Below are 72,089 nucleotides of genomic sequence, written 5' to 3'. Positions count from 1 at the left end.
TGATCCAAAATTTTGGACTTGCGTTCAGCTCACAAAAAACGAGTTGAGAAATGGAGCTCAGGGGCACAGCAATTCACAAACTGGCAGAGTGATAAAGGACAACTATCGTCCAAAAATCTGTTGAGGGAAGTCAACGAGGCGGACTTGAAAGCGAGGCAAAATAGCAGGAAACAGATTTCAAGAGGTACGTTGGAATCGCCTGTAAAGCACAGGAAGAGGGGCACAACTTGGACAATGGTGCACTTGGCCAAAAAGGGCGTATGCGTTTTCTCCTGAATATATTCAGGAGAAAACGCATATGCCCTTTTTGGCCAAGCAAGCAAGCGGGCAATGCAAATCTGCACTACAAAGAAGTATCACTTCCCACCGGTCAAAAGGGACATCCACAAAATGTGTAAAAACCAGAAAGGCAAGACAGGCCCTGGAGAACTGGGAGCCTTGTTATGATGATGGGCGGGATGTAAATTGCCAACTGCCTCACTGGAGGAGTGCATTGTGTTCCCTAAAACAAGTAAACAACAGAGCTACAGAGCCAAGGCCACTTCCAGTCTAGGGAATATACCTTGGGAAAACTGAAAATCAATAAGAAAGGGCCACCTCCAAATTTAGGGCTGCACTGACTACAAGAACCTCAACTTGGGTACACCTTAAATATCCCAGGAAATATAAAAATGGTTCAAAACATTGTGGTACTTACGTACGATGGAATATCCCTCAGCCATGAAATCAATGTCATAAGACCAGTAGCAGCAAAGTGAGTGGATTCAGGTACGATGATTCTAAGTGAAATAAGTCACACAGAAAAAGAAACTTATCATAAGATATCACTTATGAAGATCCTGTAAACATGGCTACACGTGAACTGAGTTAAGAAAGAGAACAGAGTCTCACATTTAGAAAACACTCTTATGCCTGCATAAAGGGGAAGGAGAGGTGGGGTGATGCATAAAACCAGAGTTTGATATAAGCACAGGGACCGTTTCAAAAACCAACTTTGGAATAGACAAGACCTACACCTTCCTCAGTGAAAGAGACTCAAAACCCCATATTTCCCACAGAGGAATATATCTGACTAGTAAGAATCTTAAAACCTATGTATTGATATGTCTCCATAAGGGAATCAAGTGTGTCTAGAGTGGCATAAACATGGCAGCGAGAATCAGCTCAAACCCACTATAAAAAGGAATTTCAAAAGCAAAACCAAAAAACAGGGAAATTCTTTACAATTCCTTCAGGGTGTCTGAGGAAACCTGGAAAGACCCTATCTACAATGACAGCTGGATGTGGCATAAGGCTGGACACTTGGGACTGAGAGGATTGGTGAGATTGGGTGAGCAAATGCAGACCCTTTCAAGCAATAATGCATGGCCCCCATTCCATGGGTCCCAACTCTCCAGTTTCAAGGGAATATTACTACAGCTATAACATGTACAGGAAACCTGGAGAATGGACACACTGTGAATACGAAAGGTTTCTAAAACTCAACGAATAGTCCCTCTCCTGGTGCTCCAGTTTGACTTTCCAACTGCCTTACTATCAATCTCCCAACTTGGAGAGACAGGCCCTTTAACCTCCTGGTTTGCACAGGTTCCCAATTTGGCAGAGGATGGAAGGGACGAGGGAGAACCCATGAGAGAGTAGCTGTTAGGCATTTGGACGGGCACATGTCACTCTAATTTCCCGGCAGGAAGAAGAAGTAACCAAAGTCTCAGCCACCCACCGGGAACCAGTATAGGACATGATCCAAAATTTTGGACTTGCGTTCAGCTCACAAAAAACGAGTTGAGAAATGGAGCTCAGGGGCACAGCAATTCACAAACTGGCAGAGTGATAAAGGACAACTATCGTCCAAAAATCTGTTGAGGGAAGTCAACGAGGCGGACTTGAAAGCGAGGCAAAATAGCAGGAAACAGATTTCAAGAGGTACCTTGGAATCGCCTGTAAAGCACAGGAAGAGGGGCACAACTTGGACAATGGTGCACTTGGCCAAAAAGGGCGTATGCGTTTTCTCCTGAATATATTCAGGAGAAAACGCATACGCCCTTTTTGGCCAAGCAAGCAAGCGGGCAATGCAAATCTGCACTACAAAGAAGTATCACTTCCGACCGGTCAAAAGGGACATCCACAAAATGTGTAAAAACCAGAAAGGCAAGACAGGCCCTGGAGAACTGGGAGCCTTGTTATGCTGATGGGCGGGATGTAAATTGCCAACTGCCTCACTGGAGGAGTGCATTGTGTTCCCTAAAACAAGTAAATAACAGAGCTACAGAGCCAAGGCCACTTCCAGTCTAGGGAATATACCTTGGGAAAACTGAAAATCAATAAGAAAGAGCCACCTCCAAATTTAGGGCTGCACTGGCTACAAGAACCTCAACTTGGGTACACCTTAAATATCCCAGGAAATATAAAAATGGTTCAAAACATTGTGGTACTTACGTATGATGGAATATCCCTCAGCGATGAAATCAATGTCATAAGACCAGTAGCAGCAAAGTGAGTGGATTCAGGTACGATGTTTCTAAGTGAAATAAGTCACACAGAAAAAGAAACTTATCATAAGATATCACTTATGAAGATCCTGTAAACATGGCTACACGTGAACTGAGTTAGGAAAGAGAACAGAGTCTCACATTTAGAAAACACTCTTATGCCTGCATAAAGGGGATGGAGAGGTCGGGTGATGCATAAAACCAGAGTTTGATATAAGCACAGGGACCGTTCCAAAAACCAACTTTGGAATAGACAAGACCTACACCTTCCTCAGTGAAAGAGACTCAAAACCCCATATTTCCCACAGAGGAATATATCTGACTAGTAAGAATCTTAAAACCTATGTATTGATATGACTCCATAAGGGAATCAAGTGTGTCTAGAGTGGCATAAACATGGCAGCGAGAATCAGCTCAAACCCACTATAAAAAGGAATTTCAAAAGCATAACCAAAAAACAGGGAAATTCTTTACAATTCCTTCAGGGTGTCTGAGGAAACCTGGAAAGACCCTATCTACAATGACAGCTGGATGTGGCATAAGGCTGGACACTTGGGACTGAGAGGATTGGTGAGATTGGGTGAGCAAATGCAGACCCTTTCAAGCAATAATGCATGGCCCCCATTCCATGGGTCCCAACTCTCCAGGTTCAAGGGAATATTACTACAGCTATAACATGTACAGGAAACCTAGAGAATGTACACACTGTGAATACGAAAGGTTTCTAAAACTCAATAAATAGTCCCTCTCCTGGTGCTCCAGTTTGACTTTCCAACTGCCTTACTATCAATCTCCCAACTTGGAGAGACAGGCCCTTTAACCTCCTGGTTTGCACAGGTTCCCAATTTGCCAGAGGATGGAAGGGACGAGGGAGAACCCATGAGAGAGTAGCTGTTAGGCATTTGGACGGGCACATGTCACTCTAATTTCCCGGCAGGAAGAAGAATTAACCAAAGTCTCAGCCACCCACCGGGAACCAGTATAGGACATGATCCAAAATTTTGGACTTGTGTTCAGCTCACAAAAAAAGAGTTGAGAAATGGAGCTCAGGGGCACAGCAATTCACAAACTGGCAGAGTGATAAAGGACAACTATCGTCCAAAAATCTGTTGAGGGAAGTCAACGAGGCGGACTTGAAAGCGAGGCAAAATAGCAGGAAACAGATTTCAAGAGGTACCTTGGAATCGCCTGTAAAGCACAGGAAGAGGGGCACAACTTGGACAATGGTGCACTTGGCCAAAAAGGGCGTATGCGTTTTCTCCTGAATATACTCAGGAGAAAACGCATACGCCCTTTTTGGCCAAGCAAGCAAGCGGGCAATGCAAATCTGCACTACAAAGAAGTATCACTTCCCACCGGTCAAAAGGGACATCCACAAAATGTGTAAAAACCAGAAAGGCAAGACAGGCCCTGGAGAACTGGGAGCCTTGTTATGCTGATGGGCGGGATGTAAATTGCCAACTGCCTCACTGGAGGAGTGCATTGTGTTCCCTAAAACAAGTAAACAACAGAGCTACAGAGCCAAGGCCACTTCCAGTCTAGGGAATATACCTGGGGAAAACTGAAAATCAATAAGAAAGAGCCACCTCCAAATTTAGGGCTGCACTGACTACAAGAACCTCAACTTGGGTACACCTTAAATATCCCAGGAAATATAAAAATGGTTCAAAACATTGTGGTACTTACGTACGATGGAATATCCCTCAGCCATGAAATCAATGTCATAAGACCAGTAGCAGCAAAGTGAGTGGATTCAGGTACGATGATTCTAAGTGAAATAAGTCACACAGAAAAAGAAACTTATCATAAGATATCACTTATGAAGATCCTGTAAACATGGCTACACGTGAACTGAGTTAGGAAAGAGAACAGAGTCTCACATTTAGAAAACACTCTTATGCCTGCATAAAGGGGAAGGAGAGGTGGGGTGATGCATAAAACCAGAGTTTGATATAAGCACAGGGACCGTTTCAAAAACCAACTTTGGAATTGACAAGACCGACACCTTCCTTAGTGAAAGAGACTCAAAACCCCATATTTCCCACAGAGGAATATATCTGACTAGTAAGAATCTTAAAACCTATGTATTGATATGTCTCCATAAGGGAATCAAGTGTGTCTAGAGTGGCATAAACATGGCAGCGAGAATCAGCTCAAACCCACTATAAAAAGGAATTTCAAAAGCAAAACCAAAAAACAGGGAAATTCTTTACAATTCCTTCAGGGTGTCTGAGGAAACCTGGAAAGACCCTATCTACAATGACAGCTGGATGTGGCATAAGGCTGGACACTTGGGACTGAGAGGATTGGTGAGATTGGGTGAGCAAATGCAGACCCTTTCAAGCAATAATGCATGGCCCCCATTCCATGGGTCCCAACTCTCCAGGTTCAAGTGAATATTACTACAGCTATAACATGTACAGGAAACCTAGAGAATGGACACACTGTGAATACGAAAGGTTTCTAAAACTCAACGAATAGTCCCTCTCCTGGTGCTCCAGTTTGACTTTCCAACTGCCTTACTATCAATCTCCCAACTTGGACAGACAGGCCCTTTAACCTCCTGGTTTGCACAGGTTCCCAATTTGGCAGAGGATGGAAGGGACGAGGGAGAACCCATGAGAGAGTAGCTGTTAGGCATTTGGACGGGCACATGTCACTCTAATTTCCCGGCAGGAAGAAGAATTAACCAAAGTCTCAGCCACCCACCGGGAACCAGTATAGGACATGATCCAAAATTTTGGACTTGCGTTCAGCTCACAAAAAACGAGTTGAGAAATGGAGCTCAGGGGCACAGCAATTCACAAACTGGCAGAGTGATAAAGGACAACTATCGTCCAAAAATCTGTTGAGGGAAGTCAACGAGGCGGACTTGAAAGCGAGGCAAAATAGCAGGAAACAGATTTCAAGAGGTACCTTGGAATCGCCTGTAAAGCACAGGAAGAGGGGCACAACTTGGACAATGGTGCACTTGGCCAAAAAGGGCGTATGCGTTTTCTCCTGAATATATTCAGGAGAAAACGCATACGCCCTTTTTGGCCAAGCAAGCAAGCGGGCAATGCAAATCTGCACTACAAAGAAGTATCACTTCCCACCGGTCAAAAGGGACATCCACAAAATGTGTAAAAACCAGAAAGGCAAGACAGGCCCTGGAGAACTGGGAGCCTTGTTATGCTGATGGGCGGGATGTAAGTTGCCAACTGCCTCACTGGAGGAGTGCATTGTGTTCCCTAAAACAAGTAAACAACAGAGCTACAGAGCCAAGGCCACTTCCAGTCTAGGGAATATACCTTGGGAAAACTGAAAATCAATAAGAAAGAGCCACCTCCAAATTTAGGGCTGCACTGACTACAAGAACCTCAACTTGGGTACACCTTAAATATCCCAGGAAATATAAAAATGGTTCAAAACATTGTGGTACTTACGTACGATGGAATATCCCTCAGCCATGAAATCAATGTCATAAGACCAGTAGCTGCAAAGTGAGTGGATTCAGGTACGATGATTCTAAGTGAAATAAGTCACACAGAAAAAGAAACTTATCATAAGATATCACTTATGAAGATCCTGTAAACATGGCTACACGTGAACTGAGTTAGGAAAGAGAACAGAGTCTCACATTTAGAAAACACTCTTATGCCTGCATAAAGGGGAAGGAGAGGTGGGGTGATGCATAAAACCAGAGTTTGATATAAGCACAGGGACCGTTCCAAAAACCAACTTTGGAATAGACAAGACCTACACCTTCCTCAGTGAAAGAGACTCAAAACCCCATATTTCCCGCAGAGGAATATATCTGACTAGTAAGAATCTTAAAACCTATGTATTGATATGACTCCATAAGGGAATCAAGTGTGTCTAGAGTGGCATAAACATGGCAGCGAGAATCAGCTCAAACCCACTATAAAAAGGAATTTCAAAAGCAAAACCAAAAAACAGGGAAATTCTTTACAATTCCTTCAGGGTGTCTGAGGAAACCTGGAAAGACCCTATCTACAATGACAGCTGGATGTGGCATAAGGCTGGACACTTGGGACTGAGAGGATTGGTGAGATTGGGTGAGCAAATGCAGACCCTTTCAAGCAATAATGCATGGCCCCCATTCCATGGGTCCCAACTCTCCAGGTTCAAGGGAATATTACTACAGCTATAACATGTACAGGAAACCTAGAGAATAGACACACTGTGAATACGAAAGGTTTCTAAAACTCAACGAATAGTCCCTCTCCTGGTGCTCCAGTTTGACTTTCCAACTGCCTTACTATCAATCTCCCAACTTGGAGAGACAGGCCCTTTAACCTCCTGGTTTGCACAGGTTCCCAATTTGGCAGAGGATGGAAGGGACGAGGGAGAACCCATGAGAGAGTAGCTGTTAGGCATTTGGACGGGCACATGTCACTCTAATTTCCCGGCAGGAAGAAGAATTAACCAAAGTCTCAGCCACCCACCGGGAACCAGTATAGGACATGATCCAAAATTTTGGACTTGCGTTCAGCTCACAAAAAACGAGTTGAGAAATGGAGCTCAGGGGCACAGCAATTCACAAACTGGCAGAGTGATAAAGGACAACTATCGTCCAAAAATCTGTTGAGGGAAGTCAACGAGGCGGACTTGAAAGCGAGGCAAAATAGCAGGAAACAGATTTCAAGAGGTACGTTGGAATCGCCTGTAAAGCACAGGAAGAGGGGCACAACTTGGACAATGGTGCACTTGGCCAAAAAGGGCGTATGCGTTTTCTCCTGAATATATTCAGGAGAAAACGCATACGCCCTTTTTGGCCAAGCAAGCAAGCGGGCAATGCAAATCTGCACTACAAAGAAGTATCACTTCCCACCGGTCAAAAGGGACATCCACAAAATGTGTAAAAACCAGAAAGGCAAGACAGGCCCTGGAGAACTGGGAGCCTTGTTATGCTGATGGGCGGGATGTAAATTGCCAACTGCCTCACTGGAGGAGTGCATTGTGTTCCCTAAAACAAGTAAACAACAGAGCTACAGAGCCAAGGCCACTTCCAGTCTAGGGAATATACCTTGGGAAAACTGAAAATCAATAAGAAAGGGCCACCTCCAAATTTAGGGCTGCACTGACTACAAGAACCTCAACTTGGGTACACCTTAAATATCCCAGGAAATATAAAAATGGTTCAAAACATTGTGGTACTTACGTACGATGGAATATCCCTCAGCCATGAAATCAATGTCATAAGACCAGTAGCAGCAAAGTGAGTGGATTCAGGTACGATGATTCTAAGTGAAATAAGTCACACAGAAAAAGAAACTTATCATAAGATATCACTTATGAAGATCCTGTAAACATGGCTACACGTGAACTGAGTTAAGAAAGAGAACAGAGTCTCACATTTAGAAAACACTCTTATGCCTGCATAAAGGGGAAGGAGAGGTGGGGTGATGCATAAAACCAGAGTTTGATATAAGCACAGGGACCGTTTCAAAAACCAACTTTGGAATAGACAAGACCTACACCTTCCTCAGTGAAAGAGACTCAAAACCCCATATTTCCCACAGAGGAATATATCTGACTAGTAAGAATCTTAAAACCTATGTATTGATATGTCTCCATAAGGGAATCAAGTGTGTCTAGAGTGGCATAAACATGGCAGCGAGAATCAGCTCAAACCCACTATAAAAAGTAATTTCAAAAGCAAAACCAAAAAACAGGGAAATTCTTTACAATTCCTTCAGGGTGTCTGAGGAAACCTGGAAAGACCCTATCTACAATGACAGCTGGATGTGGCATAAGGCTGGACACTTGGGACTGAGAGGATTGGTGAGATTGGGTGAGCAAATGCAGACCCTTTCAAGCAATAATGCATGGCCCCCATTCCATGGGTCCCAACTCTCCAGTTTCAAGGGAATATTACTACAGCTATAACATGTACAGGAAACCTGGAGAATGGACACACTGTGAATACGAAAGGTTTCTAAAACTCAACGAATAGTCCCTCTCCTGGTGCTCCAGTTTGACTTTCCAACTGCCTTACTATCAATCTCCCAACTTGGAGAGACAGGCCCTTTAACCTCCTGGTTTGCACAGGTTCCCAATTTGGCAGAGGATGGAAGGGACGAGGGAGAACCCATGAGAGAGTAGCTGTTAGGCATTTGGACGGGCACATGTCACTCTAATTTCCCGGCAGGAAGAAGAATTAACCAAAGTCTCAGCCACCCACCGGGAACCAGTATAGGACATGATCCAAAATTTTGGACTTGCGTATAGCTCACAAAAAACGAGTTGAGAAATGGAGCTCAGGGGCACAGCAATTCACAAACTGGCAGAGTGATAAAGGACAACTATCGTCCAAAAATCTGTTGAGGGAAGTCAACGAGGCGGACTTGAAAGCGAGGCAAAATAGCAGGAAACAGATTTCAAGAGGTACCTTGGAATCGCCTGTAAAGCACAGGAAGAGGGGCACAACTTGGACAATGGTGCACTTGGCCAAAAAGGGCGTATGCGTTTTCTCCTGAATATATTCAGGAGAAAACGCATACGCCCTTTTTGGCCAAGCAAGCAAGCGGGCAATGCAAATCTGCACTACAAAGAAGTATCACTTCCCACCGGTCAAAAGGGACATCCACAAAATGTGTAAAAACCAGAAAGGCAAGACAGGCCCTGGAGAACTGGGAGCCTTGTTATGCTGATGGGCGGGATGTAAATTGCCAACTGCCTCACTGGAGGAGTGCATTGTGTTCCCTAAAACAAGTAAACAACAGAGCTACAGAGCCAAGGCCACTTCCAGTCTAGGGAATATACCTTGGGAAAACTGAAAATCAATAAGAAAGAGCCACCTCCAAATTTAGGGCTGCACTGACTACAAGAACCTCAACTTGGGTACACCTTAAATATCCCAGGAAATATAAAAATGGTTCAAAACATTGTGGTACTTACGTACGATGGAATATCCCTCAGCCATGAAATCAATGTCATAAGACCAGTAGCAGCAAAGTGAGTGGATTCAGGTACGATAATTCTAAGTGAAATAAGTCACACAGAAAAAGAAACTTATCATAAGATATCACTTATGAAGATCCTGTAAACATGGCTACACGTGAACTGAGTTAGGAAAGAGAACAGAGACTCACATTTAGAAAACACTCTTATGCCTGCATAAAGGGGAAGGAGAGGTGGGGTGATGCATAAAACCAGAGTTTGATATAAGCACAGGGACCGTTTCAAAAACCAACTTTGGAATAGACAAGACCTACACCTTCCTCAGTGAAAGAGACTCAAAACCCCATATTTCCCACAGAGGAATATATCTGACTAGTAAGAATCTTAAAACCTATGTATTGATATGTCTCCATAAGGGAATCAAGTGTGTCTAGAGTGGCATAAACATGGCAGCGAGAATCAGCTTAAACCCACTATAAAAAGGAATTTCAAAAGCAAAACCAAAAAACAGGGAAATTCTTTACAATTCCTTCAGGGTGTCAGAGGAAACCAGGAAAGACCCTATCTACAATGACAGCTGGATGTGGCATAAGGCTGGACACTTGGGACTGAGAGGATTGGTGAGATTGGGTGAACAAATGCAGACCCTTTCAAGCAATAATGCATGGCCCCCATTCCATGGGTCCCAACTCTCCAGGTTCAAGGGAATATTACTACAGCTATAACATGTACAGGAAACCTAGAGAATGGAAACACTGTGAATACGAAAGGTTTCTAAAACTCAACGAATAGTCCCTCTCCTGGTGCTCCAGTTTGACTTTCCAACTGCCTTACTATCAATCTCCCAACTTGGAGAGACAGGCCCTTTAACCTCCTGGTTTGCACAGGTTCCCAATTTGCCAGAGGATGGAAGGGACGAGGGAGAACCCATGAGAGAGTAGCTGTTAGGCATTTGGACGGGCACATGTCACTCTAATTTCCCGGCAGGAAGAAGAATTAACCAAAGTCTCAGCCACCCACCGGGAACCAGTATAGGACATGATCCAAAATTTTGGACTTGCGTTCAGCTCACAAAAAACGAGTTGAGAAATGGAGCTCAGGGGCACAGCAATTCACAAACTGGCAGAGTGATAAAGGACAACTATCGTCCAAAAATCTGTTGAGGGAAGTCAACGAGGCGGACTTGAAAGCGAGGCAAAATAGCAGGAAACAGATTTCAAGAGGTACCTTGGAATCGCCTGTAAAGCACAGGAAGAGGGGCACAACTTGGACAATGGTGCACTTGGCCAAAAAGGGCGTATGCGTTTTCTCCTGAATATATTCAGGAGAAAACGCATACGCCCTTTTTGGCCAAGCAAGCAAGCGGGCAATGCAAATCTGCACTACAAAGAAGTATCACTTCCCACCGGTCAAAAGGGACATCCACAAAATGTGTAAAAACCAGAAAGGCAAGACAGGCCCTGGAGAACAGGGAGCCTTGTTATGCTGATGGGCGGGATGTAAGTTGCCAACTGCCTCACTGGAGGAGTGCATTGTGTTCCCTAAAACAAGTAAACAACAGAGCTACAGAGCCAAGGCCACTTCCAGTCTAGGGAATATACCTTGGGAAAACTGAAAATCAATAAGAAAGAGCCACCTCCAAATTTAGGGCTGCACTGACTACAAGAACCTCAAGTTGGGTACACCTTAAATATCCCAGGAAATATAAAAATGGTTCAAAACATTGTGGTACTTACGTACGATGGAATATCCCTCAGCCATGAAATCAATGTCATAAGACCAGTAGCTGCAAAGTGAGTGGATTCAGGTACGATGATTCTAAGTGAAATAAGTCACACAGAAAAAGAAACTTATCATAAGATATCACTTATGAAGATCCTGTAAACATGGCTACACGTGAACTGAGTTAGGAAAGAGAACAGAGTCTCACATTTAGAAAACACTCTTATGCCTGCATAAAGGGGAAGGAGAGGTGGGGTGATGCATAAAACCAGAGTTTGATATAAGCACAGGGACCGTTCCAAAAACCAACTTTGGAATAGACAAGACCTACACCTTCCTCAGTGAAAGAGACTCAAAACCCCATATTTCCCGCAGAGGAATATATCTGACTAGTAAGAATCTTAAAACCTATGTATTGATATGACTCCATAAGGGAATCAAGTGTGTCTAGAGTGGCATAAACATGGCAGCGAGAATCAGCTCAAACCCACTATAAAAAGGAATTTCAAAAGCAAAACCAAAAAACAGGGAAATTCTTTACAATTCCTTCAGGGTGTCTGAGGAAACCGGGAAAGACCCTATCTACAATGACAGCTGGATGTGGCATAAGGCTGGACACTTGGGACTGAGAGGATTGGTGAGATTGGGTGAGCAAATGCAGACCCTTTCAAGCAATAATGCATGGCCCCCATTCCATGGGTCCCAACTCTCCAGGTTCAAGGGAATATTACTACAGCTATAACATGTACAGGAAACCTAGAGAATAGACACACTGTGAATACGAAAGGTTTCTAAAACTCAACGAATAGTCCCTCTCCTGGTGCTCCAGTTTGACTTTCCAACTGCCTTACTATCAATCTCCCAACTTGGAGAGACAGGCCCTTTAACCTCCTGGTTTGCACAGGTTCCCAATTTGGCAGAGGATGGAAGGGACGAGGGAGAACCCATGAGAGAGTAGCTGTTAGGCATTTGGACGGGCACATGTCACTCTAATTTCCCGGCAGGAAGAAGAATTAACCAAAGTCTCAGCCACCCACCGGGAACCAGTATAGGACATGATCCAAAATTTTGGACTTGCGTTCAGCTCACAAAAAACGAGTTGAGAAATGGAGCTCAGGGGCACAGCAATTCACAAACTGGCAGAGTGATAAAGGACAACTATCGTCCAAAAATCTGTTGAGGGAAGTCAACGAGGCGGACTTGAAAGCGAGGCAAAATAGCAGGAAACAGATTTCAAGAGGTACGTTGGAATCGCCTGTAAAGCACAGGAAGAGGGGCACAACTTGGACAATGGTGCACTTGGCCAAAAAGGGCGTATGCGTTTTCTCCTGAATATATTCAGGAGAAAACGCATACGCCCTTTTTGGCCAAGCAAGCAAGCGGGCAATGCAAATCTGCACTACAAAGAAGTATCACTTCCCACCGGTCAAAAGGGACATCCACAAAATGTGTAAAAACCAGAAAGGCAAGACAGGCCCTGGAGAACTGGGAGCCTTGTTATGATGATGGGCGGGATGTAAATTGCCAACTGCCTCACTGGAGGAGTGCATTGTGTTCCCTAAAACAAGTAAACAACAGAGCTACAGAGCCAAGGCCACTTCCAGTCTAGGGAATATACCTTGGGAAAACTGAAAATCAATAAGAAAGGGCCACCTCCAAATTTAGGGCTGCACTGACTACAAGAACCTCAACTTGGGTACACCTTAAATATCCCAGGAAATATAAAAATGGTTCAAAACATTGTGGTACTTACGTACGATGGAATATCCCTCAGCCATGAAATCAATGTCATAAGACCAGTAGCAGCAAAGTGAGTGGATTCAGGTACGATGATTCTAAGTGAAATAAGTCACACAGAAAAAGAAACTTATCATAAGATATCACTTATGAAGATCCTGTAAACATGGCTACACGTGAACTGAGTTAAGAAAGAGAACAGAGTCTCACATTTAGAAAACACTCTTATGCCTGCATAAAGGGGAAGGAGAGGTGGGGTGATGCATAAAACCAGAGTTTGATATAAGCACAGGGACCGTTTCAAAAACCAACTTTGGAATAGATAAGACCTACACCTTCCTCAGTGAAAGAGACTCAAAACCCCATATTTCCCACAGAGGAATATATCTGACTAGTAAGAATCTTAAAACCTATGTATTGATATGTCTCCATAAGGGAATCAAGTGTGTCTAGAGTGGCATAAACATGGCAGCGAGAATCAGCTCAAACCCACTATAAAAAGGAATTTCAAAAGCAAAACCAAAAAACAGGGAAATTCTTTACAATTCCTTCAGGGTGTCTGAGGAAACCTGGAAAGACCCTATCTACAATGACAGCTGGATGTGGCATAAGGCTGGACACTTGGGACTGAGAGGATTGGTGAGATTGGGTGAGCAAATGCAGACCCTTTCAAGCAATAATGCATGGCCCCCATTCCATGGGTCCCAACTCTCCAGTTTCAAGGGAATATTACTACAGCTATAACATGTACAGGAAACCTGGAGAATGGACACACTGTGAATACGAAAGGTTTCTAAAACTCAACGAATAGTCCCTCTCCTGGTGCTCCAGTTTGACTTTCCAACTGCCTTACTATCAATCTCCCAACTTGGAGAGACAGGCCCTTTAACCTCCTGGTTTGCACAGGTTCCCAATTTGGCAGAGGATGGAAGGGACGAGGGAGAACCCATGAGAGAGTAGCTGTTAGGCATTTGGACGGGCACATGTCACTCTAATTTCCCGGCAGGAAGAAGAAGTAACCAAAGTCTCAGCCACCCACCGGGAACCAGTATAGGACATGATCCAAAATTTTGGACTTGCGTTCAGCTCACAAAAAACGAGTTGAGAAATGGAGCTCAGGGGCACAGCAATTCACAAACTGGCAGAGTGATAAAGGACAACTATCGTCCAAAAATCTGTTGAGGGAAGTCAACGAGGCGGACTTGAAAGCGAGGCAAAATAGCAGGAAACAGATTTCAAGAGGTACCTTGGAATCGCCTGTAAAGCACAGGAAGAGGGGCACAACTTGGACAATGGTGCACTTGGCCAAAAAGGGCGTATGCGTTTTCTCCTGAATATATTCAGGAGAAAACGCATACGCCCTTTTTGGCCAAGCAAGCAAGCGGGCAATGCAAATCTGCACTACAAAGAAGTATCACTTCCGACCGGTCAAAAGGGACATCCACAAAATGTGTAAAAACCAGAAAGGCAAGACAGGCCCTGGAGAACTGGGAGCCTTGTTATGCTGATGGGCGGGATGTAAATTGCCAACTGCCTCACTGGAGGAGTGCATTGTGTTCCCTAAAACAAGTAAATAACAGAGCTACAGAGCCAAGGCCACTTCCAGTCTAGGGAATATACCTTGGGAAAACTGAAAATCAATAAGAAAGAGCCACCTCCAAATTTAGGGCTGCACTGGCTACAAGAACCTCAACTTGGGTACACCTTAAATATCCCAGGAAATATAAAAATGGTTCAAAACATTGTGGTACTTACGTATGATGGAATATCCCTCAGCGATGAAATCAATGTCATAAGACCAGTAGCAGCAAAGTGAGTGGATTCAGGTACGATGATTCTAAGTGAAATAAGTCACACAGAAAAAGAAACTTATCATAAGATATCACTTATGAAGATCCTGTAAACATGGCTACATGTGAACTGAGTTAGGAAAGAGAACAGAGTCTCACATTTAGAAAACACTCTTATGCCTGCATAAAGGGGATGGAGAGGTCGGGTGATGCATAAAACCAGAGTTTGATATAAGCACAGGGACCGTTCCAAAAACCAACTTTGGAATAGACAAGACCTACACCTTCCTCAGTGAAAGAGACTCAAAACCCCATATTTCCCACAGAGGAATATATCTGACTAGTAAGAATCTTAAAACCTATGTATTGATATGACTCCATAAGGGAATCAAGTGTGTCTAGAGTGGCATAAACATGGCAGCGAGAATCAGCTCAAACCCACTATAAAAAGGAATTTCAAAAGCATAACCAAAAAACAGGGAAATTCTTTACAATTCCTTCAGGGTGTCTGAGGAAACCTGGAAAGACCCTATCTACAATGACAGCTGGATGTGGCATAAGGCTGGACACTTGGGACTGAGAGGATTGGTGAGATTGGGTGAGCAAATGCAGACCCTTTCAAGCAATAATGCATGGCCCCCATTCCATGGGTCCCAACTCTCCAGGTTCAAGGGAATATTACTACAGCTATAACATGTACAGGAAACCTAGAGAATGTACACACTGTGAATACGAAAGGTTTCTAAAACTCAATAAATAGTCCCTCTCCTGGTGCTCCAGTTTGACTTTCCAACTGCCTTACTATCAATCTCCCAACTTGGAGAGACAGGCCCTTTAACCTCCTGGTTTGCACAGGTTCCCAATTTGCCAGAGGATGGAAGGGACGAGGGAGAACCCATGAGAGAGTAGCTGTTAGGCATTTGGACGGGCACATGTCACTCTAATTTCCCGGCAGGAAGAAGAATTAACCAAAGTCTCAGCCACCCACCGGGAACCAGTATAGGACATGATCCAAAATTTTGGACTTGTGTTCAGCTCACAAAAAAAGAGTTGAGAAATGGAGCTCAGGGGCACAGCAATTCACAAACTGGCAGAGTGATAAAGGACAACTATCGTCCAAAAATCTGTTGAGGGAAGTCAACGAGGCGGACTTGAAAGCGAGGCAAAATAGCAGGAAACAGATTTCAAGAGGTACCTTGGAATCGCCTGTAAAGCACAGGAAGAGGGGCACAACTTGGACAATGGTGCACTTGGCCAAAAAGGGCGTATGCGTTTTCTCCTGAATATACTCAGGAGAAAACGCATACGCCCTTTTTGGCCAAGCAAGCAAGCGGGCAATGCAAATCTGCACTACAAAGAAGTATCACTTCCCACCGGTCAAAAGGGACATCCACAAAATGTGTAAAAACCAGAAAGGCAAGACAGGCCCTGGAGAACTGGGAGCCTTGTTATGCTGATGGGCGGGATGTAAATTGCCAACTGCCTCACTGGAGGAGTGCATTGTGTTCCCTAAAACAAGTAAACAACAGAGCTACAGAGCCAAGGCCACTTCCAGTCTAGGGAATATACCTGGGGAAAACTGAAAATCAATAAGAAAGAGCCACCTCCAAATTTAGGGCTGCACTGACTACAAGAACCTCAACTTGGGTACACCTTAAATATCCCAGGAAATATAAAAATGGTTCAAAACATTGTGGTACTTACGTACGATGGAATATCCCTCAGCCATGAAATCAATGTCATAAGACCAGTAGCAGCAAAGTGAGTGGATTCAGGTACGATGATTCTAAGTGAAATAAGTCACACAGAAAAAGAAACTTATCATAAGATATCACTTATGAAGATCCTGTAAACATGGCTACACGTGAACTGAGTTAGGAAAGAGAACAGAGTCTCACATTTAGAAAACACTCTTATGCCTGCATAAAGGGGAAGGAGAGGTGGGGTGATGCATAAAACCAGAGTTTGATATAAGCACAGGGACCGTTTCAAAAACCAACTTTGGAATTGACAAGACCGACACCTTCCTTAGTGAAAGAGACTCAAAACCCCATATTTCCCACAGAGGAATATATCTGACTAGTAAGAATCTTAAAACCTATGTATTGATATGTCTCCATAAGGGAATCAAGTGTGTCTAGAGTGGCATAAACATGGCAGCGAGAATCAGCTCAAACCCACTATAAAAAGGAATTTCAAAAGCAAAACCAAAAAACAGGGAAATTCTTTACAATTCCTTCAGGGTGTCTGAGGAAACCTGGAAAGACCCTATCTACAATGACAGCTGGATGTGGCATAAGGCTGGACACTTGGGACTGAGAGGATTGGTGAGATTGGGTGAGCAAATGCAGACCCTTTCAAGCAATAATGCATGGCCCCCATTCCATGGGTCCCAACTCTCCAGGTTCAAGTGAATATTACTACAGCTATAACATGTACAGGAAACCTAGAGAATGGACACACTGTGAATACGAAAGGTTTCTAAAACTCAACGAATAGTCCCTCTCCTGGTGCTCCAGTTTGACTTTCCAACTGCCTTACTATCAATCTCCCAACTTGGACAGACAGGCCCTTTAACCTCCTGGTTTGCACAGGTTCCCAATTTGGCAGAGGATGGAAGGGACGAGGGAGAACCCATGAGAGAGTAGCTGTTAGGCATTTGGACGGGCACATGTCACTCTAATTTCCCGGCAGGAAGAAGAATTAACCAAAGTCTCAGCCACCCACCGGGAACCAGTATAGGACATGATCCAAAATTTTGGACTTGCGTTCAGCTCACAAAAAACGAGTTGAGAAATGGAGCTCAGGGGCACAGCAATTCACAAACTGGCAGAGTGATAAAGGACAACTATCGTCCAAAAATCTGTTGAGGGAAGTCAACGAGGCGGACTTGAAAGCGAGGCAAAATAGCAGGAAACAGATTTCAAGAGGTACCTTGGAATCGCCTGTAAAGCACAGGAAGAGGGGCACAACTTGGACAATGGTGCACTTGGCCAAAAAGGGCGTATGCGTTTTCTCCTGAATATATTCAGGAGAAAACGCATACGCCCTTTTTGGCCAAGCAAGCAAGCGGGCAATGCAAATCTGCACTACAAAGAAGTATCACTTCCCACCGGTCAAAAGGGACATCCACAAAATGTGTAAAAACCAGAAAGGCAAGACAGGCCCTGGAGAACTGGGAGCCTTGTTATGCTGATGGGCGGGATGTAAGTTGCCAACTGCCTCACTGGAGGAGTGCATTGTGTTCCCTAAAACAAGTAAACAACAGAGCTACAGAGCCACGGCCACTTCCAGTCTAGGGAATATACCTTGGGAAAACTGAAAATCAATAAGAAAGAGCCACCTCCAAATTTAGGGCTGCACTGACTACAAGAACCTCAACTTGGGTACACCTTAAATATCCCAGGAAATATAAAAATGGTTCAAAACATTGTGGTACTTACGTACGATGGAATATCCCTCAGCCATGAAATCAATGTCATAAGACCAGTAGCTGCAAAGTGAGTGGATTCAGGTACGATGATTCTAAGTGAAATAAGTCACACAGAAAAAGAAACTTATCATAAGATATCACTTATGAAGATCCTGTAAACATGGCTACACGTGAACTGAGTTAGGAAAGAGAACAGAGTCTCACATTTAGAAAACACTCTTATGCCTGCATAAAGGGGAAGGAGAGGTGGGGTGATGCATAAAACCAGAGTTTGATATAAGCACAGGGACCGTTCCAAAAACCAACTTTGGAATAGACAAGACCTACACCTTCCTCAGTGAAAGAGACTCAAAACCCCATATTTCCCGCAGAGGAATATATCTGACTAGTAAGAATCTTAAAACCTATGTATTGATATGACTCCATAAGGGAATCAAGTGTGTCTAGAGTGGCATAAACATGGCAGCGAGAATCAGCTCAAACCCACTATAAAAAGGAATTTCAAAAGCAAAACCAAAAAACAGGGAAATTCTTTACAATTCCTTCAGGGTGTCTGAGGAAACCTGGAAAGACCCTATCTACAATGACAGCTGGATGTGGCATAAGGCTGGACACTTGGGACTGAGAGGATTGGTGAGATTGGGTGAGCAAATGCAGACCCTTTCAAGCAATAATGCATGGCCCCCATTCCATGGGTCCCAACTCTCCAGGTTCAAGGGAATATTACTACAGCTATAACATGTACAGGAAACCTAGAGAATAGACACACTGTGAATACGAAAGGTTTCTAAAACTCAACGAATAGTCCCTCTCCTGGTGCTCCAGTTTGACTTTCCAACTGCCTTACTATCAATCTCCCAACTTGGAGAGACAGGCCCTTTAACCTCCTGGTTTGCACAGGTTCCCAATTTGGCAGAGGATGGAAGGGACGAGGGAGAACCCATGAGAGAGTAGCTGTTAGGCATTTGGACGGGCACATGTCACTCTAATTTCCCGGCAGGAAGAAGAATTAACCAAAGTCTCAGCCACCCACCGGGAACCAGTATAGGACATGATCCAAAATTTTGGACTTGCGTTCAGCTCACAAAAAACGAGTTGAGAAATGGAGCTCAGGGGCACAGCAATTCACAAACTGGCAGAGTGATAAAGGACAACTATCGTCCAAAAATCTGTTGAGGGAAGTCAACGAGGCGGACTTGAAAGCGAGGCAAAATAGCAGGAAACAGATTTCAAGAGGTACGTTGGAATCGCCTGTAAAGCACAGGAAGAGGGGCACAACTTGGACAATGGTGCACTTGGCCAAAAAGGGCGTATGCGTTTTCTCCTGAATATATTCAGGAGAAAACGCATACGCCCTTTTTGGCCAAGCAAGCAAGCGGGCAATGCAAATCTGCACTACAAAGAAGTATCACTTCCCACCGGTCAAAAGGGACATCCACAAAATGTGTAAAAACCAGAAAGGCAAGACAGGCCCTGGAGAACTGGGAGCCTTGTTATGATGATGGGCGGGATGTAAATTGCCAACTGCCTCACTGGAGGAGTGCATTGTGTTCCCTAAAACAAGTAAACAACAGAGCTACAGAGCCAAGGCCACTTCCAGTCTAGGGAATATACCTTGGGAAAACTGAAAATCAATAAGAAAGGGCCACCTCCAAATTTAGGGCTGCACTGACTACAAGAACCTCAACTTGGGTACACCTTAAATATCCCAGGAAATATAAAAATGGTTCAAAACATTGTGGTACTTACGTACGATGGAATATCCCTCAGCCATGAAATCAATGTCATAAGACCAGTAGCAGCAAAGTGAGTGGATTCAGGTACGATGATTCTAAGTGAAATAAGTCACACAGAAAAAGAAACTTATCATAAGATATCACTTATGAAGATCCTGTAAACATGGCTACACGTGAACTGAGTTAAGAAAGAGAACAGAGTCTCACATTTAGAAAACACTCTTATGCCTGCATAAAGGGGAAGGAGAGGTGGGGTGATGCATAAAACCAGAGTTTGATATAAGCACAGGGACCGTTTCAAAAACCAACTTTGGAATAGACAAGACCTACACCTTCCTCAGTGAAAGAGACTCAAAACCCCATATTTCCCACAGAGGAATATATCTGACTAGTAAGAATCTTAAAACCTATGTATTGATATGTCTCCATAAGGGAATCAAGTGTGTCTAGAGTGGCATAAACATGGCAGCGAGAATCAGCTCAAACCCACTATAAAAAGTAATTTCAAAAGCAAAACCAAAAAACAGGGAAATTCTTTACAATTCCTTCAGGGTGTCTGAGGAAACCTGGAAAGACCCTATCTACAATGACAGCTGGATGTGGCATAAGGCTGGACACTTGGGACTGAGAGGATTGGTGAGATTGGGTGAGCAAATGCAGACCCTTTCAAGCAATAATGCATGGCCCCCATTCCATGGGTCCCAACTCTCCAGTTTCAAGGGAATATTACTACAGCTATAACATGTACAGGAAACCTGGAGAATGGACACACTGTGAATACGAAAGGTTTCTAAAACTCAACGAATAGTCCCTCTCCTGGTGCTCCAGTTTGACTTTCCAACTGCCTTACTATCAATCTCCCAACTTGGAGAGACAGGCCCTTTAACCTCCTGGTTTGCACAGGTTCCCAATTTGGCAGAGGATGGAAGGGACGAGGGAGAACCCATGAGAGAGTAGCTGTTAGGCATTTGGACGGGCACATGTCACTCTAATTTCCCGGCAGGAAGAAGAATTAACCAAAGTCTCAGCCACCCACCGGGAACCAGTATAGGACATGATCCAAAATTTTGGACTTGCGTATAGCTCACAAAAAACGAGTTGAGAAATGGAGCTCAGGGGCACAGCAATTCACAAACTGGCAGAGTGATAAAGGACAACTATCGTCCAAAAATCTGTTGAGGGAAGTCAACGAGGCGGACTTGAAAGCGAGGCAAAATAGCAGGAAACAGATTTCAAGAGGTACCTTGGAATCGCCTGTAAAGCACAGGAAGAGGGGCACAACTTGGACAATGGTGCACTTGGCCAAAAAGGGCGTATGCGTTTTCTCCTGAATATATTCAGGAGAAAACGCATACGCCCTTTTTGGCCAAGCAAGCAAGCGGGCAATGCAAATCTGCACTACAAAGAAGTATCACTTCCCACCGGTCAAAAGGGACATCCACAAAATGTGTAAAAACCAGAAAGGCAAGACAGGCCCTGGAGAACTGGGAGCCTTGTTATGCTGATGGGCGGGATGTAAATTGCCAACTGCCTCACTGGAGGAGTGCATTGTGTTCCCTAAAACAAGTAAACAACAGAGCTACAGAGCCAAGGCCACTTCCAGTCTAGGGAATATACCTTGGGAAAACTGAAAATCAATAAGAAAGAGCCACCTCCAAATTTAGGGCTGCACTGACTACAAGAACCTCAACTTGGGTACACCTTAAATATCCCAGGAAATATAAAAATGGTTCAAAACATTGTGGTACTTACGTACGATGGAATATCCCTCAGCCATGAAATCAATGTCATAAGACCAGTAGCAGCAAAGTGAGTGGATTCAGGTACGATAATTCTAAGTGAAATAAGTCACACAGAAAAAGAAACTTATCATAAGATATCACTTATGAAGATCCTGTAAACATGGCTACACGTGAACTGAGTTAGGAAAGAGAACAGAGACTCACATTTAGAAAACACTCTTATGCCTGCATAAAGGGGAAGGAGAGGTGGGGTGATGCATAAAACCAGAGTTTGATATAAGCACAGGGACCGTTTCAAAAACCAACTTTGGAATAGACAAGACCTACACCTTCCTCAGTGAAAGAGACTCAAAACCCCATATTTCCCACAGAGGAATATATCTGACTAGTAAGAATCTTAAAACCTATGTATTGATATGTCTCCATAAGGGAATCAAGTGTGTCTAGAGTGGCATAAACATGGCAGCGAGAATCAGCTTAAACCCACTATAAAAAGGAATTTCAAAAGCAAAACCAAAAAACAGGGAAATTCTTTACAATTCCTTCAGGGTGTCTGAGGAAACCTGGAAAGACCCTATCTACAATGACAGCTGGATGTGGCATAAGGCTGGACACTTGGGACTGAGAGGATTGGTGAGATTGGGTGAACAAATGCAGACCCTTTCAAGCAATAATGCATGGCCCCCATTCCATGGGTCCCAACTCTCCAGGTTCAAGGGAATATTACTACAGCTATAACATGTACAGGAAACCTAGAGAATGGACACACTGTGAATACGAAAGGTTTCTAAAACTCAACGAATAGTCCCTCTCCTGGTGCTCCAGTTTGACTTTCCAACTGCCTTACTATCAATCTCCCAACTTGGAGAGACAGGCCCTTTAACCTCCTGGTTTGCACAGGTTCCCAATTTGCCAGAGGATGGAAGGGACGAGGGAGAACCCATGAGAGAGTAGCTGTTAGGCATTTGGACGGGCACATGTCACTCTAATTTCCCGGCAGGAAGAAGAATTAACCAAAGTCTCAGCCACCCACCGGGAACCAGTATAGGACATGATCCAAAATTTTGGACTTGCGTTCAGCTCACAAAAAACGAGTTGAGAAATGGAGCTCAGGGGCACAGCAATTCACAAACTGGCAGAGTGATAAAGGACAACTATCGTCCAAAAATCTGTTGAGGGAAGTCAACGAGGCGGACTTGAAAGCGAGGCAAAATAGCAGGAAACAGATTTCAAGAGGTACCTTGGAATCGCCTGTAAAGCACAGGAAGAGGGGCACAACTTGGACAATGGTGCACTTGGCCAAAAAGGGCGTATGCGTTTTCTCCTGAATATATTCAGGAGAAAACGCATACGCCCTTTTTGGCCAAGCAAGCAAGCGGGCAATGCAAATCTGCACTACAAAGAAGTATCACTTCCCACCGGTCAAAAGGGACATCCACAAAATGTGTAAAAACCAGAAAGGCAAGACAGGCCCTGGAGAACAGGGAGCCTTGTTATGCTGATGGGCGGGATGTAAGTTGCCAACTGCCTCACTGGAGGAGTGCATTGTGTTCCCTAAAACAAGTAAACAACAGAGCTACAGAGCCAAGGCCACTTCCAGTCTAGGGAATATACCTTGGGAAAACTGAAAATCAATAAGAAAGAGCCACCTCCAAATTTAGGGCTGCACTGACTACAAGAACCTCAAGTTGGGTACACCTTAAATATCCCAGGAAATATAAAAATGGTTCAAAACATTGTGGTACTTACGTACGATGGAATATCCCTCAGCCATGAAATCAATGTCATAAGACCAGTAGCTGCAAAGTGAGTGGATTCAGGTACGATGATTCTAAGTGAAATAAGTCACACAGAAAAAGAAACTTATCATAAGATATCACTTATGAAGATCCTGTAAACATGGCTACACGTGAACTGAGTTAGGAAAGAGAACAGAGTCTCACATTTAGAAAACACTCTTATGCCTGCATAAAGGGGAAGGAGAGGTGGGGTGATGCATAAAACCAGAGTTTGATATAAGCACAGGGACCGTTCCAAAAACCAACTTTGGAATAGACAAGACCTACACCTTCCTCAGTGAAAGAGACTCAAAACCCCATATTTCCCGCAGAGGAATATATCTGACTAGTAAGAATCTTAAAACCTATGTATTGATATGACTCCATAAGGGAATCAAGTGTGTCTAGAGTGGCATAAACATGGCAGCGAGAATCAGCTCAAACCCACTATAAAAAGGAATTTCAAAAGCAAAACCAAAAAACAGGGAAATTCTTTACAATTCCTTCAGGGTGTCTGAGGAAACCGGGAAAGACCCTATCTACAATGACAGCTGGATGTGGCATAAGGCTGGACACTTGGGACTGAGAGGATTGGTGAGATTGGGTGAGCAAATGCAGACCCTTTCAAGCAATAATGCATGGCCCCCATTCCATGGGTCCCAACTCTCCAGGTTCAAGGGAATATTACTACAGCTATAACATGTACAGGAAACCTAGAGAATAGACACACTGTGAATACGAAAGGTTTCTAAAACTCAACGAATAGTCCCTCTCCTGGTGCTCCAGTTTGACTTTCCAACTGCCTTACTATCAATCTCCCAACTTGGAGAGACAGGCCCTTTAACCTCCTGGTTTGCACAGGTTCCCAATTTGGCAGAGGATGGAAGGGACGAGGGAGAACCCATGAGAGAGTAGCTGTTAGGCATTTGGACGGGCACATGTCACTCTAATTTCCCGGCAGGAAGAAGAATTAACCAAAGTCTCAGCCACCCACCGGGAACCAGTATAGGACATGATCCAAAATTTTGGACTTGCGTTCAGCTCACAAAAAACGAGTTGAGAAATGGAGCTCAGGGGCACAGCAATTCACAAACTGGCAGAGTGATAAAGGACAACTATCGTCCAAAAATCTGTTGAGGGAAGTCAACGAGGCGGACTTGAAAGCGAGGCAAAATAGCAGGAAACAGATTTCAAGAGGTACGTTGGAATCGCCTGTAAAGCACAGGAAGAGGGGCACAACTTGGACAATGGTGCACTTGGCCAAAAAGGGCGTATGCGTTTTCTCCTGAATATATTCAGGAGAAAACGCATACGCCCTTTTTGGCCAAGCAAGCAAGCGGGCAATGCAAATCTGCACTACAAAGAAGTATCACTTCCCACCGGTCAAAAGGGACATCCACAAAATGTGTAAAAACCAGAAAGGCAAGACAGGCCCTGGAGAACTGGGAGCCTTGTTATGATGATGGGCGGGATGTAAATTGCCAACTGCCTCACTGGAGGAGTGCATTGTGTTCCCTAAAACAAGTAAACAACAGAGCTACAGAGCCAAGGCCACTTCCAGTCTAGGGAATATACCTTGGGAAAACTGAAAATCAATAAGAAAGGGCCACCTCCAAATTTAGGGCTGCACTGACTACAAGAACCTCAACTTGGGTACACCTTAAATATCCCAGGAAATATAAAAATGGTTCAAAACATTGTGGTACTTACGTACGATGGAATATCCCTCAGCCATGAAATCAATGTCATAAGACCAGTAGCAGCAAAGTGAGTGGATTCAGGTACGATGATTCTAAGTGAAATAAGTCACACAGAAAAAGAAACTTATCATAAGATATCACTTATGAAGATCCTGTAAACATGGCTACACGTGAACTGAGTTAAGAAAGAGAACAGAGTCTCACATTTAGAAAACACTCTTATGCCTGCATAAAGGGGAAGGAGAGGTGGGGTGATGCATAAAACCAGAGTTTGATATAAGCACAGGGACCGTTTCAAAAACCAACTTTGGAATAGACAAGACCTACACCTTCCTCAGTGAAAGAGACTCAAAACCCCATATTTCCCACAGAGGAATATATCTGACTAGTAAGAATCTTAAAACCTATGTATTGATATGTCTCCATAAGGGAATCAAGTGTGTCTAGAGTGGCATAAACATGGCAGCGAGAATCAGCTCAAACCCACTATAAAAAGGAATTTCAAAAGCAAAACCAAAAAACAGGGAAATTCTTTACAATTCCTTCAGGGTGTCTGAGGAAACCTGGAAAGACCCTATCTACAATGACAGCTGGATGTGGCATAAGGCTGGACACTTGGGACTGAGAGGATTGGTGAGATTGGGTGAGCAAATGCAGACCCTTTCAAGCAATAATGCATGGCCCCCATTCCATGGGTCCCAACTCTCCAGTTTCAAGGGAATATTACTACAGCTATAACATGTACAGGAAACCTGGAGAATGGACACACTGTGAATACGAAATGTTTCTAAAACTCAACGAATAGTCCCTCTCCTGGTGCTCCAGTTTGACTTTCCAACTGCCTTACTATCAATCTCCCAACTTGGAGAGACAGGCCCTTTAACCTCCTGGTTTGCACAGGTTCCCAATTTGGCAGAGGATGGAAGGGACGAGGGAGAACCCATGAGAGAGTAGCTGTTAGGCATTTGGACGGGCACATGTCACTCTAATTTCCCGGCAGGAAGAAGAAGTAACCAAAGTCTCAGCCACCCACCGGGAACCAGTATAGGACATGATCCAAAATTTTGGACTTGCGTTCAGCTCACAAAAAACGAGTTGAGAAATGGAGCTCAGGGGCACAGCAATTCACAAACTGGCAGAGTGATAAAGGACAACTATCGTCCAAAAATCTGTTGAGGGAAGTCAACGAGGCGGACTTGAAAGCGAGGCAAAATAGCAGGAAACAGATTTCAAGAGGTACCTTGGAATCGCCTGTAAAGCACAGGAAGAGGGGCACAACTTGGACAATGGTGCACTTGGCCAAAAAGGGCGTATGCGTTTTCTCCTGAATATATTCAGGAGAAAACGCATACGCCCTTTTTGGCCAAGCAAGCAAGCGGGCAATGCAAATCTGCACTACAAAGAAGTATCACTTCCCACCGGTCAAAAGGGACATCCACAAAATGTGTAAAAACCAGAAAGGCAAGACAGGCCCTGGAGAACTGGGAGCCTTGTTATGCTGATGGGCGGGATGTAAATTGCCAACTGCCTCACTGGAGGAGTGCATTGTGTTCCCTAAAACAAGTAAACAACAGAGCTACAGAGCCAAGGCCACTTCCAGTCTAGGGAATATACCTTGGGAAAACTGAAAATCAATAAGAAAGAGCCACCTCCAAATTTAGGGCTGCACTGGCTACAAGAACCTCAACTTGGGTACACCTTAAATATCCCAGGAAATATAAAAATGGTTCAAAACATTGTGGTACTTACGTATGATGGAATATCCCTCAGCGATGAAATCAATGTCATAAGACCAGTAGCAGCAAAGTGAGTGGATTCAGGTACGATGATTCTAAGTGAAATAAGTCACACAGAAAAAGAAACTTATCATAAGATATCACTTATGAAGATCCTGTAAACATGGCTACACGTGAACTGAGTTAGGAAAGAGAACAGAGTCTCACATTTAGAAAACACTCTTATGCCTGCATAAAGGGGATGGAGAGGTCGGGTGATGCATAAAACCAGAGTTTGATATAAGCACAGGGACCGTTCCAAAAACCAACTTTGGAATAGACAAGACCTACACCTTCCTCAGTGAAAGAGACTCAAAACCCCATATTTCCCACAGAGGAATATATCTGACTAGTAAGAATCTTAAAACCTATGTATTGATATGACTCCATAAGGGAATCAAGTGTGTCTAGAGTGGCATAAACATGGCAGCGAGAATCAGCTCAAACCCACTATAAAAAGGAATTTCAAAAGCATAACCAAAAAACAGGGAAATTCTTTACAATTCCTTCAGGGTGTCTGAGGAAACCTGGAAAGACCCTATCTACAATGACAGCTGGATGTGGCATAAGGCTGGACACTTGGGACTGAGAGGATTGGTGAGATTGGGTGAGCAAATGCAGACCCTTTCAAGCAATAATGCATGGCCCCCATTCCATGGGTCCCAACTCTCCAGGTTCAAGGGAATATTACTACAGCTATAACATGTACAGGAAACCTAGAGAATGTACACACTGTGAATACGAAAGGTTTCTAAAACTCAATAAATAGTCCCTCTCCTGGTGCTCCAGTTTGACTTTCCAACTGCCTTACTATCAATCTCCCAACTTGGAGAGACAGGCCCTTTAACCTCCTGGTTTGCACAGGTTCCCAATTTGCCAGAGGATGGAAGGGACGAGGGAGAACCCATGAGAGAGTAGCTGTTAGGCATTTGGACGGGCACATGTCACTCTAATTTCCCGGCAGGAAGAAGAATTAACCAAAGTCTCAGCCACCCACCGGGAACCAGTATAGGACATGATCCAAAATTTTGGACTTGTGTTCAGCTCACAAAAAAAGAGTTGAGAAATGGAGCTCAGGGGCACAGCAATTCACAAACTGGCAGAGTGATAAAGGACAACTATCGTCCAAAAATCTGTTGAGGGAAGTCAACGAGGCGGACTTGAAAGCGAGGCAAAATAGCAGGAAACAGATTTCAAGAGGTACCTTGGAATCGCCTGTAAAGCACAGGAAGAGGGGCACAACTTGGACAATGGTGCACTTGGCCAAAAAGGGCGTATGCGTTTTCTCCTGAATATACTCAGGAGAAAACGCATACACCCTTTTTGGCCAAGCAAGCAAGCGGGCAATGCAAATCTGCACTACAAAGAAGTATCACTTCCCACCGGTCAAAAGGGACATCCACAAAATGTGTAAAAACCAGAAAGGCAAGACAGGCCCTGGAGAACTGGGAGCCTTGTTATGCTGATGGGCGGGATGTAAATTGCCAACTGCCTCACTGGAGGAGTGCATTGTGTTCCCTAAAACAAGTAAACAACAGAGCTACAGAGCCAAGGCCACTTCCAGTCTAGGGAATATACCTTGGGAAAACTGAAAATCAATAAGAAAGAGCCACCTCCAAATTTAGGGCTGCACTGACTACAAGAACCTCAACTTGGGTACACCTTAAATATCCCAGGAAATATAAAAATGGTTCAAAACATTGTGGTACTTACGTACGATGGAATATCCCTCAGCCATGAAATCAATGTCATAAGACCAGTAGCAGCAAAGTGAGTGGATTCAGGTACGATGATTCTAAGTGAAATAAGTCACACAGAAAAAGAAACTTATCATAAGATATCACTTATGAAGATCCTGTAAACATGGCTACACGTGAACTGAGTTAGGAAAGAGAACAGAGTCTCACATTTAGAAAACACTCTTATGCCTGCATAAAGGGGAAGGAGAGGTGGGGTGATGCATAAAACCAGAGTTTGATATAAGCACAGGGACCGTTTCAAAAACCAACTTTGGAATTGACAAGACCGACACCTTCCTTAGTGAAAGAGACTCAAAACCCCATATTTCCCACAGAGGAATATATCTGACTAGTAAGAATCTTAAAACCTATGTATTGATATGTCTCCATAAGGGAATCAAGTGTGTCTAGAGTGGCATAAACATGGCAGCGAGAATCAGCTCAAACCCACTATAAAAAGGAATTTCAAAAGCAAAACCAAAAAACAGGGAAATTCTTTACAATTCCTTCAGGGTGTCTGAGGAAACCTGGAAAGACCCTATCTACAATGACAGCTGGATGTGGCATAAGGCTGGACACTTGGGACTGAGAGGATTGGTGAGATTGGGTGAGCAAATGCAGACCCTTTCAAGCAATAATGCATGGCCCCCATTCCATGGGTCCCAACTCTCCAGGTTCAAGTGAATATTACTACAGCTATAACATGTACAGGAAACCTAGAGAATGGACACACTGTGAATACGAAAGGTTTCTAAAACTCAACGAATAGTCCCTCTCCTGGTGCTCCAGTTTGACTTTCCAACTGCCTTACTATCAATCTCCCAACTTGGAGAGACAGGCCCTTTAACCTCCTGGTTTGCACAGGTTCCCAATTTGGCAGAGGATGGAAGGGACGAGGGAGAACCCATGAGAGAGTAGCTGTTAGGCATTTGGACGGGCACATGTCACTCTAATTTCCCGGCAGGAAGAAGAATTAACCAAAGTCTCAGCCACCCACCGGGAACCAGTATAGGACATGATCCAAAATTTTGGACTTGCGTTCAGCTCACAAAAAACGAGTTGAGAAATGGAGCTCAGGGGCACAGCAATTCACAAACTGGCAGAGTGATAAAGGACAACTATCGTCCAAAAATCTGTTGAGGGAAGTCAACGAGGCGGACTTGAAAGCGAGGCAAAATAGCAGGAAACAGATTTCAAGAGGTACCTTGGAATCGCCTGTAAAGCACAGGAAGAGGGGCACAACTTGGACAATGGTGCACTTGGCCAAAAAGGGCGTATGCGTTTTCTCCTGAATATATTCAGGAGAAAACGCATACGCCCTTTTTGGCCAAGCAAGCAAGCGGGCAATGCAAATCTGCACTACAAAGAAGTATCACTTCCCACCGGTCAAAAGGGACATCCACAAAATGTGTAAAAACCAGAAAGGCAAGACAGGCCCTGGAGAACTGGGAGCCTTGTTATGATGATGGGCGGGATGTAAATTGCCAACTGCCTCACTGGAGGAGTGCATTGTGTTCCCTAAAACAAGTAAACAACAGAGCTACACAGCCAAGGCCACTTCCAGTCTAGGGAATATACCTTGGGAAAACTGAAAATCAATAAGAAAGGGCCACCTCCAAATTTAGGGCTGCACTGACTACAAGAACCTCAACTTGGGTACACCTTAAATATCCCAGGAAATATAAAAATGGTTCAAAACATTGTGGTACTTACGGACGATGGAATATCCCTCAGCCATGAAATCAATGTCATAAGACCAGTAGCAGCAAAGTGAGTGGATTCAGGTACGATGATTCTAAGTGAAATAAGTCACACAGAAAAAGAAACTTATCATAAGATATCACTTATGAAGATCCTGTAAACATGGCTACACGTGAACTGAGTTAAGAAAGAGAACAGAGTCTCACATTTAGAAAACACTCTTATGCCTGCATAAAGGGGAAGGAGAGGTGGGGTGATGCATAAAACCAGAGTTTGATATAAGCACAGGGACCGTTTCAAAAACCAACTTTGGAATAGACAAGACCTACACCTTCCTCAGTGAAAGAGACTCAAAACCCCATATTTCCCACAGAGGAATATATCTGACTAGTAAGAATCTTAAAACCTATGTATTGATATGTCTCCATAAGGGAATCAAGTGTGTCTAGAGTGGCATAAACATGGCAGCGAGAATCAGCTCAAACCCACTATAAAAAGTAATTTCAAAAGCAAAACCAAAAAACAGGGAAATTCTTTACAATTCCTTCAGGGTGTCTGAGGAAACCTGGAAAGACCCTATCTACAATGACAGCTGGATGTGGCATAAGGCTGGACACTTGGGACTGAGAGGATTGGTGAGATTGGGTGAGCAAATGCAGACCCTTTCAAGCAATAATGCATGGCCCCCATTCCATGGGTCCCAACTCTCCAGTTTCAAGGGAATATTACTACAGCTATAACATGTACAGGAAACCTGGAGAATGGACACACTGTGAATACGAAAGGTTTCTAAAACTCAACGAATAGTCCCTCTCCTGGTGCTCCAGTTTGACTTTCCAACTGCCTTACTATCAATCTCCCAACTTGGAGAGACAGGCCCTTTAACCTCCTGGTTTGCACAGGTTCCCAATTTGGCAGAGGATGGAAGGGACGAGGGAGAACCCATGAGAGAGTAGCTGTTAGGCATTTGGACGGGCACATGTCACTCTAATTTCCCGGCAGGAAGAAGAATTAACCAAAGTCTCAGCCACCCACCGGGAACCAGTATAGGACATGATCCAAAATTTTGGACTTGCGTTCAGCTCACAAAAAACGAGTTGAGAAATGGAGCTCAGGGGCACAGCAATTCACAAACTGGCAGAGTGATAAAGGACAACTATCGTCCAAAAATCTGTTGAGGGAAGTCAACGAGGCGGACTTGAAAGCGAGGCAAAATAGCAGGAAACAGATTTCAAGAGGTACCTTGGAATCGCCTGTAAAGCACAGGAAGAGGGGCACAACTTGGACAATGGTGCACTTGGCCAAAAAGGGCGTATGCGTTTTCTCCTGAATATATTCAGGAGAAAACGCATACGCCCTTTTTGGCCAAGCAAGCAAGCGGGCAATGCAACTCTGCACTACAAAGAAGTATCACTTCCCACCGGTCAAAAGGGACATCCACAAAATGTGTAAAAACCAGAAAGGCAAGACAGGCCCTGGAGAACTGGGAGCCTTGTTATGCTGATGGGCGGGATGTAAATTGCCAACTGCCTCACTGGAGGAGTGCATTGTGTTCCCTAAAACAAGTAAACAACAGAGCTACAGAGCCAAGGCCACTTCCAGTCTAGGGAATATACCTTGGGAAAACTGAAAATCAATAAGAAAGAGCCACCTCCAAATTTAGGGCTGCACTGACTACAAGAACCTCAACTTGGGTACACCTTAAATATCCCAGGAAATATAAAAATGGTTCAAAACATTGTGGTACTTACGTACGATGGAATATCCCTCAGCCATGAAATCAATGTCATAAGACCAGTAGCAGCAAAGTGAGTGGATTCAGGTACGATAATTCTAAGTGAAATAAGTCACACAGAAAAAGAAACTTATCATAAGATATCACTTATGAAGATCCTGTAAACATGGCTACACGTGAACTGAGTTAGGAAAGAGAACAGAGACTCACATTTAGAAAACACTCTTATGCCTGCATAAAGGGGAAGGAGAGGTGGGGTGATGCATAAAACCAGAGTTTGATATAAGCACAGGGACCGTTTCAAAAACCAACTTTGGAATAGACAAGACCTACACCTTCCTCAGTGAAAGAGACTCAAAACCCCATATTTCCCACAGAGGAATATATCTGACTAGTAAGAATCTTAAAAACTATGTATTGATATGTCTCCATAAGGGAATCAAGTGTGTCTAGAGTGGCGTAAACATGGCAGCGAGAATCAGCTTAAACCCACTATAAAAAGGAATTTCAAAAGCAAAACCAAAAAACAGGGAAATTCTTTACAATTCCTTCAGGGTGTCTGAGGAAACCTGGAAAGACCCTATCTACAATGACAGCTGGATGTGGCATAAGGCTGGACACTTGGGACTGAGAGGATTGGTGAGAATCGGTGAACAAATGCAGACCCTTTCAAGCAATAATGCATGGCCCCCATTCCATGGGTCCCAACTCTCCAGGTTCAAGGGAATATTACTACAGCTATAACATGTACAGGAAACCTAGAGAATGGACACACTGTGAATACGAAAGGTTTCTAAAACTCAACGAATAGTCCCTCTCCTGGTGCTCCAGTTTGACTTTCCAACTGCCTTACTATCAATCTCCCAACTTGGAGAGACAGGCCCTTTAACCTCCTGGTTTGCACAGGTTCCCAATTTGCCAGAGGATGGAAGGGACGAGGGAGAACCCATGAGAGAGTAGCTGTTAGGCATTTGGACGGGCACATGTCACTCTAATTTCCCGGCAGGAAGAAAAATTAACCAAAGTCTCAGCCACCCACCGGGAACCAGTATAGGACATGATCCAAAATTTTGGACTTGCGTTCAGCTCACAAAAAACGAGTTGAGAAATGGAGCTCAGGGGCACAGCAATTCACAAACTGGCAGAGTGATAAAGGACAACTATCGTCCAAAAATCTGTTGAGGGAAGTCAACGAGGCGGACTTGAAAGCGAGGCAAAATAGCAGGAAACAGATTTCAAGAGGTACCTTGGAATCGCCTGTAAAGCACAGGAAGAGGGGCACAACTTGGACAATGGTGCACTTGGCCAAAAAGGGCGTATGCGTTTTCTCCTGAATATATTCAGGAGAAAACGCATACGCCCTTTTTGGCCAAGCAAGCAAGCGGGCAATGCAAATCTGCACTACAAAGAAGTATCACTTCCCACCGGTCAAAAGGGACATCCACAAAATGTGTAAAAACCAGAAAGGCAAGACAGGCCCTGGAGAACAGGGAGCCTTGTTATGCTGATGGGCGGGATGTAAATTGCCAACTGCCTCACTGGAGGAGTGCATTGTGTTCCCTAAAACAAGTAAACAACAGAGCTACAGAGCCAAGGCCACTTCCAGTCTAGGGAATATACCTTGGGAAAACTGAAAATCAATAAGAAAGAGCCACCTCCAAATTTAGGGCTGTACTGACTACAAGAACCTAAACTTGGGTACACCTTAAATATCCCAGGAAATATAAAAATGGTTCAAAACATTGTGGTACTTACGTACGATGGAATATCCCTCAGCCATGAAATCAATGTCATAAGACCAGTAGCAGCAAAGTGAGTGGATTCAGGTACGATGATTCTAAGTGAAATAAGTCACACAGAAAAAAGAAACTTATCATAAGATATCACTTAGGAAGATCCTGTAAACATGGCTACACGTGAACTGAGTTAGGAAAGAGAACAGAGTCTCACATTTAGAAAACACTCTTATGCCTGCATAAAGGGGAATGAGAGGTGGGGTGATGCATAAAACCAGAGTTTGATATAAGCACAGGGACCGTTTCAAAAACCAACTTTGGAATTGACAAGACCGACACCTTCCTCAGTGAAAGAGACTCAAAACCCCATATTTCCCGCAGAGGAATATATCTGACTAGTAAGAATCTTAAAACCTATGTATTGATATGTCTCCATAAGGGAATCAAGTGTATCTAGAGTGGCATAAACATGGCAGCGAGAATCAGCTCAAACCCAGTATAAAAAGGAATTTCAAAAGCAAAACCAAAAAACAGGGAAATTCTTTACAATTCCTTCAGGGTGTCTGAGGAAACCTGGAAAGACCCTATCTACAATGACAGCTGTATGTGGCATAAGGCTGGACACTTGGGACTGAGAGGATTGGTGAGATTGGGTGAGCAAATGCAGACCCTTTCAAGCAATAATGCATGGCCCCCATTCCATGGGTCCCAACTCTCCAGGTTCAAGGGAATATTACTACAGCTATAACATGTACAGGAAACCTAGAGAATGGACACACTGTGAATACGAAAGGTTTCTAAAACTCAACGAATAGTCCCTCTCCTGGTGCTCCAGTTTGACTTTCTAACTGCCTTACTATCAATCTCCCAACTTGGAGAGACAGGCCCTTTAACCTCCTGGATTGCACAGGTTCCCAATTTGGCAGAGGATGGAAGGGACGAGGGAGAACCCATGAGAGAGTAGCTGTTAGGCATTTGGACGGGCACATGTCACTCTAATTTCCCGGCAGGAAGAAGAATTAACCAAAGTCTCAGCCACCCACCGGGAACCAGTATAGTACATGATCCAAAATTTTGGACTTGCGTTCAGCTCACAAAAAACGAGTTGAGAAATGGAGCTCAGGGGCACAGCAATTCACAAACTGGCAGAGTGATAAAGGACAACTATCATCCAAAAATCTGTTGAGGGAAGTCAACGAGGTGGACTTGAAAGCGAGGCAAAATAGCAGGAAACAGATTTCAAGAGGTACGTTGGAATCGCCTGTAAAGCACAGGAAGAGGGGCACAACTTGGACAATGATGCACTTGGCCAAAAAGGGCGTATGCGTTTTCTCCTGAATATATTCAGGAGAAAACACATACGCCCTTTTAGGCCAAGCAAGCAAGCGGGCAATGCAAATCTGCACTACAAAGAAGTATCACTTCCCACCGGTCAAAAGGGACATCCACAAAATGTGTAAAAACCAGAAAGGCAAGACAGGCCCTGGAGAACAGGGAGCCTTGTTATGCTGATGGGCGGGATGTAAATTGCCAACTGCCTCACTGGAGGAGTGCATTGTGTTCCCTAAAACAAGTAAACAACAGAGCTACAGAGCCAAGGCCACTTCCAGTCTAGGGAATATACCTGGGGAAAACTGAAAATCAATAAGAAAGAGCCACCTCCAAATTTAGGGCTGCACTGGCTACAAGAACCTCAACTTGGGTACACCTTAAATATCCCAGGAAATATAAAAATGGTTCAAAACATTGTGGTACTTACGTATGATGGAATATCCCTCAGCGATGAAATCAATGTCATAAGACCAGTAGCAGCAAAGTGAGTGGATTCAGGTACGATGATTCTAAGTGAAATAAGTCACACAGAAAAAGAAACTTATCATAAGATATCACTTATGAAGATCCTGTAAACATGGCTACACGTGAACTGAGTTAGGAAAGAGAACAGAGTCTCACATTTAGAAAACACTCTTATGCCTGCATAAAGGGGAAGGAGAGGTGGGGTGATGCATAAAACCAGAGTTTGATATAAGCACAGGGACCGTTTCAAAAACCAACTTTGGAATTGACAAGACCGACACCTTCCTTAGTGAAAGAGACTCAAAACCCCATATTTCCCACAGAGGAATATATCTGACTAGTAAGAATCTTAAAACCTATGTATTGATATGTCTCCATAAGGGAATCAAGTGTGTCTAGAGTGGCATAAACATGGCAGCGAGAATCAGCTCAAACCCACTATAAAAAGGAATTTCAAAAGCAAAACCAAAAAACAGGGAAATTCTTTACAATTCCTTCAGGGTGTCTGAGGAAACCTGGAAAGACCCTATCTACAATGACAGCTGGATGTGGCATAAGGCTGGACACTTGGGACTGAGAGGATTGGTGAGATTGGGTGAGCAAATGCAGACCCTTTCAAGCAATAATGCATGGCCCCCATTCCATGGGTCCCAACTCTCCAGGTTCAAGGGAATATTACTACAGCTATAACATGTACAGGAAACCTAGAGAATGGACACACTGTGAATACGAAAGGTTTCTAAAACTCAACGAATAGTCCCTCTCCTGGTGCTCCAGTTTGACTTTCCAACTGCCTTACTATCAATCTCCCAACTTGGAGAGACAGGCCCTTTAACCTCCTGGTTTGCACAGGTTCCCAATTTGCCAGAGGATGGAAGGGACGAGGGAGAACCCATGAGAGAGTAGCTGTTAGGCATTTGGACGGGCACATGTCACTCTAATTTCCCGGCAGGAAGAAGAATTAACCAAAGTCTCAGCCACCCACCGGGAACCAGTATAGGACATGATCCAAAATTTTGGACTTGCGTTCAGCTCACAAAAAACGAGTTGAGAAATGGAGCTCAGGGGCACAGCAATTCACAAACTGGCAGAGTGATAAAGGACAACTATCGTCCAAAAATCTGTTGAGGGAAGTCAACGAGGCGGACTTGAAAGCGAGGCAAAATAGCAGGAAACAGATTTCAAGAGGTACCTTGGAATCGCCTGTAAAGCACAGGAAGAGGGGCACAACTTGGACAATGGTGCACTTGGCCAAAAAGGGCGTATGCGTTTTCTCCTGAATATACTCAGGAGAAAACGCATACGCCCTTTTTGGCCAAGCAAGCAAGCGGGCAATGCAAATCTGCACTACAAAGAAGTATCACTTCCCACCGGTCAAAAGGGACATCCACAAAATGTGTAAAAACCAGAAAGGCAAGACAGGCCCTGGAGAACTGGGAGCCTTGTTATGCTGATGGGCGGGATGTAAATTGCCAACTGCCTCACTGGAGGAGTGCATTGTGTTCCCTAAAACAAGTAAACAACAGAGCTACAGAGCCAAGGCCACTTCCAGTCTAGGGAATATACCTTGGGAAAACTGAAAATCAATAAGAAAGAGCCACCTCCAAATTTAGGGCTGCACTGACTACAAGAACCTCAACTTGGGTACACCTTAAATATCCCAGGAAATATAAAAATGGTTCAAAACATTGTGGTACTTACGTACGATGGAATATCCCTCAGCCATGAAATCAATGTCATAAGACCAGTAGCAGCAAAGTGAGTGTATTCAGGTACGATGATTCTAAGTGAAATAAGTCACACAGAAAAAGAAACTTATCATAAGATATCACTTAGGAAGATCCTGTAAACATGGCTACACGTGAACTGAGTTAGGAAAGAGAACAGAGTCTCACATTTAGAAAACACTCTTATGCCTGCATAAAGGGGAAGGAGAGGTGGGGTGATGCATAAAACCAGAGTTTGATATAAGCACAGGGACCGTTTCAAAAACCAACTTTGGAATAGACAAGACCTACACCTTCCTCAGTGAAAGAGACTCAAAACCCCATATTTCCCACAGAGGAATATATCTGACTAGTAAGAATCTTAAAACCTATGTATTGATATGTCTCCATAAGGGAATCAAGTGTGTCTAGAGTGGCATAAACATGGCAGCGAGAATCAGCTCAAACCCACTATAAAAAGGAATTTCAAAAGCAAAACCAAAAAACAGGGAAATTCTTTACAATTCCTTCAGGGTGTCTGAGGAAACCTGGAAAGACCCTATCTACAATGACAGCTGGATGTGGCATAAGGCTGGACACTTGGGACTGAGAGGATTGGTGAGATTGGGTGAGCAAATGCAGACCCTTTCAAGCAATAATGCATGGCCCCCATTCCATGGGTCCCAACTCTCCATGTTCAAGGGAATATTACTACAGCTATAACATGTACAGGAAACCTAGAGAATGGACACACTGTGAATACGAAAGGTTTCTAAAACTCAACGAATAGTCCCTCTCCTGGTGCTCCAGTTTGACTTTCCAACTGCCTTACTATCAATCTCCCAACTTGGAGAGACAGGCCCTTTAACCTCCTGGTTTGCACAGGTTCCCAATTTGGCAGAGGATGGAAGGGACGAGAGAGAACCCATGAGAGAGTAGCTGTTAGGCATTTGGACGGGCACATGTCACTCTAATTTCCCGGCAGGAAGAAGAATTAACCAAAGTCTCAGCCACCCACCGGGAACCAGTATAGGACAGGATCCAAAATTTTGGAGTTGCGTTCAGCTCACAAAAAACGAGTTGAGAAATGGAGCTCAGGGGCACAGCAATTCACAAACTGGCAGAGTGATAAAGGACAACTATCGTCCAAAAATCTGTTGAGGGAAGTCAACGAGGCGGACTTGAAAGCGAGGCAAAATAGCAGGAAACAGATTTCAAGAGGTACCTTGGAATCGCCTGTAAAGCACAGGAAGAGGGGCACAACTTGGACAATGGTGCACTTGGCCAAAAAGGGCGTATGCGTTTTCTCCTGAATATATTCAGGAGAAAACGCATACGCCCTTTTTGGCCAAGCAAGCAAGCGGGCAATGCAAATCTGCACTACAAAGAAGTATCACTTCCCACCGGTCAAAAGGGACATCCACAAAATGTGTAAAAACCAGAAAGGCAAGACAGGCCCTGGAGAACTGGGAGCCTTGTTATGCTGATGGGCGGGATGTAAATTGCCAACTGCCTCACTGGAGGAGTGCATTGTGTTCCCTAAAACAAGTAAACAACAGAGCTACAGAGCCAAGGCCACTTCCAGTCTAGGGAATATACCTTGGGAAAACTGAAAATCAATAAGAAAGAGCCACCTCCAAATTTAGGGCTGCACTGACTACAAGAACCTCAACTTGGGTACACCTTAAATATCCCAGGAAATATAAAAATGGTTCAAAACATTGTGGTACTTACGTACGATGGAATATCCCTCAGCCATGAAATCAATGTCATAAGACCAGTAGCAGCAAAGTGAGTGGATTCAGGTACGATGATTCTAAGTGAAATAAGTCACACAGAAAAAGAAACTTATCATAAGATATCACTTAGGAAGATCCTGTAAACATGGCTACACGTGAACTGAGTTAGGAAAGAGAACAGAGTCTCACATTTAGAAAACACTCTTATGCCTGCATAAAGGGGAAGGAGAGGTGGGGTGATGCATAAAACCAGAGTTTGATATAAGCACAGGGACCGTTTCAAAAACCAACTTTGGAATAGACAAGACCTACACCTTCCTCAGTGAAAGAGACTCAAAACCCCATATTTCCCACAGAGGAATATATCTGACTAGTAAGAATCTTAAAACCTATGTATTGATATGTCTCCATAAGGGAATCAAGTGTGTCTAGAGTGGCATAAACATGGCAGCGAGAATCAGCTCAAACCCACTATAAAAAGGAATTTCAAAAGCAAAACCAAAAAACAGGGAAATTCTTTACAATTCCTTCAGGGTGTCTGAGGAAACCTGGAAAGACCCTATCTACAATGACAGCTGGATGTGGCATAAGGCTGGACACTTGGGACTGAGAGGATTGGTGAGATTGGGTGAGCAAATGCAGACCCTTTCAAGCAATAATGCATGGCCCCCATTCCATGGGTCCCAACTCTCCATGTTCAAGGGAATATTACTACAGCTATAACATGTACAGGAAACCTAGAGAATGGACACACTGTGAATACGAAAGGTTTCTAAAACTCAACGAATAGTCCCTCTCCTGGTGCTCCAGTTTGACTTTCCAACTGCCTTACTATCAATCTCCCAACTTGGAGAGACAGGCCCTTTAACCTCCTGGTTTTCACAGGTTCCCAATTTGGCAGAGGATGGAAGGGACGAGAGAGAACCCATGAGAGAGTAGCTGTTAGGCATTTGGACGGGCACATGTCACTCTAATTTCCCGGCAGGAAGAAGAATTAACCAAAGTCTCAGCCACCCACCGGGAACCAGTATAGGACATGATCCAAAATTTTGGACTTGCGTTCAGCTCACAAAAAACGAGTTGAGAAATGGAGCTCAGGGGCACAGCAATTCACAAACTGGCAGAGTGATAAAGGACAACTATCGTCCAAAAATCTGTTGAGGGAAGTCAACGAGGCGGACTTGAAAGCGAGGCAAAATAGCAGGAAACAGATTTCAAGAGGTACCTTGGAATCGCCTGTAAAGCACAGGAAGAGGGGCACAACTTGGACAATGGTGCACTTGGCCAAAAAGGGCGTATGCGTTTTCTCCTGAATATATTCAGGAGAAAACGCATACGCCCTTTTTGGCCAAGCAAGCAAGCGGGCAATGCAAATCTGCACTACAAAGAAGTATCACTTCCCACCGGTCAAAAGGGACATCCACAAAATGTGTAAAAACCAGAAAGGCAAGACAGGCCCTGGAGAACTGGGAGCCTTGTTATGCTGATGGGCGGGATGTAAATTGCCAACTGCCTCACTGGAGGAGTGCATTGTGTTCCCTAAAACAAGTAAACAACAGAGCTACAGAGCCAAGGCCACTTCCAGTCTAGGGAATATACCTTGGGAAAACTGAAAATCAATAAGAAAGAGCCACCTCCAAATTTAGGGCTGCACTGACTACAAGAACCTCAACTTGGGTACACCTTAAATATCCCAGGAAATATAAAAATGGTTCAAAACATTGTGGTACTTACGTACGATGGAATATCCCTCAGCCATGAAATCAATGTCATAAGACCAGTAGCAGCAAAGTGAGTGGATTCAGGTACGATGATTCTAAGTGAAATAAGTCACACAGAAAAAGAAACGTATCATAAGATATCACTTATGAAGATCCTGTAAACATGGCTACACGTGAACTGAGTTAGGAAAGAGAACAGAGTCTCACATTTAGAAAACACTCTTATGCCTGCATAAAGGGGAAGGAGAGGTGGGGTGATGCATAAAACCAGAGTTTGATATAAGCACAGGAACCGTTTCAAAAACCAACTTTGGAATAGACAAGACCTACACCTTCCTCAGTGAAAGAGACTCAAAACCCCATATTTCCCACAGAGGAATATATCTGACTAGTAAGAATCTTAAAACCTATGTATTGATATGTCTCCATAAGGGAATCAAGTGTGTCTAGAGTGGCATAAACATGGCAGCGAGAATCAGCTCAAACCCACTATAAAAAGGAATTTCAAAAGCAAAACCAAAAAACAGGGAAATTCTTTACAATTCCTTCAGGGTGTCTGAGGAAACCTGGAAAGACCCTATCTACAATGACAGCTGGATGTGGCATAAGGCTGGACACTTGGGACTGAGAGGATTGGTGAGATTGGGTGAGCGAATGCAGACCCTTTCAAGCAATAATGCATGGCCCCCATTCCATGGGTCCCAACTCTCCAGGTTCAAGGGAATATTACTACAGCTATAACATGTACAGGAAACCTAGAGAATGGACACACTGTGAATACGAAAGGTTTCTAAAACTCAACGAATAGTCCCTCTCCTGGTGCTCCAGTTTGACTTTCCAACTGCCTTACTATCAATCTCCCAACTTGGAGAGACAGGCCCTTTAACCTCCTGGTTTGCACAGGTTCCCAATTTGCCAGAGGATGGAAGGGACGAGGGAGAACCCATGAGAGAGTAGCTGTTAGGCATTTGGACGGGCACATGTCACTCTAATTTCCCGGCAGGAAGAAGAATTAACCAAAGTCTCAGCCACCCACCGGGAACCAGTATAGGACATGATCCAAAATTTTGGACTTGTGTTCAGCTCACAAAAAACGAGTTGAGAAATGGAGCTCAGGGGCACAGCAATTCACAAACTGGCAGAGTGATAAAGGACAACTATCGTCCAAAAATCTGTTGAGGGAAGTCAACGAGGCGGACTTCAAAGTGAGGCAAAATAGCAGGAAACAGATTTCAAGAGGTACCTTGGAATCGCCTGTAAAGCACAGGAAGAGGGGCACAACTTGGACAATGGTGCACTTGGCCAAAAAGGGCGTATGCGTTTTCTCCTGAATATATTCAGGAGAAAACGCATACGCCCTTTTTGGCCAAGCAAGCAAGCGGGCAATGCAAATCTGCACTACAAAGAAGTATCACTTCCCACCGGTCAAAAGGGACATCCACAAAATGTGTAAAAACCAGAAAGGCAAGACAGGCCCTGGAGAACTGGGAGCCTTGTTATGCTGATGGGCGGGATGTAAATTGCCAACTGCCTCACTGGAGGAGTGCATTGTGTTCCCTAAAACAAGTAAACAACAGAGCTACAGAGCCAAGGCCACTTCCAGTCTAGGGAATATACCTTGGGAAAACTGAAAATCAATAAGAAAGAGCCACCTCCAAATTTAGGGCTGCACTGACTACAAGAACCTCAACTTGGGTACACCTTAAATATCCCAGGAAATATAAAAATGGTTCAAAACATTGTGGTACTTACGTACGATGGAATATCCCTCAGCCATGAAATCAATGTCATAAGACCAGTAGCAGCAAAGTGAGTGGATTCAGGTACGATGATTCTAAGTGAAATAAGTCACACAGAAAAAGAAACTTATCATAAGATATCACTTATGAAGATCCTGTAAACATGGCTACACGTGAACTGAGTTAGGAAAGAGAACAGAGTCTCACATTTAGAAAACACTCTTATGCCTGCATAAAGGGGAAGGAGAGGTGGGGTGATGCATAAAACCAGAGTTTGATATAAGCACAGGGACCGTTTCAAAAACCAACTTTGGAATAGACAAGACCTACACCTTCCTCAGTGAAAGAGACTCAAAACCCCATATTTCCCACAGAGGAATATATCTGACTAGTAAGAATCTTAAAACCTATGTATTGATATGTCTCCATAAGGGAATCAAGTGTGTCTAGAGTGGCATAAACATGGCAGCGAGAATCAGCTCAAACCCACTATAAAAAGTAATTTCAAAAGCAAAACCAAAAAACAGGGAAATTCTTTACAATTCCTTCAGGGTGTCTGAGGAAACCTGGAAAGACCCTATCTACAATGACAGCTGGATGTGGCATAAGGCTGGACACTTGGGACTGAGAGGATTGGTGAGATTGGGTGAGCGAATGCAGACCCTTTCAAGCAATAATGCATGGCCCCCATTCCATGGGTCCCAACTCTCCAGGTTCAAGGGAATATTACTACAGCTATAACATGTACAGGAATCCTAGAGAATGGACACACTGTGAATACGAAAGGTTTCTAAAACTCAACGAATAGTCCCTCTCCTGGTGCTCCAGTTTGACTTTCCAACTGCCTTACTATCAATCTCCCAACTTGGAGAGACAGGCCCTTTAACCTCCTGGTTTGCACAGGTTCCCAATTTGCCAGAGGATGGAAGGGACGAGGGAGAACCCATGAGAGAGTAGCTGTTAGGCATTTGGACAGGCACATGTCACTCTAATTTCCCGGCAGGAAGAAGAATTAACCAAAGTCTCAGCCACCCACCGGGAACCAGTATAGGACATGATCCAAAATTTTGGACTTGTGTTCAGCTCACAAAAAACGAGTTGAGAAATGGAGCTCAGGGGCACAGCAATTCACAAACTGGCAGAGTGATAAAGGACAACTATCGTCCAAAAATCTGTTGAGGGAAGTCAACGAGGCGGACTTCAAAGTGAGGCAAAATAGCAGGAAACAGATTTCAAGAGGTACCTTGGAATCGCCTGTAAAGCACAGGAAGAGGGGCACAACTTGGACAATGGTGCACTTGGCCAAAAAGGGCGTATGCGTTTTCTCCTGAATATATTCAGGAGAAAACGCATACGCCCTTTTTGGCCAAGCAAGCAAGCGGGCAATGCAAATCTGCACTACAAAGAAGTATCACTTCCCACCGGTCAAAAGGGACATCCACAAAATGTGTAAAAACCAAAAGGCAAGACAGGCCCTGGAGAACTGGGAGCCTTGTTATGCTGATGGGCGGGATGTAAATTGCCAACTGCCTCACTGGAGGAGTGCATTGTGTTCCCTAAATCAAGTAAACAACAGGGCTACAGAGCCAAGGCCACTTCCAGTCTAGGGAATATACCTGGGGAAAACTGAAAATCAATAAGAAAGAGCCACCTCCAAATTTAGGGCTGCACTGACTACAAGAACCTCAACTTGGGTACACCTTAAATATCCCCGGAAATATAAAAATGGTTCAAAACATTGTGGTACTTACGTACGATGGAATATCCCTCAGCCATGAAATCAATGTCATAAGACCAGTAGCAGCAAAGTGAGTGGATTCAGGTACGATGATTCTAAGTGAAATAAGTCACACAGAAAAAGAAACTTATCATAAGATATCACTTAGGAAGATCCTGTAAACATGGCTACACGTGAACTGAGTTAGGAAAGAGAACAGAGTCTCACATTTAGAAAACACTCTTATGCCTGCATAAAGGGGAAGGAGAGGTGGGGTGATGCATAAAACCAGAGTTTGATATAAGCACAGGAACCGTTTCAAAAACCAACTTTGGAATAGACAAGACCTACACCTTCCTCAGTGAAAGAGACTCAAAACCCCATATTTCCCACAGAGGAATATATCTGACTAGTAAGAATCTTAAAACCTATGTATTGATATGTCTCCATAAGGGAATCAAGTGTGTCTAGAGTGGCATAAACATGGCAGCGAGAATCAGCTCAAACCCACTATAAAAAGGAATTTCAAAAGCAAAACCAAAAAACAGGGAAATTCTTTACAATTCCTTCAGGGTGTCTGAGGAAACCTGGAAAGACCCTATCTACAATGACAGCTGGATGTGGCATAAGGCTGGACACTTGGGACTGAGAGGATTGGTGAGATCGGGTGAGCAAATGCAGACCCTTTCAAGCAATAATGCATGGCCCCCATTCCATGGGTCCCAACTCTCCATGTTCAAGGGAATATTACTACAGCTATAACATGTACAGGAAACCTAGAGAATGGACACACTGTGAATACGAAAGGTTTCTAAAACTCAACGAATAGTCCCTCTCCTGGTGCTCCAGTTTGACTTTCCAACTGCCTTACTATCAATCTCCCAACTTGGAGAGACAGGCCCTTTAACCTCCTGGTTTTCACAGGTTCCCAATTTGGCAGAGGATGGAAGGGACGAGAGAGAACCCATGAGAGAGTAGCTGTTAGGCATTTGGACGGGCACATGTAACTCTAATTTCCCGGCAGGAAGAAGAATTAACCAAAGTCTCAGCCACCCACCGGGAACCAGTATAGGACATGATCCAAAATTTTGGACTTGCGTTCAGCTCACAAAAAACGAGTTGAGAAATGGAGCTCAGGGGCACAGCAATTCACAAACTGGCAGAGTGATAAAGGACAACTATCGTCCAAAAATCTGTTGAGGGAAGTCAACGAGGCGGACTTGAAAGCGAGGCAAAATAGCAGGAAACAGATTTCAAGAGGTACCTTGGAATCGCCTGTAAAGCACAGGAAGAGGGGCACAACTTGGACAATGGTGCACTTGGCCAAAAAGGGCGTATGCGTTTTCTCCTGAATATATTCAGGAGAAAACGCATACGCCCTTTTTGGCCAAGCAAGCAAGCGGGCAATGCAAATCTGCACTACAAAGAAGTATCACTTCCCACCGGTCAAAAGGGACATCCACAAAATGTGTAAAAACCAGAAAGGCAAGACAGGCCCTGGAGAACTGGGAGCCTTGTTATGCTGATGGGCGGGATGTAAATTGCCAACTGCCTCACTGGAGGAGTGCATTGTGTTCCCTAAAACAAGTAAACAACAGAGCTACAGAGCCAAGGCCACTTCCAGTCTAGGGAATATACCTTGGGAAAACTGAAAATCAATAAGAAAGAGCCACCTCCAAATTTAGGGCTGCACTGACTACAAGAACCTCAACTTGGGTACACCTTAAATATCCCAGGAAATATAAAAATGGTTCAAAACATTGTGGTACTTACGTACGATGGAATATCCCTCAGCCATGAAATCAATGTCATAAGACCAGTAGCAGCAAAGTGAGTGGATTCAGGTACGATGATTCTAAGTGAAATAAGTCACACAGAAAAAGAAACTTATCATAAGATATCACTTATGAAGATCCTGTAAACATGGCTACACGTGAACTGAGTTAGGAAAGAGAACAGAGTCTCACATTTAGAAAACACTCTTATGCCTGCATAAAGGGGAAGGAGAGGTGGGGTGATGCATAAAACCAGAGTTTGATATAAGCACAGGGACCGTTTCAAAAACCAACTTTGGAATTGACAAGACCGACACCTTCCTTAGTGAAAGAGACTCAAAACCCCATATTTCCCACAGAGGAATATATCTGACTAGTAAGAATCTTAAAACCTATGTATTGATATGTCTCCATAAGGGAATCAAGTGTGTCTAGAGTGGCATAAACATGGCAGCGAGAATCAGCTCAAACCCACGATAAAAAGGAATTTCAAAAGCAAAACCAAAAAACAGGGAAATTCTTTACAATTCCTTCAGGGTGTCTGAGGAAACCTGGAAAGACCCTATCTACAATGACAGCTGGATGTGGCATAAGGCTGGAGACTTGGGACTGAGAGGATTGGTGAGATTGGGTGAGCAAATGCAGACCCTTTCAAGCAATAATGCATGGCCCCCATTCCATGGGTCCCAACTCTCCAGGTTCAAGGGAATATTACTACAGCTATAACATGTACAGGAAACCTAGAGAATGGACACACTGTGAATACGAAAGGTTTCTAAAACTCAACGAATAGTCCCTCTCCTGGTGCTCCAGTTTGACTTTCCAACTGCCTTACTATCAATCTCCCAACTTGGAGAGACTGGCCCTTTAACCTCCTGGTTTGCACAGGTTCCCAATTTGCCAGAGGATGGAAGGGACGAGGGAGAACCCATGAGAGAGTAGCTGTTAGGCATTTGGACGGGCACATGTCACTCTAATTTCCCGGCAGGAAGAAGAATTAACCAAAGTCTCAGCCACCCACCGGGAACCAGTATAGGACATGATCCAAAATTTTGGACTTGCGTTCAGCTCACAAAAAACGAGTTGAGAAATGGAGCTCAGGGGCACAGCAATTCACAAACTGGCAGAGTGATAAAGGACAACTATCGTCCAAAAATCTGTTGAGGGAAGTCAACGAGGCGGACTTGAAAGCGAGGCAAAATAGCAGGAAACAGATTTCAAGAGGTACGTTGGAATCGCCTGTAAAGCACAGGAAGAGGGGCACAACTTGGACAATGGTGCACTTGGCCAAAAAGGGCGTATGCGTTTTCTCCTGAATATATTCAGGAGAAAACGCATACGCCCTTTTTGGCCAAGCAAGCAAGCGGGCAATGCAAATCTGCACTACAAAGAAGTATCACTTCCCACCGGTCAAAAGGGACATCCACAAAATGTGTAAAAACCAGAAAGGCAAGACAGGCCCTGGAGAACTGGGAGCCTTGTTATGCTGATGGGCGGGATGTAAATTGCCAACTGCCTCACTGGAGGAGTGCATTGTGTTCCCTAAAACAAGTAAACAACAGAGCTACAGAGCCAAGGCCACTTCCAGTCTAGGGAATATACCTTGGGAAAACTGAAAATCAATAAGAAAGGGCCACCTCCAAATTTAGGGCTGCACTGACTACAAGAACCTCAACTTGGGTACACCTTAAATATCCCAGGAAATATAAAAATGGTTCAAAACATTGTGGTACTTACGTACGATGGAATATCCCTCAGCCATGAAATCAATGTCATAAGACCAGTAGCAGCAAAGTGAGTGGATTCAGGTACGATGATTCTAAGTGAAATAAGTCACACAGAAAAAAGAAACTTATCATAAGATATCACTTAGGAAGATCCTGTAAACATGGCTACACGTGAACTGAGTTAGGAAAGAGAACAGAGTTTCACATTTAGAAAACACTCTTATGCCTGCATAAAGGGGATGGAGAGGTGGGGTGATGCATAAAACCAGAGTTTGATATAAGCACAGGGACCGTTTCAAAAACCAACTTTGGAATAGACAAGACCTACACCTTCCTCAGTGAAAGAGTCTCAAAACCCCATATTTCCCGCAGAGGAATATATCTGACTAGTAAGAATCTTAAAACCTATGTATTGATATGTCTCCATAAGGGAATCAAGTGTATCTAGAGTGGCAAAAACATGGCAGCGAGAATCAGCTCAAACCCACTATAAAAAGGAATTTCAAAAGCAAAACCAAAAAACAGGGAAATTCTTTACAATTCCTTCAGGGTGTCTGAGGAAACCTGGAAAGACCCTATCTACAATGACAGCTGGATGTGGCATAAGGCTGGAGACTTGGGACTGAGAGGATTGGTGAGATTGGGTGAGCAAATGCAGACCCTTTCAAGCAATAATGCATGGCCCCCATTCCATGGGTCCCAACTCTCCAGGTTCAAGGGAATATTACTACAGCTATAACATGTACAGGAAACCTAGAGAATGGACACACTGTGAATACGAAAGGTTTCTAAAACTCAACGAATAGTCCCTCTCCTGGTGCTCCAGTTTGACTTTCCAACTGCCTTACTATCAATCTCCCAACTTGGACAGACAGGCCCTTTAACCTCCTGGTTTGCACAGGTTCCCAATTTGCCAGAGGATGGAAGGGACGAGGGAGAACCCATGAGAGAGTAGCTGTTAGGCATTTGGACGGGCACATGTCACTCTAATTTCCCGGCAGGAAGAAGAATTAACCAAAGTCTCAGCCACCCACCGGGAACCAGTATAGGACATGATCCAAAATTTTGGACTTGCGTTCAGCTCACAAAAAACGAGTTGAGAAATGGAGCTCAGGGGCACAGCAATTCACAAACTGGCAGAGTGATAAAGGACAACTATCGTCCAAAAATCTGTTGAGGGAAGTCAACGAGGCGGACTTGAAAGCGAGGCAAAATAGCAGGAAACAGATTTCAAGAGGTACCTTGGAATCGCCTGTAAAGCACAGGAAGAGGGGCACAACTTGGACAATGGTGCACTTGGCCAAAAAGGGCGTATGCGTTTTCTCCTGAATATATTCAGGAGAAAACGCATACGCCCTTTTTGGCCAAGCAAGCAAGCGGGCAATGCAAATCTGCACTACAAAGAAGTATCACTTCCCACCGGTCAAAAGGGACATCCACAAAATGTGTAAAAACCAGAAAGGCAAGACAGGCCCTGGAGAACTGGGAGCCTTGTTATGCTGATGGGCGGGATGTAAATTGCCAACTGCCTCACTGGAGGAGTGCATTGTGTTCCCTAAAACAAGTAAACAACAGAGCTACAGAGCCAAGGCCACTTCCAGTCTAGGGAATATACCTTGGGAAAACTGAAAATCAATAAGAAAGGGCCACCTCCAAATTTAGGGCTGCACTGACTACAAGAACCTCAACTTGGGTACACCTTAAATATCCCAGGAAATATAAAAATGGTTCAAAACATTGTGGTACTTACGTACGATGGAATATCCCTCAGCCATGAAATCAATGTCATAAGACCAGTAGCAGCAAAGTGAGTGGATTCAGGTACGATGATTCTAAGTGAAATAAGTCACACAGAAAAAGAAACTTATCATAAGATATCACTTATGAAGATCCTGTAAACATGGCTACACGTGAACTGAGTTAGGAAAGAGAACAGAGTCTCACATTTAGAAAACACTCTTATGCCTGCATAAAGGGGAAGGAGAGGTGGGGTGATGCATAAAACCAGAGTTTGATATAAGCACAGGGACCGTTTCAAAAACCAACTTTGGAATAGACAAGACCTACACCTTCCTCAGTGAAAGAGACTCAAAACCCCATATTTCCCACAGAGGAATATATCTGACTAGTAAGAATCTTAAAACCTATGTATTGATATGTCTCCATAAGGGAATCAAGTGTGTCTAGAGTGGCATAAACATGGCAGCGAGAATCAGCTCAAACCCACTATAAAAAGGAATTTCAAAAGCAAAACCAAAAAACAGGGAAATTCTTTACAATTCCTTCAGGGTGTCTGAGGAAACCGGGAAAGACCCTATCTACAATGACAGCTGGATGTGGCATAAGGCTGGACACTTGGGACTGAGAGGATTGGTGAGATTGGGTGAGCAAATGCAGACCCTTTCAAGCAATAATGCATGGCCCCCATTCCATGGGTCCCAACTCTCCAGGTTCAAGGGAATATTACTACAGCTATAACATGTACAGGAAACCTGGAGAATGGACACACTGTGAATACGAAAGGTTTCTAAAACTCAACGAATAGTCCCTCTCCTGGTGCTCCAGTTTGACTTTCCAACTGCCTTACTATCAATCTCCCAACTTGGAGAGACAGGCCCTTTAACCTCCTGGTTTGCACAGGTTCCCAATTTGGCAGAGGATGGAAGGGACGAGGGAGAACCCATGAGAGAGTAGCTGTTAGGCATTTGGACGGGCACATGTCACTCTAATTTCCCGGCAGGAAGAAGAATTAACCAAAGTCTCAGCCACCCACCGGGAACCAGTATAGGACATGATCCAAAATTTTGGACTTGCGTTCAGCTCACAAAAAACGAGTTGAGAAATGGAGCTCAGGGGCACAGCAATTCACAAACTGGCAGAGTGATAAAGGACAACTATCGTCCAAAAATCTGTTGAGGGAAGTCAACGAGGCGGACTTGAAAGCGAGGCAAAATAGCAGGAAACAGATTTCAAGAGGTACCTTGGAATCGCCTGTAAAGCACAGGAAGAGGGGCACAACTTGGACAATGGTGCACTTGGCCAAAAAGGGCGTATGCGTTTTCTCCTGAATATATTCAGGAGAAAACGCATACGCCCTTTTTGGCCAAGCAAGCAAGCGGGCAATGCAAATCTGCACTACAAAGAAGTATCACTTCCCACCGGTCAAAAGGGACATCCACAAAATGTGTAAAAACCAGAAAGGCAAGACAGGCCCTGGAGAACTGGGAGCCTTGTTATGCTGATGGGCGGGATGTAAATTGCCAACTGCCTCACTGGAGGAGTGCATTGTGTTCCCTAAAACAAGTAAACAACAGAGCTACAGAGCCAAGGCCACTTCCAGTCTAGGGAATATACCTTGGGAAAACTGAAAATCAATAAGAAAGAGCCACCTCCAAATTTAGGGCTGTACTGACTACAAGAACCTCAACTTGGGTACACCTTAAATATCCCAGGAAATATAAAAATGGTTCAAAACATTGTGGTACTTACGTACGATGGAATATCCCTCAGCCATGAAATCAATGTCATAAGACCAGTAGCAGCAAAGTGAGTGGATTCAGGTACGATGATTCTAAGTGAAATAAGTCACACAGAAAAAAGAAACTTATCATAAGATATCACTTAGGAAGATCCTGTAAACATGGCTACACGTGAACTGAGTTAGGAAAGAGAACAGAGTTTCACATTTAGAAAACACTCTTATGCCTGCATAAAGGGGATGGAGAGGTGGGGTGATGCATAAAACCAGAGTTTGATATAAGCACAGGGACCGTTTCAAAAACCAACTTTGGAATAGACAAGACCTACACCTTCCTCAGTGAAAGAGTCTCAAAACCCCATATTTCCCGCAGAGGAATATATCTGACTAGTAAGAATCTTAAAACCTATGTATTGATATGTCTCCATAAGGGAATCAAGTGTATCTAGAGTGGCAAAAACATGGCAGCGAGAATCAGCTCAAACCCACTATAAAAAGGAATTTCAAAAGCAAAACCAAAAAACAGGGAAATTCTTTACAATTCCTTCAGGGTGTCTGAGGAAACCTGGAAAGACCCTATCTACAATGACAGCTGGATGTGGCATAAGGCTGGACACTTGGGACTGAGAGGATTGGTGAGATTGGGTGAGCAAATGCAGACCCTTTCAAGCAATAATGCATGGCCCCCATTCCATGGGTCCCAACTCTCCAGGTTCAAGGGAATATTACTACAGCTATAACATGTACAGGAAACCTAGAGAATGGACACACTGTGAATACGAAAGGTTTCTAAAACTCAACGAATAGTCCCTCTCCTGGTGCTCCAGTTTGACTTTCCAACTGCCTTACTATCAATCTCCCAACTTGGACAGACAGGCCCTTTAACCTCCTGGTTTGCACAGGTTCCCAATTTGCCAGAGGATGGAAGGGACGAGGGAGAACCCATGAGAGAGTAGCTGTTAGGCATTTGGACGGGCACATGTCACTCTAATTTCCCGGCAGGAAGAAGAATTAACCAAAGTCTCAGCCACCCACCGGGAACCAGTATAGGACATGATCCAAAATTTTGGACTTGCGTTCAGCTCACAAAAAACGAGTTGAGAAATGGAGCTCAGGGGCACAGCAATTCACAAACTGGCAGAGTGATAAAGGACAACTATCGTCCAAAAATCTGTTGAGGGAAGTCAACGAGGCGGACTTGAAAGCGAGGCAAAATAGCAGGAAACAGATTTCAAGAGGTACGTTGGAATCGCCTGTAAAGCACAGGAAGAGGGGCACAACTTGGACAATGGTGCACTTGGCCAAAAAGGGCGTATGCGTTTTCTCCTGAATATATTCAGGAGAAAACGCATACGCCCTTTTTGGCCAAGCAAGCAAGCGGGCAATGCAAATCTGCACTACAAAGAAGTATCACTTCCCACCGGTCAAAAGGGACATCCACAAAATGTGTAAAAACCAGAAAGGCAAGACAGGCCCTGGAGAACTGGGAGCCTTGTTATGCTGATGGGCGGGATGTAAATTGCCAACTGCCTCACTGGAGGAGTGCATTGTGTTCCCTAAAACAAGTAAACAACAGAGCTACAGAGCCAAGGCCACTTCCAGTCTAGGGAATATACCTTGGGAAAACTGAAAATCAATAAGAAAGGGCCACCTCCAAATTTAGGGCTGCACTGACTACAAGAACCTCAACTTGGGTACACCTTAAATATCCCAGGAAATATAAAAATGGTTCAAAACATTGTGGTACTTACGTACGATGGAATATCCCTCAGCCATGAAATCAATGTCATAAGACCAGTAGCAGCAAAGTGAGTGGATTCAGGTACGATGATTCTAAGTGAAATAAGTCACACAGAAAAAGAAACTTATCATAAGATATCACTTATGAAGATCCTGTAAACATGGCTACACGTGAACTGAGTTAGGAAAGAGAACAGAGTCTCACATTTAGAAAACACTCTTATGCCTGCATAAAGGGGAAGGAGAGGTGGGGTGATGCATAAAACCAGAGTTTGATATAAGCACAGGGACCGTTTCAAAAACCAACTTTGGAATAGACAAGACCTACACCTTCCTCAGTGAAAGAGACTCAAAACCCCATATTTCCCACAGAGGAATATATCTGACTAGTAAGAATCTTAAAACCTATGTATTGATATGTCTCCATAAGGGAATCAAGTGTGTCTAGAGTGGCATAAACATGGCAGCGAGAATCAGCTCAAACCCACTATAAAAAGGAATTTCAAAAGCAAAACCAAAAAACAGGGAAATTCTTTACAATTCCTTCAGGGTGTCTGAGGAAACCGGGAAAGACCCTATCTACAATGACAGCTGGATGTGGCATAAGGCTGGACACTTGGGACTGAGAGGATTGGTGAGATTGGGTGAGCAAATGCAGACCCTTTCAAGCAATAATGCATGGCCCCCATTCCATGGGTCCCAACTCTCCAGGTTCAAGGGAATATTACTACAGCTATAACATGTACAGGAAACCTGGAGAATGGACACACTGTGAATACGAAAGGTTTCTAAAACTCAATGAATAGTCCCTCTCCTGGTGCTCCAGTTTGACTTTCCAACTGCCTTACTATCAATCTCCCAACTTGGAGAGACAGGCCCTTTAACCTCCTGGTTTGCACAGGTTCCCAATTTGGCAGAGGATGGAAGGGACGAGGGAGAACCCATGAGAGAGTAGCTGTTAGGCATTTGGACGGGCACATGTCACTCTAATTTCCCGGCAGGAAGAAGAATTAACCAAAGTCTCAGCCACCCACCGGGAACCAGTATAGGACGTGATGCAAAATTTTGGACTTGCGTTCAGCTCACAAAAAACGATTTGAGAAATGGAGCTCAGGGGCACAACAATTCACAAACTGGCAGAGTGATAAAGGACAACTATCGTCCAAAAATCTGTTGAGGGAAGTCAACGAGGCGGACTTGAAAGCGAGGCAAAATAGCAGGAAACAGATTTCAAGAGGTACGTTGGAATCGCCTGTAAAGCACAGGAAGAGGGGCACAACTTGGACAATGGTGCACTTGGCCAAAAAGGGTGTATGCGTTTTCTCCTGAATATATTCAGGAGAAAACGCATACGCCCTTTTTGGCCAAGCAAGCAAGCGGGCAATGCAAATCTGCACTACAAAGAAGTATCACTTCCCACCGGTCAAAAGGGACATCCACAAAATGTGTAAAAACCAGAAAGGCAAGAGAGGACCTGGAGAACTGGGAGCCTTGTTATGCTGATGGGCGGGATGTAAATTGCCAACTGCCTCACTGGAGGAGTGCATTGTGTTCCCTAAAACAAGTAAACAACAGAGCTACAGAGCCAAGGCCACTTCCAGTCTAGGGAATATACCTTGGGAAAACTGAAAATCAATAAGAAAGAGCCACCTCCAAATTTAGGGCTGCACTGACTACAAGAACCTCAACTTGGGTACACCTTAAATATCCCAGGAAATATAAAAATGGTTCAAAACATTGTGGTACTTACGTACGATGGAATATCCCTCAGCCATGAAATCAATGTCATAAGACCAGTAGCAGCAAAGTGAGTGGATTCAGGTACGATGATTCTAAGTGAAATAAGTCACACAGAAAAAGAAACTTATCATAAGATATCACTTAGGAAGATCCTGTAAACATGGCTACACGTGAACTGAGTTAGGAAAGAGAACAGAGTCTCACATTTAGAAAACACTCTTATGCCTGCATAAAGGGGAAGGAGAGGTGGGGTGATGCATAAAACCAGAGTTTGATATAAGCACAGGGACCGTTTCAAAAACCAACTTTGGAATAGACAAGACCTACACCTTCCTCAGTGAAAGAGACTCAAAACCCCATATTTCCCACAGAGGAATATATCTGACTAGTAAGAATCTTAAAACCTATGTATTGATATGTCTCCATAAGGGAATCAAGTGTGTCTAGAGTGGCATAAACATGGCAGCGAGAATCAGCTCAAACCCACTATAAAAAGGAATTTCAAAAGCAAAACCAAAAAACAGGGAAATTCTTTACAATTCCTTCAGGGTGTCTGAGGAAACCTGGAAAGACCCTATCTACAATGACAGCTGGATGTGGCATAAGGCTGGACACTTGGGACTGAGAGGATTGGTGGGATTGGGTGAGCAAATGCAGACCCTTTCAAGCAATAATGCATGGCCCCCATTCCATGGGTCCCAACTCTCCAGGTTCAAGGGAATATTACTACAGCTATAACATGTACAGGAAACCTAGAGAATGGACACACTGTGAATACGAAAGGTTTCTAAAACTCAACGAATAGTCCCTCTCCTGGTGCTCCAGTTTGACTTTCCAACTGCCTTACTATCAATCTCCCAACTTGGAGAGACAGGCCCTTTAACCTCCTGGTTTGCACAGGTTCCCAATTTGGCAGAGGATGGAAGGGACGAGGGAGAACCCATGAGAGAGTAGCTGTTAGGCATTTGGACGGGCACATGTCACTCTAATTTCCCGGCAGGAAGAAGAATTAACCAAAGTCTCAGCCACCCACCGGGAACCAGTATAGGACATGATCCAAAATTTTGGACTTGCGTTCAGCTCACAAAAAACGAGTTGAGAAATGGAGCTCAGGGGCACAGCAATTCACAAACTGGCAGAGTGATAAAGGACAACTATCGTCCAAAAATCTGTTGAGGGAAGTCAACGAGGCGGACTTGAAAGCGAGGCAAAATAGCAGGAAACAGATTTCAAGAGGTACCTTGGAATCGCCTGTAAAGCACAGGAAGAGGGGCACAACTTGGACAATGGTGCACTTGGCCAAAAAGGGCGTATGCGTTTTCTCCTGAATATATTCAGGAGAAAACGCATACGCCCTTTTTGGCCAAGCAAGCAAGCGGGCAATGCAAATCTGCACTACAAAGAAGTATCACTTCCCACCGGTCAAAAGGGACATCCACAAAATGTGTAAAAACCAGAAAGGCAAGACAGGCCCTGGAGAACTGGGAGCCTTGTTATGCTGATGGGCGGGATGTAAATTGCCAACTGCCTCACTGGAGGAGTGCATTGTGTTCCCTAAAACAAGTAAACAACAGAGCTACAGAGCCAAGGCCACTTCCAGTCTAGGGAATATACCTTGGGAAAACTGAAAATCAATAAGAAAGAGCCACCTCCAAATTTAGGGCTGTACTGACTACAAGAACCTCAACTTGGGTACACCTTAAATATCCCAGGAAATATAAAAATGGTTCAAAACATTGTGGTACTTACGTACGATGGAATATCCCTCAGCCATGAAATCAATGTCATAAGACCAGTAGCAGCAAAGTGAGTGGATTCAGGTACGATGATTCTAAGTGAAATAAGTCACACAGAAAAAAGAAACTTATCATAAGATATCACTTAGGAAGATCCTGTAAACATGGCTACACGTGAACTGAGTTAGGAAAGAGAACAGAGTTTCACATTTAGAAAACACTCTTATGCCTGCATAAAGGGGATGGAGAGGTGGGGTGATGCATAAAACCAGAGTTTGATATAAGCACAGGGACCGTTTCAAAAACCAACTTTGGAATAGACAAGACCTACACCTTCCTCAGTGAAAGAGTCTCAAAACCCCATATTTCCCGCAGAGGAATATATCTGACTAGTAAGAATCTTAAAACCTATGTATTGATATGTCTCCATAAGGGAATCAAGTGTATCTAGAGTGGCAAAAACATGGCAGCGAGAATCAGCTCAAACCCACTATAAAAAGGAATTTCAAAAGCAAAACCAAAAAACAGGGAAATTCTTTACAATTCCTTCAGGGTGTCTGAGGAAACCTGGAAAGACCCTATCTACAATGACAGCTGGATGTGGCATAAGGCTGGAGACTTGGGACTGAGAGGATTGGTGAGATTGGGTGAGCAAATGCAGACCCTTTCAAGCAATAATGCATGGCCCCCATTCCATGGGTCCCAACTCTCCAGGTTCAAGGGAATATTACTACAGCTATAACATGTACAGGAAACCTAGAGAATGGACACACTGTGAATACGAAAGGTTTCTAAAACTCAACGAATAGTCCCTCTCCTGGTGCTCCAGTTTGACTTTCCAACTGCCTTACTATCAATCTCCCAACTTGGACAGACAGGCCCTTTAACCTCCTGGTTTGCACAGGTTCCCAATTTGCCAGAGGATGGAAGGGACGAGGGAGAACCCATGAGAGAGTAGCTGTTAGGCATTTGGACGGGCACATGTCACTCTAATTTCCCGGCAGGAAGAAGAATTAACCAAAGTCTCAGCCACCCACCGGGAACCAGTATAGGACATGATCCAAAATTTTGGACTTGCGTTCAGCTCACAAAAAACGAGTTGAGAAATGGAGCTCAGGGGCACAGCAATTCACAAACTGGCAGAGTGATAAAGGACAACTATCGTCCAAAAATCTGTTGAGGGAAGTCAACGAGGCGGACTTGAAAGCGAGGCAAAATAGCAGGAAACAGATTTCAAGAGGTACGTTGGAATCGCCTGTAAAGCACAGGAAGAGGGGCACAACTTGGACAATGGTGCACTTGGCCAAAAAGGGCGTATGCGTTTTCTCCTGAATATATTCAGGAGAAAACGCATACGCCCTTTTTGGCCAAGCAAGCAAGCGGGCAATGCAAATCTGCACTACAAAGAAGTATCACTTCCCACCGGTCAAAAGGGACATCCACAAAATGTGTAAAAACCAGAAAGGCAAGACAGGCCCTGGAGAACTGGGAGCCTTGTTATGCTGATGGGCGGGATGTAAATTGCCAACTGCCTCACTGGAGGAGTGCATTGTGTTCCCTAAAACAAGTAAACAACAGAGCTACAGAGCCAAGGCCACTTCCAGTCTAGGGAATATACCTTGGGAAAACTGAAAATCAATAAGAAAGGGCCACCTCCAAATTTAGGGCTGCACTGACTACAAGAACCTCAACTTGGGTACACCTTAAATATCCCAGGAAATATAAAAATGGTTCAAAACATTGTGGTACTTACGTACGATGGAATATCCCTCAGCCATGAAATCAATGTCATAAGACCAGTAGCAGCAAAGTGAGTGGATTCAGGTACGATGATTCTAAGTGAAATAAGTCACACAGAAAAAGAAACTTATCATAAGATATCACTTATGAAGATCCTGTAAACATGGCTACACGTGAACTGAGTTAGGAAAGAGAACAGAGTCTCACATTTAGAAAACACTCTTATGCCTGCATAAAGGGGAAGGAGAGGTGGGGTGATGCATAAAACCAGAGTTTGATATAAGCACAGGGACCGTTTCAAAAACCAACTTTGGAATAGACAAGACCTACACCTTCCTCAGTGAAAGAGACTCAAAACCCCATATTTCCCACAGAGGAATATATCTGACTAGTAAGAATCTTAAAACCTATGTATTGATATGTCTCCATAAGGGAATCAAGTGTGTCTAGAGTGGCATAAACATGGCAGCGAGAATCAGCTCAAACCCACTATAAAAAGGAATTTCAAAAGCAAAACCAAAAAACAGGGAAATTCTTTACAATTCCTTCAGGGTGTCTGAGGAAACCGGGAAAGACCCTATCTACAATGACAGCTGGATGTGGCATAAGGCTGGACACTTGGGACTGAGAGGATTGGTGAGATTGGGTGAGCAAATGCAGACCCTTTCAAGCAATAATGCATGGCCCCCATTCCATGGGTCCCAACTCTCCAGGTTCAAGGGAATATTACTACAGCTATAACATGTACAGGAAACCTGGAGAATGGACACACTGTGAATACGAAAGGTTTCTAAAACTCAACGAATAGTCCCTCTCCTGGTGCTCCAGTTTGACTTTCCAACTGCCTTACTATCAATCTCCCAACTTGGAGAGACAGGCCCTTTAACCTCCTGGTTTGCACAGGTTCCCAATTTGGCAGAGGATGGAAGGGACGAGGGAGAACCCATGAGAGAGTAGCTGTTAGGCATTTGGACGGGCACATGTCACTCTAATTTCCCGGCAGGAAGAAGAATTAACCAAAGTCTCAGCCACCCACCGGGAACCAGTATAGGACATGATCCAAAATTTTGGACTTGCGTTCAGCTCACAAAAAACGAGTTGAGAAATGGAGCTCAGGGGCACAGCAATTCACAAACTGGCAGAGTGATAAAGGACAACTATCGTCCAAAAATCTGTTGAGGGAAGTCAACGAGGCGGACTTGAAAGCGAGGCAAAATAGCAGGAAACAGATTTCAAGAGGTACCTTGGAATCGCCTGTAAAGCACAGGAAGAGGGGCACAACTTGGACAATGGTGCACTTGGCCAAAAAGGGCGTATGCGTTTTCTCCTGAATATATTCAGGAGAAAACGCATACGCCCTTTTTGGCCAAGCAAGCAAGCGGGCAATGCAAATCTGCACTACAAAGAAGTATCACTTCCCACCGGTCAAAAGGGACATCCACAAAATGTGTAAAAACCAGAAAGGCAAGACAGGCCCTGGAGAACTGGGAGCCTTGTTATGCTGATGGGCGGGATGTAAATTGCCAACTGCCTCACTGGAGGAGTGCATTGTGTTCCCTAAAACAAGTAAACAACAGAGCTACAGAGCCAAGGCCACTTCCAGTCTAGGGAATATACCTTGGGAAAACTGAAAATCAATAAGAAAGAGCCACCTCCAAATTTAGGGCTGTACTGACTACAAGAACCTCAACTTGGGTACACCTTAAATATCCCAGGAAATATAAAAATGGTTCAAAACATTGTGGTACTTACGTACGATGGAATATCCCTCAGCCATGAAATCAATGTCATAAGACCAGTAGCAGCAAAGTGAGTGGATTCAGGTACGATGATTCTAAGTGAAATAAGTCACACAGAAAAAAGAAACTTATCATAAGATATCACTTAGGAAGATCCTGTAAACATGGCTACACGTGAACTGAGTTAGGAAAGAGAACAGAGTTTCACATTTAGAAAACACTCTTATGCCTGCATAAAGGGGATGGAGAGGTGGGGTGATGCATAAAACCAGAGTTTGATATAAGCACAGGGACCGTTTCAAAAACCAACTTTGGAATAGACAAGACCTACACCTTCCTCAGTGAAAGAGTCTCAAAACCCCATATTTCCCGCAGAGGAATATATCTGACTAGTAAGAATCTTAAAACCTATGTATTGATATGTCTCCATAAGGGAATCAAGTGTATCTAGAGTGGCAAAAACATGGCAGCGAGAATCAGCTCAAACCCACTATAAAAAGGAATTTCAAAAGCAAAACCAAAAAACAGGGAAATTCTTTACAATTCCTTCAGGGTGTCTGAGGAAACCTGGAAAGACCCTATCTACAATGACAGCTGGATGTGGCATAAGGCTGGACACTTGGGACTGAGAGGATTGGTGAGATTGGGTGAGCAAATGCAGACCCTTTCAAGCAATAATGCATGGCCCCCATTCCATGGGTCCCAACTCTCCAGGTTCAAGGGAATATTACTACAGCTATAACATGTACAGGAAACCTAGAGAATGGACACACTGTGAATACGAAAGGTTTCTAAAACTCAACGAATAGTCCCTCTCCTGGTGCTCCAGTTTGACTTTCCAACTGCCTTACTATCAATCTCCCAACTTGGACAGACAGGCCCTTTAACCTCCTGGTTTGCACAGGTTCCCAATTTGCCAGAGGATGGAAGGGACGAGGGAGAACCCATGAGAGAGTAGCTGTTAGGCATTTGGACGGGCACATGTCACTCTAATTTCCCGGCAGGAAGAAGAATTAACCAAAGTCTCAGCCACCCACCGGGAACCAGTATAGGACATGATCCAAAATTTTGGACTTGCGTTCAGCTCACAAAAAACGAGTTGAGAAATGGAGCTCAGGGGCACAGCAATTCACAAACTGGCAGAGTGATAAAGGACAACTATCGTCCAAAAATCTGTTGAGGGAAGTCAACGAGGCGGACTTGAAAGCGAGGCAAAATAGCAGGAAACAGATTTCAAGAGGTACGTTGGAATCGCCTGTAAAGCACAGGAAGAGGGGCACAACTTGGACAATGGTGCACTTGGCCAAAAAGGGCGTATGCGTTTTCTCCTGAATATATTCAGGAGAAAACGCATACGCCCTTTTTGGCCAAGCAAGCAAGCGGGCAATGCAAATCTGCACTACAAAGAAGTATCACTTCCCACCGGTCAAAAGGGACATCCACAAAATGTGTAAAAACCAGAAAGGCAAGACAGGCCCTGGAGAACTGGGAGCCTTGTTATGCTGATGGGCGGGATGTAAATTGCCAACTGCCTCACTGGAGGAGTGCATTGTGTTCCCTAAAACAAGTAAACAACAGAGCTACAGAGCCAAGGCCACTTCCAGTCTAGGGAATATACCTTGGGAAAACTGAAAATCAATAAGAAAGGGCCACCTCCAAATTTAGGGCTGCACTGACTACAAGAACCTCAACTTGGGTACACCTTAAATATCCCAGGAAATATAAAAATGGTTCAAAACATTGTGGTACTTACGTACGATGGAATATCCCTCAGCCATGAAATCAATGTCATAAGACCAGTAGCAGCAAAGTGAGTGGATTCAGGTACGATGATTCTAAGTGAAATAAGTCACACAGAAAAAGAAACTTATCATAAGATATCACTTATGAAGATCCTGTAAACATGGCTACACGTGAACTGAGTTAGGAAAGAGAACAGAGTCTCACATTTAGAAAACACTCTTATGCCTGCATAAAGGGGAAGGAGAGGTGGGGTGATGCATAAAACCAGAGTTTGATATAAGCACAGGGACCGTTTCAAAAACCAACTTTGGAATAGACAAGACCTACACCTTCCTCAGTGAAAGAGACTCAAAACCCCATATTTCCCACAGAGGAATATATCTGACTAGTAAGAATCTTAAAACCTATGTATTGATATGTCTCCATAAGGGAATCAAGTGTGTCTAGAGTGGCATAAACATGGCAGCGAGAATCAGCTCAAACCCACTATAAAAAGGAATTTCAAAAGCAAAACCAAAAAACAGGGAAATTCTTTACAATTCCTTCAGGGTGTCTGAGGAAACCGGGAAAGACCCTATCTACAATGACAGCTGGATGTGGCATAAGGCTGGACACTTGGGACTGAGAGGATTGGTGAGATTGGGTGAGCAAATGCAGACCCTTTCAAGCAATAATGCATGGCCCCCATTCCATGGGTCCCAACTCTCCAGGTTCAAGGGAATATTACTACAGCTATAACATGTACAGGAAACCTGGAGAATGGACACACTGTGAATACGAAAGGTTTCTAAAACTCAATGAATAGTCCCTCTCCTGGTGCTCCAGTTTGACTTTCCAACTGCCTTACTATCAATCTCCCAACTTGGAGAGACAGGCCCTTTAACCTCCTGGTTTGCACAGGTTCCCAATTTGGCAGAGGATGGAAGGGACGACGGAGAACCCATGAGAGAGTAGCTGTTAGGCATTTGGACGGGCACATGTCACTCTAATTTCCCGGCAGGAAGAAGAATTAACCAAAGTCTCAGCCACCCACCGGGAACCAGTATAGGACGTGATGCAAAATTTTGGACTTGCGTTCAGCTCACAAAAAACGATTTGAGAAATGGAGCTCAGGGGCACAACAATTCACAAACTGGCAGAGTGATAAAGGACAACTATCGTCCAAAAATCTGTTGAGGGAAGTCAACGAGGCGGACTTGAAAGCGAGGCAAAATAGCAGGAAACAGATTTCAAGAGGTACGTTGGAATCGCCTGTAAAGCACAGGAAGAGGGGCACAACTTGGACAATGGTGCACTTGGCCAAAAAGGGTGTATGCGTTTTCTCCTGAATATATTCAGGAGAAAACGCATACGCCCTTTTTGGCCAAGCAAGCAAGCGGGCAATGCAAATCTGCACTACAAAGAAGTATCACTTCCCACCGGTCAAAAGGGACATCCACAAAATGTGTAAAAACCAGAAAGGCAAGAGAGGACCTGGAGAACTGGGAGCCTTGTTATGCTGATGGGCGGGATGTAAATTGCCAACTGCCTCACTGGAGGAGTGCATTGTGTTCCCTAAAACAAGTAAACAACAGAGCTACAGAGCCAAGGCCACTTCCAGTCTAGGGAATATACCTTGGGAAAACTGAAAATCAATAAGAAAGAGCCACCTCCAAATTTAGGGCTGCACTGACTACAAGAACCTCAACTTGGGTACACCTTAAATATCCCAGGAAATATAAAAATGGTTCAAAACATTGTGGTACTTACGTACGATGGAATATCCCTCAGCCATGAAATCAATGTCATAAGACCAGTAGCAGCAAAGTGAGTGGATTCAGGTACGATGATTCTAAGTGAAATAAGTCACACAGAAAAAGAAACTTATCATAAGATATCACTTATGAAGATCCTGTAAACATGGCTACACGTGAACTGAGTTAGGAAAGAGAACAGAGTCTCACATTTAGAAAACACTCTTATGCCTGCATAAAGGGGAAGGAGAGGTGGGGTGATGCATAAAACCAGAGTTTGATATAAGCACAGGGACCGTTTCAAAAACCAACTTTGGAATAGACAAGACCTACACCTTCCTCAGTGAAAGAGACTCAAAACCCCATATTTCCCACAGAGGAATATATCTGACTAGTAAGAATCTTAAAACCTATGTATTGATATGTCTCCATAAGGGAATCAAGTGTGTCTAGAGTGGCATAAACATGGCAGCGAGAATCAGCTCAAACCCACTATAAAAAGGAATTTCAAAAGCAAAACCAAAAAACAGGGAAATTCTTTACAATTCCTTCAGGGTGTCTGAGGAAACCTGGAAAGACCCTATCTACAATGACAGCTGGATGTGGCATAAGGCTGGACACTTGGGACTGAGAGGATTGGTGGGATTGGGTGAGCAAATGCAGACCCTTTCAAGCAATAATGCATGGCCCCCATTCCATGGGTCCCAACTCTCCAGGTTCAAGGGAATATTACTACAGCTATAACATGTACAGGAAACCTAGAGAATGGACACACTGTGAATACGAAAGGTTTCTAAAACTCAACGAATAGTCCCTCTCCTGGTGCTCCAGTTTGACTTTCCAACTGCCTTACTATCAATCTCCCAACTTGGAGAGACAGGCCCTTTAACCTCCTGGTTTGCACAGGTTCCCAATTTGGCAGAGGATGGAAGGGACGAGGGAGAACCCATGAGAGAGTAGCTGTTAGGCATTTGGACGGGCACATGTCACTCTAATTTCCCGGCAGGAAGAAGAATTAACCAAAGTCTCAGCCACCCACCGGGAACCAGTATAGGACATGATCCAAAATTTTGGACTTGCGTTCAGCTCACAAAAAACGAGTTGAGAAATGGAGCTCAGGGGCACAGCAATTCACAAACTGGCAGAGTGATAAAGGACAACTATCGTCCAAAAATCTGTTGAGGGAAGTCAACGAGGCGGACTTGAAAGCGAGGCAAAATAGCAGGAAACAGATTTCAAGAGGTACCTTGGAATCGCCTGTAAAGCACAGGAAGAGGGGCACAACTTGGACAATGGTGCACTTGGCCAAAAAGGGCGTATGCGTTTTCTCCTGAATATATTCAGGAGAAAACGCATACGCCCTTTTTGGCCAAGCAAGCAAGCGGGCAATGCAAATCTGCACTACAAAGAAGTATCACTTCCCACCGGTCAAAAGGGACATCCACAAAATGTGTAAAAACCAGAAAGGCAAGACAGGCCCTGGAGAACTGGGAGCCTTGTTATGCTGATGGGCGGGATGTAAATTGCCAACTGCCTCACTGGAGGAGTGCATTGTGTTCCCTAAAACAAGTAAAAACAGAGCTACAGAGCCAAGGCCACTTCCAGTCTAGGGAATATACCTTGGGAAAACTGAAAATCAATAAGAAAGAGCCACCTCCAAATTTAGGGCTGCACTGACTACAAGAACCTCAACTTGGGTACACCTTAAATATCCCAGGAAATATAAAAATGGTTCAAAACATTGTGGTACTTACGTATGATGGAATATCCCTCAGCGATGAAATCAATGTCATAAGACCAGTAGCAGCAAAGTGAGTGGATTCAGGTACGATGATTCTAAGTGAAATAAGTCACACAGAAAAAGAAACTTATCATAAGATATCACTTATGAAGATCCTGTAAACATGGCTACACGTGAACTGAGTTAGGAAAGAGAACAGAGTCTCACATTTAGAAAACACTCTTATGCCTGCATAAAGGGGATGGAGAGGTCGGGTGATGCATAAAACCAGAGTTTGATATAAGCACAGGGACCGTTCCAAAAACCAACTTTGGAATAGACAAGACCTACACCTTCCTCAGTGAAAGAGACTCAAAACCCCATATTTCCCGCAGAGGAATATATCTGACTAGTAAGAATCTTAAAAACCTATGTATTGATATGACTCCATAAGGGAATCAAGTGTGTCTAGAGTGGCATAAACATGGCAGCGAGAATCAGCTCAAACCCACTATAAAAAGGAATTTCAAAAGCAAAACCAAAAAACAGGGAAATTCTTTACAATTCCTTCAGGGTGTCTGAGGAAACCTGGAAAGACCCTATCTACAATGACAGCTGGATGTGGCATAAGGCTGGACACTTGGGACTGAGAGGATTGGTGAGATTGGGTGAGCAAATGCAGACCCTTTCAAGCAATAATGCATGGCCCCCATTCCATGGGTCCCAACTCTCCAGGTTCAAGGGAATATTACTACAGCTATAACATGTACAGGAAACCTAGAGAATGGACACACTGTGAATACGAAAGGTTTCTAAAACTCAATAAATAGTCCCTCTCCTGGTGCTCCAGTTTGACTTCCAACTGCCTTACTATCAATCTCCCAACTTGGAGAGACAGGCCCTTTAACCTCCTGGTTTGCACAGGTTCCCAATTTGCCAGAGGATGGAAGGGACGAGGGAGAACCCATGAGAGAGTAGCTGTTAGGCATTTGGACGGGCACATGTCACTCTAATTTCCCGGCAGGAAGAAGAATTAACCAAAGTCTCAGCCACCCACCGGTAACCAGTATAGGACATGATCCAAAATTTTGGACTTGCGTTCAGCTCACAAAAAACGAGTTGAGAAATGGAGCTCAGGGGCACAGCAATTCACAAACTGGCAGAGTGATAAAGGACAACTATCGTCCAAAAATCTGTTGAGGGAAGTCAACGAGGCGGACTTGAAAGCAAGGCAAAATAGCAGGAAACAGATTTCAAGAGGTACCTTGGAATCGCCTGTAAAGCACAGGAAGAGGGGCACAACTTGGACAATGGTGCACTTGGCCAAAAAGGGCGTATGCGTTTTCTCCTGAATATATTCAGGAGAAAACGCATACGCCCTTTTTGGCCAAGCAAGCAAGCGGGCAATGCAAATCTGCACTACAAAGAAGTATCACTTCCCACCGGTCAAAAGGGACATCCACAAAATGTGTAAAAACCAGAAAGGCAAGACAGGCCCTGGAGAACTGGGAGCCTTGTTATGCTGATGGGCGGGATGTAAATTGCCAACTGCCTCACTGGAGGAGTGCATTGTGTTCCCTAAAACAAGTAAACAACAGAGCTACAGAGCCAAGGCCACTTCCAGTCTAGGGAATATACCTTGGGAAAACTGAAAATCAATAAGAAAGAGCCACCTCCAAATTTAGGGCTGCACTGACTACAAGAACCTCAACTTGGGTACACCTTAAATATCCCAGGAAATATAAAAATGGTTCAAAACATTGTGGTACTTACGTACGATGGAATATCCCTCAGCCATGAAATCAATGTCATAAGACCAGTAGCAGCAAAGTGAGTGGATTCAGGTACGATGATTCTAAGTGAAATAAGTCACACAGAAAAAAGAAACTTATCATAAGATATCACTTAGGAAGATCCTGTAAACATGGCTACACGTGAACTGAGTTAGGAAAGAGAACAGAGTCTCACATTTAGAAAACACTCTTATGCCTGCATAAAGGGGAAGGAGAGGTGGGGTGATGCATAAAACCAGAGTTTGATATAAGCACAGGGACCGTTTCAAAAACCAACTTTGGAATAGACAAGACCTACACCTTCCTCAGTGAAAGAGACTCAAAACCCCATATTTCCCGCAGAGGAATATATCTGACTAGTAAGAATCTTAAAACCTATGTATTGATATGTCTCCATAAGGGAATCAAGTGTATCTAGAGTGGCATAAACATGGCAGCGAGAATCAGCTCAAACCCAGTATAAAAAGGAATTTCAAAAGCAAAACCAAAAAAACAGGGAAATTCTTTACAATTCCTTCAGGGTGTCTGAGGAAACCTGGAAAGACCCTATCTACAATGACAGCTGGATGTGGCATAAGGCTGGACACTTGGGACTGAGAGGATTGGTGAGATTGGGTGAGCAAATGCAGACCCTTTCAAGCAATAATGCATGGCCCCCATTCCATGGGTCCCAACTCTCCAGGTTCAAGGGAATATTACTACAGCTATAACATGTACAGGAAACCTAGAGAATGGACACACTGTGAATACGAAAGGTTTCTAAAACTCAACGAATAGTCCCTCTCCTGGTGCTCCAGTTTGACTTTCTAACAGCCTTACTATCAATCTCCCAACTTGGAGAGACAGGCCCTTTAACCTCCTGGTTTGCACAGGTTCCCAATTTGGCAGAGGATGGAAGGGACGAGGGAGAACCCATGAGAGAGTAGCTGTTAGGCATTTGGACGGGCACATGTCACTCTAATTTCCCGGCAGGAAGAAGAATTAACCAAAGTCTCAGCCACCCACCGGGAACCAGTATAGGACATGATCCAAAATTTTGGACTTGCGTTCAGCTCACAAAAAACGAGTTGAGAAATGGAGCTCAGGGGCACAGCAATTCACAAACTGGCAGAGTGATAAAGGACAACTATCATCCAAAAATCTCTTGAGGGAAGTCAACGAGGTGGACTTGAAAGCGAGGCAAAATAGCAGGAAACAGATTTCAAGAGGTACGTTGGAATCGCCTGTAAAGCACAGGAAGAGGGGCACAACTTGGACAATGATGCACTTGGCCAAAAAGGGCGTATGCGTTTTCTCCTGAATATATTCAGGAGAAAACGCATACGCCCTTTTAGGCCAAGCAAGCAAGCGGGCAATGCAAATCTGCACTACAAAGTAGTATCACTTCCCACCGGTCAAAAGGGACATCCACAAAATGTGTAAAAACCAGAAAGGCAAGACAGGCCCTGGAGAACTGGGAGCCTTGTTATGCTGATGGGCGGGATGTAAATTGCCAACTGCCTCACTGGAGGAGTGCATTGTGTTCCCTAAAACAAGTAAACAACAGAGCTACAGAGCCAAGGCCACTTCCAGTCTAGGGAATATACCTTGGGAAAACTGAAAATCAATAAGAAAGAGCCACCTCCAAATTTAGGGCTGCACTGACTACAAGAACCTCAACTTGGGTACACCTTAAATATCCCAGGAAATATAAAAATGGTTCAAAACATTGTGGTACTTACGTACGATGGAATATCCCTCAGCCATGAAATCAATGTCATAAGACCAGTAGCAGCAAAGTGAGTGGATTCAGGTACGATGATTCTAAGTGAAATAAGTCACACAGAAAAAGAAACTTATCATAAGATATCACTTATGAAGATCCTGTAAACATGGCTACACGTGAACTGAGTTAGGAAAGAGAACAGAGTCTCACATTTAGAAAACACTCTTATGCCTGCATAAAGGGGAAGGAGAGGTGGGGTGATGCATAAAACCAGAGTTTGATATAAGCACAGGGACCGTTTCAAAAACCAACTTTGAAATAGACAAGACCTACACATTCATTCAGTGAAAGAGACTCAAAACCCCATATTTCCCACAGAGGAATATATCTGACTAGTAAGAATCTTAAAACCTATGTATTGATATGTCTCCATAAGGGAATCAAGTGTGTCTAGAGTGGCATAAACATGGCAGCGAGAATCAGCTCAAACCCAGTATAAAAAGGAATTTCAAAAGCAAAACCAAAAAACAGGGAAATTCTTTACAATTCCTTCAGGGTGTCTGAGGAACCCTGGAAAGACCCTATCTACAATGACAGCTGGATGTGGCATAAGGCTGGACACTTGGGACTGAGAGGATTGGTGAGATTGGGTGAGCAAATGCAGACCCTTTCAAGCAATAATGCATGGCCCCCATTCCATGGGTCCCAACTCTCCAGGTTCAAGGGAATATTACTACAGCTATAACATGTACAGGAAACCTAGAGAATGGACACACTGTGAATACGAAAGGTTTCTAAAACTCAACGAATAGTCCCTCTCCTGGTGCTCCAGTTTGACTTTCCAACTGCCTTACTATCAATCTCCCAACTTGGAGAGACAGGCCCTTTAACCTCCTGGTTTGCACAGGTTCCCAATTTGGCAGAGGATGGAAGGGACGAGGGAGAACCCATGAGAGAGTAGCTGTTAGGCATTTGGACGGGCACATGTCACTCTAATTTCCCGGCAGGAAGAAGAATTAACCAAAGTCTCAGCCACCCACCGGGAACCAGTATAGGACATGATCCAAAATTTTGGACTTGCGTTCAGCTCACAAAAAACGAGTTGAGAAATGGAGCTCAGGGGCACAGCAATTCACAAACTGGCAGAGTGATAAAGGACAACTATCGTCCAAAAATCTGTTGAGGGAAGTCAACGAGGCGGACTTGAAAGCGAGGCAAAATAGCAGGAAACAGATTTCAAGAGGTACGTTGGAATCGCCTGTAAAGCACAGGAAGAGGGGCACAACTTGGACAATGGTGCACTTGGCCAAAAAGGGCGTATGCGTTTTCTCCTGAATATATTCAGGAGAAAACGCATACGCCCTTTTTGGCCAAGCAAGCAAGCGGGCAATGCAAATCTGCACTACAAAGAAGTATCACTTCCCACCGGTCAAAAGGGACATCCACAAAATGTGTAAAAACCAGAAAGGCAAGACAGGCCCTGGAGAACAGGGAGCCTTGTTATGCTGATGGGCGGGATGTAAATTGCCAACTGCCTCACTGGAGGAGTGCATTGTGTTCCCTAAAACAAGTAAACAACAGAGCTACAGAGCCAAGGCCACTTCCAGTCTAGGGAATATACCTTGGGAAAACTGAAAATCAATAAGAAAGAGCCACCTCCAAATTTAGGGCTGCACTGACTACAAGAACCTCAACTTGGGTACACCTTAAATATCCCAGGAAATATAAAAATGGTTCAAAACATTGTGGTACTTACGTACGATGGAATATCCCTCAGCCATGAAATCAATGTCATAAGACCAGTAGCAGCAAAGTGAGTGGATTCAGGTACGATGATTCTAAGTGAAATAAGTCACACAGAAAAAGAAACTTATCATAAGATATCACTTATGAAGATCCTGTAAACATGGCTACACGTGAACTGAGTTAGGAAAGAGAACAGAGTCTCACATTTAGAAAACACTCTTATGCCTGCATAAAGGGGAAGGAGAGGTGGGGTGATGCATAAAACCAGAGTTTGATATAAGCACAGGGACCGTTTCAAAAACCAACTTTGGAATAGACAAGACCTACACCTTCCTCAGTGAAAGAGACTCAAAACCCCATATTTCCCACAGAGGAATATATCTGACTAGTAAGAATCTTAAAACCTATGTATTGATATGTCTCCATAAGGGAATCAAGTGTATCTAGAGTGGCATAAACATGGCAGCGAGAATCAGCTCAAACCCAGTATAAAAAGGAATTTCAAAAGCAAAACCAAAAAACAGGGAAATTCTTTACAATTCCTTCAGGGTGTCTGAGGAAACCTGGAAAGACCCTATCTACAATGACAGCTGGATGTGGCATAAGGCTGGACACTTGGGACTGAGAGGATTGGTGAGATTGGGTGAGCAAATGCAGACCCTTTCAAGCAATAATGCATGGCCCCCATTCCATGGGTCCCAACTCTCCAGGTTCAAGGGAATATTACTACAGCTATAACATGTACAGGAAACCTAGAGAATGGACACACTGTGAATACGAAAGGTTTCTAAAACTCAATAAATAGTCCCTCTCCTGGTGCTCCAGTTTGACTTCCAACTGCCTTACTATCAATCTCCCAACTTGGAGAGACAGGCCCTTTAACCTCCTGGTTTGCACAGGTTCCCAATTTGCCAGAGGATGGAAGGGACGAGGGAGAACCCATGAGAGAGTAGCTGTTAGGCATTTGGACGGGCACATGTCACTCTAATTTCCCGGCAGGAAGAAGAATTAACCAAAGTCTCAGCCACCCACCGGGAACCAGTATAGGACATGATCCAAAATTTTGGACTTGCGTTCAGCTCACAAAAAACGAGTTGAGAAATGGAGCTCAGGGGCACAGCAATTCACAAACTGGCAGAGTGATAAAGGACAACTATCGTCCAAAAATCTGTTGAGGGAAGTCAACGAGGCGGACTTGAAAGCAAGGCAAAATAGCAGGAAACAGATTTCAAGAGGTACGTTGGAATCGCCTGTAAAGCACAGGAAGAGGGGCACAACTTGGACAATGGTGCACTTGGCCAAAAAGGGCGTATGCGTTTTCTCCTGAATATATTCAGGAGAAAACGCATACGCCCTTTTTGGCCAAGCAAGCAAGCGGGCAATGCAAATCTGCACTACAAAGAAGTATCACTTCCCACCGGTCAAAAGGGACATCCACAAAATGTGTAAAAACCAGAAAGGCAAGACAGGCCCTGGAGAACTGGGAGCCTTGTTATGCTGATGGGCGGGATGTAAATTGCCAACTGCCTCACTGGAGGAGTGCATTGTGTTCCCTAAAACAAGTAAACAACAGAGCTACAGAGCCAAGGCCACTTCCAGTCTAGGGAATATACCTTGGGAAAACTGAAAATCAATAAGAAAGAGCCACCTCCAAATTTAGGGCTGCACTGACTACAAGAACCTCAACTTGGGTACACCTTAAATATCCCAGGAAATATAAAAATGGTTCAAAACATTGTGGTACTTACGTACGATGGAATATCCCTCAGCCATGAAATCAATGTCATAAGACCAGTAGCAGCAAAGTGAGTGGATACAGGTACGATGATTCTAAGT

This window comes from Mesoplodon densirostris, chromosome 6, assembly GCF_025265405.1.
Source record: "Mesoplodon densirostris isolate mMesDen1 chromosome 6, mMesDen1 primary haplotype, whole genome shotgun sequence".
Classification (NCBI taxonomy): Eukaryota; Metazoa; Chordata; class Mammalia; order Artiodactyla; family Ziphiidae; genus Mesoplodon; species Mesoplodon densirostris.
The sequence above is the reverse complement of the archived record's forward strand: the minus strand, read 5'-3'. Positions refer to the sequence as shown.